This window comes from Anabas testudineus, chromosome 4 (assembly GCF_900324465.2).
Source record: "Anabas testudineus chromosome 4, fAnaTes1.2, whole genome shotgun sequence".
Taxonomy (NCBI): Eukaryota; Metazoa; Chordata; class Actinopteri; order Anabantiformes; family Anabantidae; genus Anabas; species Anabas testudineus.
Genome location: NC_046613.1, coordinates 1 through 60,994, shown reverse-complemented (window position 1 = coordinate 60,994; position 60,994 = coordinate 1). Strand labels below are relative to the sequence as shown.

The window sequence follows — 60,994 nt, the reverse complement described above, 5'->3', positions numbered from 1 at the left end:
TATCTTGCCCAAGGACACTTTGGCATGTGCCATGGCAGCTGGGAATTGAACCACCAAGCCTGTGATTGGCAGACAACTGCTCTACCTATTGAGCCACAGCAACAACAGCCCTTTCACAGTGGGGGAATTATGCTCAGCTTCACTTTCAAGATTTCAGTTCAGCATTTAATAACAGTCTCGCTAACAGAATGTCTCCAAATTGGGAATATTTTAAGCCTTTGTACTGCTAGATCAAGGAATTCCTCACAGACCATTACATTTCTAGAACTGTCACACCACACACAGATAACTGTCACAATACTGAGTGTATCTCTTCAGCCCTTCTACCCGGCTGAAGAGATACACCAGAGAAGTTGAAACCAGGAGAATAAACAGGATGTTCTCCACTGAGCCATCCAAGGTGTACTCACAGTGGCAGGTTCATAACATGTGAGCAGACCCACTAAAGCTGGAGACTGAAGAATACAGGAAAAGCATATTGGAGAAGGAGGCATCGCATCACAGCAATGCCCAGTGGCTGGTGAACTTGAGAGCTGTATAAGTGCAGACAATTTACCATTTACCATTTATTCATACTGAGCAAACACAATCACAAAAAATAACAAGTAAAGCACCTCTTTGGTTACAATGGACAGCACGATCCCAACTTTAATACCAGCTACTGCCAGGCAATATTAAGATGGATATAGTTAGTTAACAGATCTAGGCAATTCTCAACACCACCACTCAAAGCTACAGCGGTACTTCCTGCTTAACAGCTGTGGTTGAACACAATCTGTGTATGTGAGAGTAGAACTAGGCCACAGCCAACAGGGATCTGTTGGCTGTTGGCTGTTGACCCCCCCCCCCCCAAATAAAACAAATAAAAAATAAAAAACGGCCTCTGGAATATCTCTCTGTCATTTTTCTTTTTTGAGGACCTGATTCAAATGACAAATATTGGTGTTAAAGGTAAGAGGGTTTACTGTTACAGATAATGAATGATCAGAGATGAGGACAGGAGTTCTACAGAGGAGAAACAGATTAGTTATGTGACCAAAAGTTAAATCAGGGGTTCTGATTAAAGGTGACTCATGTAGAAAGTGGGTAATCTCAGAGGATTCTGAGAGTTTTGGTTTCTGTAGCCAAGATAATGGAAGCCAAAAGGACTTTGGAGCTGTGGTCTGCCGGGTTGCCATTCTCAATGGCAATCCGGCATCATGGCATGACAAATAGGTTGCCAATATCATTGCAACAGCTAAGGTAGGTTTGTCTTTTAAATACATCTTGATATTTTTCCAGACTAAGACCAAACACGTCCAGCATGTTCTCTCTGTCCTCCATTTTTTCTTGTATCTTGGAAACATTGCTTTGGATCCCGCTTAAGTTTAAGCTGTTTCCTCCTGGCCCATCCCTGAATGTTGTGAACAGTTACAGAAATTTCTTTGATGTGCAGATTTCTATAGGAAATTCATTAACGGGGTCAGCACTATCATGGCACCACTCCACAAAATTACAACTAAAAAAAAAAGTTTAAGTGGTCACTTGTAGCCCAGACACTTCTGCCCAGCTCTGGGAAAGGTTAGCTTCAACCCTCTTCCTTGAACTTTCAGATCCCAGAAAACAGTTGGTGGTTGAGGTTAAAGCCTATGGTGTGGGGTCCCATCGTTTCCCAGAAATTTGAAAAAGACTAGAAACCTCAACCATGTGCCTTTTTCTTAATAGACACAACGCTTCTCTAACTAAGAAAAACTAAAACGATGGTGACCATGAGTAAAGGAGTTTAGGCATTGGCTGGAGCACTTCCTGGTTTACAAAGACCATAAAATCTTCAGTCCATCAAGATGTTAAACCCCGTCAAGCTTGCTGGCCTCTGTCCTTTGACAGGTATAATTTCTCTCTTTCTCATTTTCGTCTGGCTCTCCCTCCTAACCATCTCTCTGGCTTTATACCTCTGCTCTGGTCTGGACCTCCTACCCTGGCATTCTTGATCTGTTGGACGTGACTTTCTCTCTCCTGATTACATGACTGGTGACTTGGCTTTTGGGATTGTAGACCTCTGTTACCTTTGGTAATTCTGACTATCCCGAAGGTGTTAGAAGTGAGTGTTTGAGTATTTGGCGTGAACTGTGCAGAGCTGTTTCTCATTTCAGCTGCCAAATGGCAGAGACCACCAGAGCAGGCCACTATGTTGTGATTCCAGGTAAGCGTAAGAAGGTCTTGCCTAAGGACCGCTATTGGAGATAGGTCACCATCGGGATTCAAATCCCGGTCTCCTGCATGGAGACCTGTTTCCCTGTTTCTCCCTTGCCAACAACTGGTAAGGATGTTCCAGTGTTGAAGCCATATCATCATGTTCTTTATACACAAAATTTGCATCTGAACAGTTCGGTAACTTCATTATCCTGTTTTACAGTAACAAACAAAACGTGTCATTATTCTATTGAGTTTCCCTCCATTCTGACAGATCTAATTGTACCACTAGTTGCTTCCAACTAGAAACATGTAAAACCCATGTAAAACATGTCAAACAGGTCCTGTTAGTGTTTTCTACATAATAAATTGTATTTCCGTATAGAGCTTTGTTTTTAATCTTACCATATTGCTATTATTTCAAAGGATGATCAACTTTAGGAATTCTGTAAAGTAGTTGTCCCTGACTGACCCTGCCCCTGTTAGTTTGTCATTATGTCCCTTCACTCTGGCCTTCTCCTTATCACCATTATCAGCTCAGATCAGTTTCACCTGTGGACCAGCCTTCTCTTCTTAAGGTCCCCTCAGCCTACAACACGCTAGATCGTCAATTTTTCTACCTGCATTCATCCTGTTTGTCATTCTTCTTTCCAGCCACGACCCTGCTTTGTGTTTCCTGCCCTTTTTGGATTCTGCCTGTCTCATGTTTTGGACCTTTGCTCTCTTTTGGATTAGTTTTGTATCGATGGGGTTTTGTTAAATGGTAAATCGTCTGCACTTATATAACACTTTTCTACCAACTGGCACCCAAAGCGCTTTTACACTGCATCTCATTCACCCATTCACACACAAATGCACACACACACACACTCACACACCAAAGAGAGGGCTGCTATGCAGTTGATCTGACTCACCAGGGGGCAACTTGGGGCTCACTATCTTTCCAAAGGACACTTTGGCATGCGACAGAAGAAGCAGAGAATTAAACCACCGATCCTATGAGTAGCAGACAACTGCTCTACCTATTGAGCCACAGCCACCTTGTTTTGTCACTTTGTGTTTTGTCTGGCTCCTTGCCGAGTTTCTGTTGCTTTGCATATTTCTAGTTTTGTCATTAAACAGTGCTTTGTTTGTAAGTCACTCATGTCTGGCATTATTGGGTCCATTAAATTTCCCACTCCCACAGTATAATCTGGCCACTACCGACCCAGCCAGCACAATGAAGAAAACTAAACTCACCACTGCAAGAGCTACTGCTCTTTTGTTCTTTATTTTAATTCTCTTTATTTCACCTGCGATGAGCATATTTCCAGTTTATCCCTGTTGTGGAAAGTCTTTGATATCTCTTTTCCCCATCCCTGTCACGATTAAGAGCTCCCCAGGCCTTAAGGTGTGCAACCATCATGGTTCCTGCACCAGCTCCTGCCAGTGTTCAGTCCTCGCAGCAGCCCCATATTCCATTCTGGCTTTTGCTGCTGAAACATCCACTGTTCCAATGGTCACTATATTTCCTCTCTCTGCCCTGCTCTGATCCATGATGCAGTTCTCACCTCAGCCGCTGCTGAGGAGCTCAGTGTATCAAAGAGGTCCTGCAGCAGTGGTCATTTTATTATTTAGTATAATGGATATTTTATTGTTCCTTTAAATGCGAATTGGTTTTGGTAACAAGGGTAGAAATATAAGAAAGTGATTAATAAACAATTAATTTGTGGGTGACCAGGAGGGACTGTATGCCTCATCATACAATATGCTCTCCGTATTACACACGTGCAGCCTTCCTTGCACTTGTGCATTACCAGCTACCTTTTTACAACTGCAGCCAGGCTTGTGTGTTGTTTCTCCTTCTGAACAGATTCAATTTTCAGAAAAGGCAAAAATTCTAATGCGCATTACCACATTGTGTTCATTAGCTAAAAAACAAATAACAGACTTGTTATTAAACATGTTTGAAGTAATATTTCACTAGTTCATCAACTCAAAACATTTTTTAAATGCATTAACATTTCAGCTCCCAACAGTTTGAATTTCATCTCTACATCAATTTTAAGTTTTGTCTCTAGACATTTAAATTTTTAATCAAACTTTTGGCTTGCATTCAGACATAAAACACAAAATCTTCCCAATGGCCATAATAATCCATCATAGAACTTATTCAGTTTGCCCAATGCTATTTCTTTCTTTTCAGAAACTTGAAATAATTAAAATAATTCCTAATTCATTCACACAAAATTATTTAAACTAAACATATTAGTGTTTCATTTTTAATTAAATAAAAAATGTATAATTATAGTGTTCTAATCTGTCCAATGCAAAGAAACAAAACAACAAATTGATAATATACTGTATATTAGTTTGATCAAAAATTGTGCTTTGAGGGAGTTTGAGGGAAATATTTGCTTTTGTTGCATGAGAAAAACTGTAAAATTGATACCTATCATCACAACTGTGAAATTAGAACTAATAAAATGAAAAAGCATAATATGACTAATTTATGTTGTTAACAGTTGCTTAAATGTATCATGGGTGTGTCATTTTAAATACATTGTATTTGGCAAGCAATCAATTAGTTTATTTATGCAGCACAGGGAAGGAGAACAAGCAAACCATATCCTTTTTAAAGCTGCCAAAGCCTTGGGCCAGCCCTGCATGTCGAGAAGAAAAGCCACAACAAATAGAAACACAGTTCAGATTATATGAAATGAAGCTCTCAGAATGAAATAGAGGCTCCAATAGTGACACTATCTCTTTGAGATCATCCTGCACCAGTCTGTAGATTGAATTTCAAGTCTCATGTATCAAATCAATGAAATGGGTTTGTGTGAAAATTAAATGAAAGAGTTTTGAAGCAAATAAACACACAGCTTATAAGTTTGTAATGGCAAATAATGTTTTACCAGCTGTAATAATAAATGTGTTGAAGATTAATGGACATACAATACATAGACGTATATACAAGTAATAGACTTACATACTATTATTTGGACAGTACATTTTTGATTATTTTCTTATTTGACTTTAGTTTTGTGTGAATTTTAAAAAATGGCCTGCAGAGATGATGTGAGTATTTTGTGTTGTATACTTTTGTGTGTTTGTGTAAGTAGACAAACCTGGTATGGAAAGACAAATTTACTTTAGAACAACATTCAGTTTGACAGTTTAAAAAGCTTCCAATGTTTTCTTCTCAGTTAATTTCAGTTTCCTAGTGCTGGGAGTCTTCTTCTATACCCGCTTTTCTTCTTTTCTACAGATAGGGTCTAGCTGCAGTTTATTTATTTTTATTTTAAGTATGATCTTAAGATTTTGCAATAGAAGGCTGGTAAGTAACAATTTTTTTCTTTTGCCTGGTTGAAATCGACAGTGCTGTGTATTCTGTGTAGTCTTCATTTTAGATTTTAGAATGCTTTATTAATAGTGCTGTAAGTAAAAGAAATTAATCTAATTAATTTCATGCTGCGATTAATTGATCTAAAAAATTACATACAGAAATATTTGCTCTAAAAGTATTTAAAAATATTTCAAGTCAGAGTCAGTTTTAGAGAGATTATTTAACTTAATAATAATAACTTAATAATTCTATAAATACATTATAACAGTAAAAGCAATCAGAAACCAAACTGGGAATATTTTTACACATTTTTACAATTAACAGTAAAATCATTTCAATGCTAGTACATAGATGACACTATATCTTTACAATACATACCTTTTCTACACAGAAAAACACACACCAAGCTTGTTCCCCTCTTTAAGGTGCCTTTGCCTGCTGTGTACTTTAAAATATTGCAAGTGTGCTTCTACAACTACTGCACAATTTCGAAATTATTAGCACTCCTAACACAGATATAACTGCCTTGAAAAAGGAGTAAAAAATGGGCTAATCATTCAGGATTTATTACAATAAAAATTCAATAAAATGACTACTCGAAATAACCCAGAATTGAAGAATGAGGAATTGGCTACGGCAGCTGTGCATATCAGTACATGAGGAGCAGGGGAGGGGTAAAAGAAAATTAGAACAAAAAATGTTACAACAACAGTGTTGACCAAGAACACATCCCTAAGAACCTAATTAAAAAAAAATTAAGGAAGAGTCAGAGAAATTCAATATTGTGGAGATATTCTGGCTAATTAATTTCAGTAATTAGTGTCAGACCATGCTGCGTCAAAAGCATGTTCCTTCAAAGACAGGTAATACCACTAACCTTCTTTAACATCTGAAGCAGTATCATCATTTAGAACATGCACAATGCAAAACCTTACAGTCCGATACCCAAGGAAGAGCTGGTGGTTCCCCTAAAACGTGGCTGTGGCTAAATAGGTAGAGCAGTTGATTGCCACTCACAAGATTCCCGGCTGCCACGTCACATGCCAAAGTGTCCTTGGGCAATATACTGAACCCCAAATTGCCCCCGGTGAGTCAGATCAGCTGTATAGCAGCTCCGCCATCGGTGTGTGAGTGTGCTTGTGTGTGAATGGGTGAATGAGACGCAGTGTAAAGCGCTACCAGCTAGGTAGAAAAGCACTATGTAAGTGCAGACCATTTACCATTTAACCAACTTTTCAAAGTCACCAACTTTTATTGACCATGATTGATTTACAATGTCATTTAAGTGGCTTTATAATTTAGAGCATAGGTGTCAAACTCTGGCCCGCGAGGCTATACCAAATGACTACTAGAGCTAGCCCGCCGGTATTATACAGCGCATTCATTCATCGCTAATAGCCCTCTACAAATCCCATAATGCAGCGCTTCAGCTGCCTTCCCGAACACATTCCGCGTTAATCAAGTTTAGCTTATGATGCTGCAAGTTATTGCGAAGCTAGTCCTCAGGATGCCAAGTAATGTTGAACCATATCGTTACAACGGTTCGCAAATACGCACTTTGCTGATAGGGTAGGGATTGTGTGTTCACAATGCATAAAATCATTCCCTGATGCTAACCCAGCACTGGAGTCACCAAACTGCAAGTTCAGATATTTTTGTGAAAAAATTTGTAAATCAGGTATTTTGACAGACAAAGTTAAGTTGCCTCTGTATTTTAATAATATGTTAGATGTCAATGTCTACTATCTAAAAAAATTAAAAGGGAATTTTGAAAGCATATCAGATCTCAAAAAGGAATAAATATGCTGGATATCTATACTGATGTGGATCGGATTCGATTGGAATGTTAAACATTTGATTTAAAAATAAATCCATATTTGTAAGGTAAACAATGATTAACCTTTCTGTGATAGCAGTCTCTCATTTCAAACAGAGAATTGTTCATCTCTGCCAGAAATAATAGAGCTTATTTTTTCTTTTTAATTCAGCTTTAAAGATCAAAACAATATTAGATTTCAAGTATACGTTTGCCTTTAAATAAACATTTTTACACTATAATTTATGATTTTTTGTGTGATAGCAGTCATGCTCATGTAGAATAGAGAAATATCAAGGTTTGATGAATGGGCTCTGCAGAACCCTAAACCTGTAATTCATATGGTTATCCTCACAAACTGTTTTGCCCATCCCATATCACTGCAGAATGGTTTGCTCTACATTAATCGGCCTAATACGGTGATACATGATTTTGGGGTGCATAAGTTATCTCTTCTGTCGCTGTTCTCCTATCTTCCTGGTGCTGTTTCACACAGCAGCGGCTACAGTTCATCTGTTTTCTAATTCCTGAAGCCACAGAGTCAAGGGCACAATGGAACACAATTAACAATGTTAATTTTTTAAGGTCTTATTCGTACTTTAGTTAATTATGCTAAAATAGCACATTATTTCTGACAGCCCTAGCTGTTAGAATTCAATTTATGGACATGGAGTTTTCTTACATTATCTTATCTTTCAGGTAACGATGGGAACAGGGAAACCTTGTAGGTTGGTAAAAATGTGTCACTTCGTGAGAACTGTACCAGTTACTCTTGCTACTGGCTCAAATCTAATTCAGCAGAAGGGACTACCCAAAATGCCTGTTCCACCTCTGAAGCAGACCTTTGACTGCTACCTCAGCATGTTGGAGTCTATTGTGGACACTGATGAGCTGAAGCATACAACAGGACTAGTGCAAGAGTTTCTAATGGCAGGAGGCATTGGAGAAAAACTGCAGAGAAGCCTCGAAAGAAGAGCATGCAAAACTGGAAACTGGGTAAGCTCAACAACTTCTTCAGCTACAGACAGAAATTATATATATATATATAAATAGTATTATATATAAACATATATTGAAATTGATACAATAATGATAATATTTTTTTTAATTGTAGATCAGAAGGTAAAGTATAGCCTCAACAATGTGCAGGTCTTACAGACTGGTGCAACATATTAGGGTCCAGAGTCCTGTGCAAGGTTGGGTTTAGACAAGAAAAGTACTTTGATATGGGATAGACATAGATTGTGTTTGAGGTTTAAATTTAATTCAGATGTTGTGTGTGAAGTGACAACAGTCTTTCCCCAATCTTACCCTAGTCTGTCTAAACCCTAATGTAATAACCTTTAACAACACTGGAGTCACAAAACTGAATTTTGAACTGCACGATCAGATATTTTTGTGGAAAACAAAATGGGATGTTGTACATTGAGTGCCACAGACAAGCTACTGTAGCTAAAATAAGTTAAAGCTGGTTCCCTGGCTCACTCAACTGTGCGTCCGTCCTCAAGTCCTCATTTTATTGTCACGTGTTTATTTATCAGCTGATACCCGACAGACATTATTTATTTATGGAATCATAATTAATTAGTGGTCTTTGATTCTTGTGGATGTGTGTAGTGTTACTGTGTACATATAAGGTATATAAAGTGTGTTGTAAATAAATACTTTCCACAATTATATCAACATGTTGATTTTGTGTTGTACTCTGCCAAAAAAATAATAAAATATTATAATATATTATTCATTTATTAAATAATAATGAATCAATGTTCTTTGGTTGCTTTAACTTTTGAAATTTGAATCGTAACTTAATTACGTTAAACTCCTGAACTTTAATAGTTCCTGTACTTCATCTGCTTGGCGTTTATGCTCAAAACCTTCTTCACATATCTGCGTTCTCTGACATGTCGAGAGAAATGTAATAATTTAATGAGAATAATTTTTTTAAGTCTACCTGTCTTTAGGGGAACCAATCTGTACAATACTGTGCTCTACTACTGCAGAATACGCTTCAGTCATACCACTAACTGTCAGTCTCGGACATTTCCGTTTAGCATTGGATGAGAAAACGCACCACAAATCCTCACTAAATGTAAACTTCAGAGCCTCTGATCAAGTGCAACTCACACAGGCCAAGTTTGCACCTCGGTTTAAAGAAAGCTTTTCACCTTGTCACATTAATGTTGCACAGAGTGGGCAATTAGAACTAATTTTATCCTCTGTCACAAATTGAGCGCTACTGTCATCAGAGGCTCCATAGCAGGCTGTGACCCATCCCCCACTCATCCCCCAACATTTACAGTAGGTTAAATCAGAAAACACAAACAACAGAGGTCTGAGCAGGTCAGAAAAATGAATGGAAGGAAAAGGAGTGACATTTGGAACCACTTTAGTGACGTTTCTGCCACTATGATGGAGCCACTGCAGCAGCTGCAAATATCTCCACCAGCAGCACTTTATCTGGACCTCAAATCACTGCTGCTGCAACACTGGCTACAGCTTTTGCAACATTCAGTACACCAGGAGCACCCACCAACAGTACTAGCACCACCCACACATCAGTTGGGCCAAGGAGGCCACAACAAACACAGAGGGGCACTTGTGTTACAAGGCCAAGGAATCTGCTCAGGAATAGCAAGCTTGATGAAGCACTGGTTAAAATGATTGCTTCTGACTTTCAACCATTTTCCATTATTGAGGACAAAGGCTTCAAAGAATATTCAAAGACTCTGGACCCTTCATGCACTCTGTCTAGCAGGAAAACACTGTCTTATGCTATACTGCCCAAGACGTATAGAAAGCTAAGAGCTGAGTTAATTGAAAAAATCGAGAGTGCTCCTGCTGTATGCCTCACAACAGACTGCTGGACACCTGTGACAACCACAAGCTACATGTCTGTGATCTGCCACCATGTACAGGGTTTTGTGATGACCTACCATCTCCTGGACTGTTTTGTCTTGACAGACACACACTTCTGCTCAACTGGCAAGTGTGCTGAAGAGAGTTGCAACTAAATGGGATGACATTGACAAAGTTGTAGCGTGTGTCACAGACAATAACAGCAACATTGTGGCAGCCCTGAGAGAATACTTGCACTGGGATCACTGGGGTGGCTGTGGCTCAATAGGTAGAGCAGTTGACTGCCAATCACAGGATTGGTGGTTCGATTCCCGGCTGCCACGTCACATGCCAAAGTGTCCTTGGGCAAGATACTGAACCCCTAGTTGCCCCCGGTGAGTCAGGTCAGCTGCATAGCAGCTCTGCCATCGGTGTGTGAATGGGTGAATGAGAAGCAGTGTAAAGCGCTTTGAGTACCAACTAGGTAGAAAAGCGCTATATAAGTGCAGACCATTTACCATTTACCATGCTTTGCTCATGTTTTAAACCTTGTGGTTAGAACTGCACTTAAGGAGGTTCAGGGCACAATTAAAAAAAATAAAAGCTGTTGTGGAATACTTCCACAAAGCACAGTAGCTTCAGACAAGCTGAATACCACAGAGCAGCAGATGGGCCAGGAGCAACTGCGTTTGAAGCAGGATGTGGCTACAAGGTACAATTCAACATACTACATGTTGAAAAGGTTAATTGAAGTTAATTAAGATCTAATCATCTCCACATATCAATGCACCACTATCCACACTGTCCACAGAGGAATGGGGAATTGTCCAAGTAACAGTGGACATTATCAAACCTTTGATTCAAACTGTTGAAGTGAGCGCTGAGAGGTATGTGATTAAAGTAATTCATGTTTATTGCAGAAATAATTTTGACTCCTAGTAAGAATTCTAGTTAGTGATGGATTTTTAACTGTACTCTTGATTTGTAATCGCTCACTGTTAAGACTGCTTTTGAGAACATTTGAATAATTGAACTCTGTCTGTGGGTTTGTGACTGCCTCCACAGTGATCCTGATATTTGTGCAATATTGTTGTTGTTGGTTTGATTTAACTTTTTACTTTTTTTACTAACTTTTATGTAACTTTTGCTATTTAACTTTATTTATGTCCCTTATATGTGTATATAATGTAAAGTGTATTTATATGTGTGTTCATGAATATTTTGAAAATTCTATCAACATATTGATTATGTTATACTATGTTATGTTATACTTAAAATAACAAAATATAGCATTATTAAAAACAACAACAACAATAACATCAACAATAATAATAATAATGTCGTTTTAGACACAATGAATGCACCATGTAAACATTTTTTATTCTTACTCTTTGCTTTAAAAGTTTCATTGTTTGTAAAGTTTTACTTTCACTTATCCTCTACCAGCCGTCACGTGAAAGGCAGCTCAGGCTGCACGGTTTCGTTCATCGTTCACAGCTCAGGCTGTGGCAGCAGTACCCTCGTTCGTGGATCGGTCTCTCGCTCATTTGTCACATGACAGCTACTAAGTCACTGTCAGACTGCTAAACAGGAATAGCAGGGAAGATGCAGGACACAAGTCACTTTATTGTGGTGTGAATTTGCTTTCCTACGTTTTCCCATGGTTTGAATTGCTTGTGGCATTTTATCTATTATAATTTGTCAGCTGAAGCAAACCATGTTGTTATCAGAACATAGTGTTTGACAACTGCAGCCTTTTTTACAACACCCACAAGAGGGCCTACAGCATCACCTGCTGTAAAAAGAATGAAATAACTCAAAATGATTTGTTCAAGTTACTGCTGGAGAGTCACAGATCTGAGTCAGTTAAAAGAATCAAACTTCCCATCTCATCTGGAAATGCTATTCCCTTGGTGGCTATGGCCTCTTTTATCCGGATAATGCGAAGTGCCACAAAGCAAGATTAGTTCAGGAATGGTTTGAGAAGAACAGCAAGTTTAAGGTGTTTACTTGCCTTCCACATTGCCCAGATCTCAATCCAATTGAGCATATATGGGATTTGCTGGACAAATAAGTCTGATACATGGAGACAGCGGTAGTAGTAGTTATGTCAGGTCGCTGTATACTATATTTTGGTAGAATACTGATATAAATACAGTCAAGTGTGTTATGTAAATGAATCATCGAAAGACATACCAGTATGGTTGCAGCCTGTAGTGATCATCACTTAGTTCAAATTTTAGTTTACTGAAAAGTTTCCTCCTGTTCATTTTGGCAGCTACAAAATATCATATTCATAAATGTTTCTCACATATATATTCTGCATGTATTTGAATATGTAAGTCACATGTTGTTTGTAATTTTATGTAGGCAACGGACGATTACATGAAGAGTGAACGTCTTGCCAACCGGAAACCTGTTGTAATTCAGTCAAATTTTGGGATTCTCTTTAAAAGAAAGGACTTCAGAGAAAAGCACGGACAAATAAGGTAACACTTACAAACACTTCTGTTTCCCCTTTAAAAACTTTCCTAAGATGTTCCTCTATACATCAAGAATAAGTAATGTGCCATCCAACCACTGCAAAACATGAGTTTATATTTTGTGTTTTAATTGAGATGTTAAAATGATGATTACTTGGAGAAGCACAAATGTTGTTATTATAAAATTCATATTCTTACATTCTTAGCAAATATTGACATGGAGGGATCTGGCTGTTAAGTCAGTAAACAATGTTAATTTGGGCATCTTATTTATTTATTTTATTCTATATTGGGCTTGACATTTACATCTCCTAAATGCAGGAGTATTTAATCACTAATTTAGTCACTAGCTTCTTTGGTTGAATTTTAATATTTGAGATGATAAAGTAATTGCAACGTGACACTATGACATCACACTACTTGAGAGTGGATGCAAACATTATGCAGACATACATGGTGACGTGGCTCAATGCTGGTTCATGAGCCCATGGAAAAGTGGGCAGTTCCCAAGTTGAACAAACTTATTAAACATGTTTATGTTATTGTGTGATATAATAGTATTGCGTAATTACCCCAAACAGTGATGACCAGAATCTCTTTGAGGCTGACCGATATCCCTCCTACATTGCTTCGCCAAACTCCCACCAGGCTTGAGATTTTTTTCCTCCATGATCACCCAGTAGAGCTGAGCAATTATTTGTAATCGCAAAACAATTGCAAGTTGGTTTGATATTTAAACAGCACAGAGATGAAATGTTATTTTTATTAATTTATTGTTAATTATTAGTATTGGCAGGAGAGGGAATTGTAATGACATGCTATATTACAGAAAGCACGCTGAATTACATTCAACAACATCATTAACAAATGTTTTTCAGCTAAGGTTACGTTCCAGTACTTACAGTAGTGTTACTGCAAACCCAAATGGTTTCAAAACAAACCAGAGAAAGTAGGTTAACAGAATTGTCCTGCTAGCATTATCCACATGCTATGTCAAAAAAAACAGTTAAAGTTTTTTACCATGCCATTCCAAAGCATTCAGAAACATCCTTTTGTGTTGAGACGTTCGGTTACAGCAGTGCTCTCAAATAGTGGGCTGCAGGCTTTAGTTTGCAGCCCACTGTTTGTTTAAATCAAACTCAAGTTTGTTTTGTCTTGTTTGAACACGGTAATCACACTTGAGTGTGCACCAAAACAACCACACAGAGACACTCAAAAAGAGGTGGGCTCAATCCGTATCATTGTCCAACAAAAACATGCTGTCTAATTAATCAAGGATGATTGATAGATGATGCATGGAGATGACTTTGCAGGCGATTTAATAAATGAATAATAAAAGACAAAACAAACCTGTGTAAAGATTAATTGTGAAATAATCTCTCTCCTGTAACACAAAGATACAGTAGTCCACAACACTTTACCTTCTTCCTGTATCTGAGGAGCGGCAGTAGCTCACGTGGTAGAGCAGTCGTCGTCGTTCAAATCCCAGTATCCTACCATTAAGCACGTTCCTGTGTGTTTTGATGTGACACATTTTATTACACTTTTTCTCAGTGTCAAAAGAACCCAAATCAATAGGAAAACGCTCCACCTTTACAAACTTCATCCACTGATTTAGACCAAAATAAATGCACTAAGGTGTGAAAACACTCTCCACCACAACATTCTCTCCACAGTTTGCCTGGTGCTTGGGGTTGAATGGTTTTCTATATAGTTCTGTGTATAGGCTAATTATATTTTGTAAGATCTCAAAGCTTACACTGTAAAGTGCCTTTTACGTTTGTTGTAATTCGGCGCTTTAAAGTTGCTTTGTATAATCCCTGGGAGCCCTTTCCCCAACACCAGTTCTGATATTATGTTTTTCCTTCTGAACTCGCCCAATTTTGTATAAGGTGATACACTGTAGACTGGCTAGCATTACTCTGCAGAGTCTACAGTACTGTGCCCTGCTTAGCTGGCTGGGTCATATGCAGTAATACTGTTATGTTTGCTTTTAGGGCATAGGTGTCAAACTCTGCGGGCCAAATTTGGTGTAATTATATTTGGCCCGCCAAATGACTACTAGAGCTAGCCCGCCGGTATTATACAGCGCATTCATTCATCGCTAATACTACAAATCCCATAATGCAGCGCTTCAGCTGCCTTCCCGAACACATTCCGCGTTAATCAAGTTTAGCTTATGATGCTGCAAGTTATTGCGAAGCTAGTCCTCAGGATGCCAAGTAATGTTGAACCATATCGTTACAACGGTTCGCAAATACGCACTTTGCTGATAAACTGAGTTCTCACGGAGCTTTGGTGACTTTGACGTCTTTGTGTAAACTGCACCTGTGCAGATTCAGCTGCAGTGTAATGACTGAAGGTAAAGTAGGAGACTGCAGGACCTGCACACTTTATTCACTCCATTCCCGCAGAAATGTCCCAGCTCCGTCCACATGCGGCTTGAACCTTGTTTATGTTTGGTAGCACAAATCTTAGTGAAAAGCTCTTCTCAGTGATGAAGACTAACAAAACAGCACACAAGAGTCGTCTCACTGGTGAGAACCTACAGTCCATCCTGAGAATCTCCACAACACAGAACCTCACACCAAATAGTAACGAACTTGTTGACAAAAAAAGATGCAGTTCTGATAAAATGACATAAGAGCAAAGACTGAATGATTTGATTTGTTATTGCTGAGAAGCACTAATTTTATTTATATTTCCAGGTTTTGTTATGCAGCATGTTCACATTTTGAATTTGTATAATTTTGACAGGATATATTTTTATGGAGAGCAAAATCTTTTGGGATATTTAAAAATTAAGTTTATTTTTTTATATAAAATGACATAAGATTAAAGAAATTTGAATGTTTGTTCTTTTAATGTTTACTTTATTTCTAACTTAATATATAATATATAATTTAGAGAGGATATATTTCTGTAGAGAGCAAAATATTATAAGTTATTTAAGGCTTATGTTAAAAAAAGTTAAGTTTTAAAAGTTTTAGTGTGCTCAATAAATGTTTATCCTGTTCGGCCCGCCTCCTAAAGTGTGTTTTGGATTTTGGCCCCCTGTGCAATTGAGTTTGACACCCCTGTTTTAGGGTGTGTTTGTACGTGTTTGCACAGCACTAGTTACTTTTCCGAATTTTTTAAAAATTCATCTAATAATAATAATAATAAGAAGAATACATAAAGTTATTTATGGAGCACTTTCCTAAACGTGTTATAAAGCGCTTCCCCCTAAGAAACAAAAAACACAGGTAGCCCAACAAATATAACTTGAGTAAGCACTTACAAAACCTCAAGCAGAGCAGAGAAATGCAGATAAATTAAGGTTAGCCACAGCAATACTGAATACATGTGTGGAGTGGAAAAGCTCTGTCTGGAGGAAAAAAATTCCAGCAGAACCAGGCTCGAGTTAGTCGGCCATCTGCCCTGACCAGTTGGAGTACAGGAAACAATAAAAAAAAAAAAAAACTGCACCTGCAACATCAGCCCTTTAGAAACCTAGTTCTAAAGGTTAGATGGTGGAAACTCAATCACATTCATCAAAGTTAGTTGGAAGTTGTTCTTAATAAGGAGTTGTCCCTGTTTAAATGGGATTAGGAGGTTAATCCTATTTCCTCAAGTAAGTTGTTCCAGAGTTTGGGGGGTCTAACTGTAATAGCTCTGTCAGCTCTAGTTTTCATTCTAACATCAGAAGAACTCTCCCAGAGGATCTCAGGCTACGTGCAATATTATAAGGTTTAAACAGCTGGAGATAAAATCTTATCTCATGTTATCTAAGGAAGCAAAGACAGGAGTGATGTTTGTACAGTGTCTATAAAAAGTATTCACACGCTTGGATGCTTCATCCTTTTACTGACAAAATACAGTGGCAAGAGAAAGTATGTGAACCCTTTGGGATTCCATAGAATTTTGTATGAATTGGTCATAAAATGTGCTCTGATCTTCATCTAAGTCACCACAATAGAAAAACACTGCTTAAAATAATAGTACACAAACATCATATATTTTTTGATTGAACATAACATGTAAACATTCACAGTGTAGGGTGGAAAAAGTATGTGAAGAGCCTAATCACTTCTCCAAAAGCTAATTGGAGCCAGGAGTCCAATCAGTGTGATGATATTGGATGTGTTGCTGAAAGCTGTCCTGCCCTTTAAAAACACACACCAGTTTTGGGTTATGCTCAAGAATTGTTGACTTGCATGAAGCTGGAAAGGGTTACAAAAGTATCTCCAAAAACCTTGATGTTCATGTGTCCACGATAAGACAGACTGTCTACACATGGAGTAAGTTCCGCACTGTTGATACTCTTATACTATATACTCTGATACTTGTTGGTCGTCCTGTAAAGATGACTGCATGAGCACAGCGCAGAATGCTTAGTGAGGTAAAGTGTCAGAGTGTCAGCTAAAGACTTACAGAAATCTCTGGCACATGTTAACATTTCTGTTGACACATCTACGAATAGGCTTATTAGGTGGAAAACAGTGGGAGAAGATGGTGTAAAAAGATATAATAATCACATCTCTGCCAACCCCTCCCACCCAATAAAGTGAGCCATTAGGTGTGGCCAATCTGGTGATTGTCTGAATTGGGTCTGATTTTTCTGGGGATAGATGAAAGAGCATAATGATCTGTTGAGTGAGGGGGTGTTTATTTGCACATGTAAGGCTTATTTTACACCTCTCTGAAACCATTTGTCTTGTCTGTCTAATGTGTGAACATCACTAACAATGAAGACAGGCAGAAATGGCAAATGTGTCGAGTAAATGGTATGAAACCATATGCCACCTGGAAGAAGAAGAGGCCAGTGGTGAAAGAGGGGAGCGAATTGTAAGCATATTTTATTGAGAGGGGGGACCTTTAGGCAGGCTCCTGGGAGCAAAAACGGCATACAGACTTTTGCAGCTCGGTTTGTCCATTAGACTGGGGACGGAACCCTGAACTCAGGCTGACTGTTGCACCCAGAAGCCGACAGAAGTCTCTGCAAAACCTTGCCACAAACTGAGGTCCCTAGTACCAGTACCAGCTAGGTAGAAAAGTGCTATATTAAGTGCAGACCATTTACAAAGGATGGGAAGGTTAGCATGGGTGTCTGTTATCTGTGCTTATCTATGGGACAGTGTGATACAAAATGGAAAAATAATGCTGTTAGGAGGGTTAGCCTCCTCAGCTTCAGGGAACTGCAGTGAAAAAGCTTGATATTTTTGGAACCAGGATGATAGGCAATGGTAGGTAATGATAAGTTACATCGGGTGAAGAACAAGGTCTAACAAGCCTGTCAAGTCTTTTGGCGGAGTGAAGGTACAGCATGTTGTGAGGTATAGCACAGAGATCATACTACTATTAATATAAAAACATGACTCAAGTGTGTAAACTATTGTATATTTTAGAAAGGCACAAAGTTAATGCCATGCAATGGTGCATGGACCTTTGAAAATACTAACTGGCCACATTATTAGGTAATTATTAGGCTAATGTAATCCAATGCAGCAGGCCTGCCTTAAATTCTTTTTCAAGAAGGCAAATTTAATAACTTCTTAAAATGTATATGCTTTTTGTTTCTGGGACACGTGCCCCAGTAAAAGTGCCTCAGGCTGCATTTTTTTCTTACTATTTTACATACTGATCCAAGAATGTTTTAGGTTAATAAATTTAGTTTGGCACTTCAGGCACATCCAAAGTGATTAGTTAGGTACAAGGCAAGCAAAAAAGCTGAGCCAAGGATAAGAACTTAGTAGAGTAAAGTGCTCTAGGAAGAGCGTTTAATAATAGGTGTAGGTGTAGACCTGATTTGCTAAATGGACGTGCTATTGTTGCATCACATTTTGGGTTTAGGAGATCAATCAGTAAAAGGTAATAAAAACTGAGATATCTTGGCTTCTGTTTCTGTGATCAGTTTAAACAGGTTATGTCTAATTTGAATAAATTACCATGATCTCTCTGTTTAGGTGTGCTGCTGAATTCATAGCAAGTATATTGGATATCAAGACAATGATTGACAGGTAAGTAATAAGCTCAAATCTTCTCAATTTTTTTAACAATTATATTCTTTTACGGCTGCTGACTTCGACTGGGGAGATTGTAGGACGGTGGAAGGAATACTTTGAGGATCTCCTCAACCACGTCGACACGCCTTCTGTTGAGGAAGCAGAGGCTGGGGACTCAGAGGTTGAGTCGTCCATTTCCCTGGTCGAAGTCACTGAGGTAGTCAGTAAGCTCCTCAGTGGCAAGGCACCAGGGGTGGATGAAATACACCCTGAATACCTTAAGTCTCTGGATGTTGTAGGGCTGTCTTGGTTGACACGCCGTTGCAGCATCGCGTGGAGATCAGGGACAGTACCTCTGGACTGGCAGACCGGGGTGGTGGTTCCTCTTTTTAAAAAGGGGGACTGGAGGGTGTGTTCCAAGTATGGGGGGATCATACTCCTCAGCCTCCCTGGGAAAGTCTATGCCAGAGTGCTGGAGAGGAGAATTAGGCTGCTAGTCGAACCTCGGATCCAGGAGGAACAATGCGGTTTTCGTCCTGGCCGTGGAACACTGGACCAGCTCAATACTCTTGCTAGGGTGCTCGAGGGTTCATGGGAGTTCGCCCATCCAGTCTACATGTGTTTTGTCGACTTGGAGAAGGCATTTGAACGTGTCCCTCGTGGCATCCTGTGGGAGGTACTTCGGGAATACGGGATTCAAGACCCTTTGTTAAGGGCCGTTCGGTCCTTGTATGACCGAAGTAGGAGCTTGATTCACATTGCCGGCAGTAAGTCAGACTTGTTCCCGGTGCATGTTGGACTCCGACAGGGCTGCCCTTTGTCACCGATCCCATTCATTACTTTTATGGACAGGATTTCTAGGCACAGCCAGGGGTCGGAGGGAATCTGGTTTGGGGACCACAGGACCTCATCTCTGCTTTTTGCAGATGATGTTGTCCTGTTGGCCTCATCACACCGGGACTTCCAGCAGGTACTGGGGCGGTTTGCAGCCGAGTGTGAAAGGGCTGGGATGAGAATCAGCACCTCCAAGTCCAAGGCCATGGTTCTCAACCGGAAAAAGGTGGCTTGCACCCTCCACGTTGGAGGGGAGATCCTCCCTCAAGTGGAGGAGTTTAAGTATCTTGGGGTCTTGTTCACGAGTGAGGGAAAAAGGGAGCGTGAGATTGACAGACGGATTGGTGCATCGGCAGCAGTAATGCGGTCAGTGTACCGGTCCGTCGTGGTGAAAAAGAAGCTGAGCCGAAAGGCAAAGCTCTCGATTTACCGGTCAGTCTACAGTCCTACCCTTACCTATGGCCATGAGCTTTGGGTCATGACCAAAAGGACAAGGTCCCGGATACAAGCGGCCAAAATGTTGAAAGTTGAAAGCAGCAGCAATAGCATTAGCTACTCTGGTCAACACTGTTCAGAAGGAATTCAGTCTTTGCAATATAACGCAGTGCATGTTAAAAAGGCACAGCTGCAGTCAATTTTGTACTTCAGAATTTGTCTTAGTTTCCTACATGACAGTGCATAAATTAATAAATAACCTGGATTTGTCGCTTTGCATTTTGCAGTGACACACTACCAGTTGAGTTCATGGGAGGGAAGCCATTATGTATGAAGCAGTATGAGCAGGTGCTATCATCCTTCCGTATCCCTGGTCTAACGACAGACTCATTGGTGTTCCATGCCAAAAGCTCCAAAGCTGCCAAACACATCACTATAGTACACAACTGTCAGGTGAGGAGCACATCAGTGTCAAACCCCTCTGTCTGAGGTCTGAGTATTAAGTATTACACTCAAAAGGTGTCTTAATAGCTAACTTTGCCATTTTTCCCATTGTAAGAGAAACTTACAGACTTACTAAATTAAATTCAATTTTATTTATGTAATGCCAAATTACAACAGTTGTCATCTCAAGGAACTTTGCAGTGTAAGACTTTACAAAATATAATTTTATACATAAATATTATACATAGAAAACCCAACAACCCCACTTAGCTAAACACTAGACGACAGTGGAGAGGAAAATGTCTGTGGTGGTGGACTTGAGAGCAGACCACAGCAACCTTCCTGAACAAGATCCAATAACCATCACAATGACAGACATCCAAGGGAGGGTCTCAGGTATGAAGAACTGGACAGCACCAGGTCCTGGCATGATCCATGCCTACTGGCTAAAGACGCTAACCTCACTCCATGAGCGGCACAAATGAACAAGCTACTAATGGAGGGGACCCACCCTGAACGGTAAATGTAAGGCCGAACAGTCCTGATCCTGAAGGACTCCCAGAAGGGAGCAGTCCCATCCATCTACCACCCAATAACTTGCCTCTGCACAACATGGAAGCTCCTGTCACTATAGGTCCGCAGCTAGGATGAGCAGGCACATAGGTCAATACGTGAGCAGTGCCCAAAAAGGAATTTGTAGTAACACCAGGGGAGCAAAGCACCAGTTAATGGTAGGCAAAGCAGTCACCCAAGACTGTAAGACCAGACATACCAACCTGTGCACTGCCTGAATTGACTACAAGAAAGCCCATGACTCAATGCATCACACATAGATCATGGAATGCTTGGAACTGTACAAGCTCAACTGGACTCTAAGAACCTTCATTCAGAACTTAAACAGCCAACTTCAAGCTGATTGCCCGAGTTAACATCAACGGCATATTCCAAGGAGATTCTCTGTCCCCACTAATGTTCTGCATGGGCCTGAACCCCCTCAGATCAACACCTATGCCCTCCTGGTTATCAGGTGCCCGGCTGGCATGATAAGCTGGCCTAAAATATACAGAGGGTTTCACCCCAAATCCAGCATCCTGAGACTTTACGCTAAGCTGAAGGAAAGAAGCCGAGTATTAGTAGTCAAAGCCATGATCCTTCCAGTGGCAGGACAAAGCTGGACTGAAAGATAGCACAGAGGCACCAATCCTAGCAGCACTGGAGCAGACTGAGTACAAGTTCAATAGAGGCTAAGATCTACCATAGCAGGCAGGAACCCAGGTGCAGGATGTGCAAAGATGCCCCTGAAATAATGCAGCACAAAACACTGGGATGCAAGATGCTAGCAGGCAGGGCATACATGGAACGCCATTACAAGTGGCTGGCATAGTGCCCAGGCCGAGTACAGGCTGGAAGTCCCAAAGTCAAAATGGGACACACCTCTAAAGGTGGTTGAGAATGACAGAGCTAAGATCACACGAGAAGAAATAGAAGTGCCAAGGGCTGAAAGAAGACATAGAAAAGATGTGGAAGGTGAAGGCACAAGTGGTACCCGTGGTGATAGGAACACTGGGGGTTATAACTCCCAAACTGGGATAGTGGCTCCAGCAGATCCCAGGAACAACATTTGAGATCTCTGTCTAGAAGAGTGCAGTCCTAGGAACAGCTAAGATACTGCGCAGGACCGTCAAGCTCCCAGGCCTCTGGTAGAGGACCCAAGCTTGTAGGAATAAGACTGCCCCAAGGAAGGGGCGAGTGGGGTTTATTTATACAGTATATACAGAAAATATTTCACATTCGGACTCATCAAAACAAAGGATAGCTTTCAAATTGACTGACCTTTGATTACTAAAGTAAAGTGTACCAAAGCTATGTATCCTACTTTGGACAATCTCAAATATAATAAAATAGTAAAATATGGTACATATTCTGGGTTATTTAACAAACTTTTGTTCGTTTTTGTTAATAATAGCTAATAATAATTTAAATTATTCAGTGTTAAAAAACATAAAATGAAAAAATACAATGGTACAAATGTTAAATTAATAAGTAGTGTATACTTAGGTCTTTAAGGAATTCTTGTCTTTCACTCCCAGCTTTTTACCTAGTTTGTAATCCAGTATTGTGTTTGTATGTCTGTGATTGATCCCCTTGGGATTCAGTTTTTTAAGCTGGATGTGTACAACAGTGATGGGACCCCGCTGACACTTGAACAGCTTTGTGTCCAACTACACAGAATCTGCAGCTCTTCACTACTGACAGACACAGAGCATGTTGGTATTCTCACCACCCAGCAGCGTGACATATGGTTTAAAACCTACAACTATCTCCTTCAGGGTAAGCAAAAACCTATCCAAATCAGCAGGTAGGCTTAACTCGCCAAATCAAACAAAAGTCATCCCAGGGCACTTGGACCTTACAGAATATAACTATATATAGAGTGATGTAAAAAATAAATACTACTTGAGTAACTAGTAAACAGTGAAGAGGAAAAATTCACTTTAATCTCTAGCAGACCCTGGCTCGGGGTAGGCGGCAGTCTCCCTTGACTGGTTTGTGTGAGCGTAAAGAGGAGAGTGAAAAGAACAGGTAACAAAAGATTAACAGCAACACGCATCAGACAAAAAACTGGGAAGGTTGGTAGGGTAGGAGTAGTTTACGCTCACACAAACCAGAGATAATTGTTTTAGGAACTTGCTGTACCATGTTTAGATGTTTGATTAAATATGTGAAGCTCAGTTTAACATATGATAATTAATTAGCCACCTATACAGTGCCATATGAGCTTTCACACTTCAAAGTGGGTTAGGGTTAGGGAGTGACTTAGCAACACCTTGGCTGTCATCTGATTAGCCATGGGAATTTATGGAGAGTTTTCTTTATATTATTGCCTAAGGAGTACATATTTAAGAAAAAGAAAAGTTCTTCCAAGCACAAAACCCTGAGGAATTCATAACTAACTTGTGTGTGCATGAAATCATCCTCAACCTGAACAAATTGGAATTTATCTGATGGATACAATTTAATTCAGCCTAATGTTGTTTCTTTAATCCCAAGGACATTTCAGTCAGTGTATAATAAAATGTTGTGATCTAACAAAATGAGCTAAGATAAGATCGTTAGTAAGTAAAAGCAGAGCTGTTTCTGCACTATAATGTAAATCCTGATTAAAAATCTACATACAGTTTATTCCTTCCAGGTGGCCACATAATTGTTTTGCAACTAGTTTTTCAAGAATTTTAGAGAAGAAGAACTGATTGGACATAGTCAAGAGTAATTTTTTTGACTCAACCATTCAGGTCTTTCATATCTACTTACAAAAAAGAAACATGTAAACTAGCCATTAGCCAGCAGTGCACATTAAAAGATCAAATACTTGTTCACTAGTCTGTCGGGGATGAGCTGGAGATGAATTTGAACCTGAGGTGCAGGATGCCATGACACTGTCAGATGACTTTACTATCAAAAAGAAAAAAAATTGTTATGGTGTTGTTGTTGTTACTTCAAGTGAGCTGTAGGTTAGTTCTACTGCCTGTTTATGTTACAGCTGCACAGCACTGATGGTAAAAATGCATCTGAGCTTCCCTTCCCCAAGTGTTGCCAGACATTTAATTTGTAGTCCACAGATGAGTTTATGTGATCAGTCCCTGCCATTCTTGTTATGCTTCATACAATAGTGTACATCTACACTATATTTAAATGTAAAGTGGGTCTAATTTAGAAGGAATAAAATTATGAAATTATTGTGTTGTCTCTAAAAACATCTAATAACCAAATACCGGCCAAAAGTGATGTTTAATTACCAAAGAATCAACATTTCTTTCCAAATTTTTATCTATTTACTGCTGCTCCACTAATATACTATCATGTCACCTGGATGTGTTTGTGTATTCAAATACACATTGTGTTTATATAATAGATTGACATTTGGTATGTTTAATGTCATTGGTGCTTCCAGATAAGACCAACAAAGAATCCCTGTCAACTATCCAAAGTAGCATCTTCACAGTGTGTTTGGATCAAGCAATCTCAGCTGTGTCTGATGAGATCACGTATCGCAGAAGTGGAATTCTTCAGATGTTGCATGGAGGAGGCAGCAGATGGAACAGTGCAAACCGCTGGTTTGACAAAGGGTTACAGGTGAAACAACAGATGCAAAATACACACAGACGAACTTGACATGATGTATCTTCTGCGCTCAAGTACTAGGGACCAATATTACTATCAGGAAAACATGCTGTAGATGTAAAACTCCGAATAAGAAACCAACAGTCAAAAGACATGGTTTCATTTTGCTTTTATTTCTCTGTATATGTCATAGTTTTTGTAAGGACAGCAAGCTATTCACCTTTTTCAACATGTGCACTGTTGTTGCTGCCCTTGTAACAAAAATACAGGGACATGTGAAGGAATTGCAAAGTTTTTTAAGCTGGATGTGTACAACAGTGATGGGACCCCGCTGACACTTGAACAGCTTTGTGTCCAACTACACAAAATCTGCAGCTCTTCACTACAGACCAACACAGAGCCTATTGGTATTCTCACCACCCAGCAGGATGACATATGGTTTAAAATCTACCACTATATCCTTCTTCAGGGTAAGCAAGGTGCTAGGTGTGTCATCTGGAGGGAGGAAAGAAGGTAAAGAAACTTGGTGGTGGAATGGGGAAGTACAGGACAGTACAGGTTGGCTAAAAGGAAGTGGGATGTAGAAAGGACTGAAGAAAACCAAGAGTACAAGGAAGTGCAGTGCAGAGTGAAGTTTTCTGTTAAAGGCCAAACGGAAAGATTATGATGGCTGGCTGTGGCTCAATAGGTAGAGCAGTTGTCTGTCAATCACAGGATTGGTGGTTTGATTTGTTCAACAGGATTGAGAAGTGAGAAGATGCCTGAGGAATGGAGGAAAAGCGTTCTGGTACTGATCTTTAGAACAAGGGTGACACACAGAACTGCAACAACTACAGATGAATAAAGTTGATGAGCCACACAATGAAGCTATGGGAAAGAGTAGTGGAAGCCAGGCTTAGGAAGAAGGTGGAGATTTGTGAGCAGCAGTATGGTTTCATGCCCCATAAGAGCACCACTGATGCCATTATTAATTTGAGAATGTTGATTGAAAAGTGCAGAGATGGTCAGAAGGACCTGCATTGTGTCTTTGTAGATTTAGAGAAGGCGTATGACAGGGTGCCGAGGGAGGAGCTGTGGTACTATATGAGGCTGTCGGGAGTGGCAGAGAAGTACGTCAGAGTAGTCCAGGACAATTTATGAGTGAAGTATGATGGTGGTGAGATGTGCTGTAAGTCAGACAGAGGAGTTCAAGGTGGAGGTGCAGCTACACCAAGGATCAGTCCCTTCTTGTTTGCTATGCTGATGGACAGGCTGACAGATGAGGTCAGACAGGTATCTCCCTGGACAATGATGTTTGCAGATGACATTGTGGGTTGCAGTGAGAATAGAGAGCAGGTGGAGGAACAGCAGGATAGGTGGAGGTTTGCTCTTGAAAGAAGAGGCATGAAAGTCATTCATAGTAAGACAGAGTACATGTTTCTAAACGAGAGGTATCAAGCTATAAGAGTGAGGTTACAGGGGGCTGAGGTGAAGAAGGTGCAGGAGTTTAAGTACTTGAGGTGTGGGGAGTGTGGAAAAGAGGTGGAGAGGCGAGTGCAGGCGGGTTGGAGTGGGTGGAGGAAAGTGGCAGGAGTGTTGTGTTACCACAGTGTCAGCAAGACTCAAATGAAAGGTGTACAAGACAGTGGAGCTCTGCTCTAGGGGGTGCAGAGACAAGAGGCTGAGATGGGGGTAGCAGAGATGAAGATGTTGAGGTTCTCTTGAGGAGTGACGAGGTTAGACAGAATAAGGAACGAGCACATCAGAAGGATAGCTCATGACAGAGTGAGGTGGAAAAGGATGATTCGCTGTGGCAACCCCTGATGGGAAGAGAAGAGAAGAAGAATCTTTAATGTGTAATGACAATTTTAGGTGTCTCAAACCCATTAAGCATCATGCTTTGCATGACTCTTTCTTGTGATTGGCTCCAAATTAATCTATACCTCAATAACTCTCTGAAGACGTTTGGGTTTTTGTTCTTCTTGTGTCATTTCAAAAATATTAACACAGGTGATAAATGATGACACATTCTTTTGTTTCTCCTTTGCAGCAATCTGTGCGCAAGAAAAAGGCTGGATTTTCATACATTTCAAATTCAAACGCAATTGCAGCTACAGGAATTTGCTTTCAGGCCTCGATATAGTATATATACTCGAATATAGTATATTTGTATTTTTTTTCCCTGTATTTGTGCATATGGTTGAAATGCACCACTTTGCACATTATTCAGGCAATTATGAAGGTGCAAAATTCACAGTGTGCATCATTTTGCTTATTTTAAAGAGACTGTGCGCACTACTACTATGTAAGCTTGTTCAAACCTTTGCAGGTGTTATCTAATTTGCACACAAATGTTTAGTATATAAGAAGCAGGGACTTCCCCAGATGCTTAGAATCTTTTGATGAGATAGTGTCTTGCAAACTTGTTGATACACCTTTAAATATTTCCACATTTTGACACATTATAACCACAAATGGAAATGTATTTTATTGGTTTATTATTTAATAGACCAGCACAAAGTGGTACATAATTGTGCCGGGTAAGGAAAATGATACAAGGTTTTCGCAATTTTATTTTAAGAAAATATCTGAGATGCTCAATTCCTGCTTTCTGTTATCACCTTCCCTGTTGAGTCAGAGGTTGCAGGGACTCAGCCTCTCAAAAGCCTTTATAATATGTGATGTCGGAGCCACTAATCTGTTGTCATTGAGCTACTTTGGGATGTGGCATATTGAGTTTGACACCCCTGCCATAGAGGGATTCAAAGAGTTAAACACAGGTGGAGTGGATCAGGTAATCAAGGCAGACAAGAGTGGATAAAGCAGGGTTGTCAAACTCAATTGCACAGGGGGCCAAAATCCAAAACACACTTTAGATCGCAGGCCGAACAGGATAAACATTTATTGAGCACACTAAAACTTTTAAACTTAACTTTTTTTTAACATAAACCTTAAATAACTTATAATATTTTGCTCTCTACAGAAATATATCCTCTCTAAATTATATATTATATTCAATTCAATTCAATTTTATTTGTATAGCGCTAATTTACAACAGAAGTTATCTCAAGGCACTTTACAGTGTAAGGTTTAAGACCTTACAGAAAATATTTATACAAAAAATTATAGAGAAAACCCAACAATCCCATTTGAGCAAGCTTTAGGCAACAGTGGAGAGGAAAAACTCCCTTTAGAGGAAGAAACCTCCAGCAGAACCAGGCTCATAGTGGGCGGCCATCTGCCTTATATATTAAGTTAGAAATAAAGTAAACATTAAAAGAACAAACATTCAAATTTCTTTAATCTTATGTCATTTTATATAAAAAATAAACTTAAATTTTAAATATCCCAAAAGATTTTGCTCTCCATAAAAATGTATCCTGTCAAAATTATACAAATTCAAAATGTGAACATGCTGCATAACAAAATCTGGAAATATAAATAAAATTAGTGCTTTTCAGCAATAACAAATCAAATCATTCAGTCTTTGCTCTTATGTCATTTTATCAGAGCTGCATCTTTTTTTTGTCAACAAGTTCGTTTATATTTGGTGTGAGGTTCTGTGTTGTGGAGATTCTCAGGATGGACTGTAGGTTCTCACCAGTGAGACGACTCCTGTGTGCTGTTTTGTTAGTCTTCATCACTGAGAAGAGCTTCTCACTAAGATTTGTTCTATCAAACATAAACAAGGTTCGAGCCGCATGTGGACGGAGCTGGGACATTTCTGCGGGAATGGAGTGAATAAACTGTCCTGCGGGTCCTGCAGTCTCCTACTTTACCTTGAGTCATTACACTGCAGCTCAATCAGCTCCATCTGAATCTGTACAGGTGCAGTTTACACATAGACAGCAAATGGGTTGCGAAGCAACTCAAAATTCTTTTCTTAAAGATTAAGAAGAAAGATCTTTTCGTACAACGAGATTAAGGTGCCAACCAGTCTGTGCCATATATATATAGAATGAAAAGGAATAAAAAAAAAACAAAAAAAAAACAGAATAAATAATCAGAGACAGTCAAAAGACAAAATAAGACACAAACAACCCTTCAAGTAATCAAAGAACATCACATTGTGCTCCGGACCAGCTCTCACTCCCACAAGTGAGTATACTGTCACAGTTACAGTACTAGTTTCTATAGTCCGTTCTTTACAGTGTTTAATGTAGTTATTGCAATGGGATTAAAGCTGTTTTTAAATCTGTCAGTCCTAGTTGGACCGGAACCTTCTCCCTGATGGCAACAGTTCAAAGAGAGAGTGTCCAGGGTGTGTAGTGTCCCTGAGAATGGTTTGAGCTTTTTTGAGGCAGCGGGAACTGTGAAGTTCTTCTAGAGGGAGGAGAGGGGAACCGGTGATCCTCTGTGCTGTTTTGATCACTCTCTGGAGAGCTTTCCTCTGAGCCACTGTACATCTGCCGAACCACACAGAAACACAGTATGTAAGGATACTCTCAATAGAGCATCGATAAAAGGACACCAGCAGTCTCTGGGAGATGTTGTTCTTCCTAAGTACTCTTAGGAAGTGCAGTCTCTGCTGGGCCTTTCTTATCAGCTCAGAGGTATGTACTCCCCAGGTTAAATCCTCCTCTATGTGGACCCCCGAGAAGCGGAAGTCTGACACCCTCTTAACACAGTCCCCACCAATGTACAGTGGAGGGACCTCAGTTTTCGTCCTCCGGAAGTCAATGACAACCTCTTTTGTCTTGGAGGTGTTAAGGAGCAGATTGTTCCCCCTGCACCACAATGTCAGCTGTTCCACCTCGTCTCTGTAGGCAGACTCATCTCCCCCTGAGATGAGTCCCACCACTGTGGTATCATCTGCGAACTTGACGATAGTGTTGCTGTGGTGAGCCGGAGTACAGTCATAGGTGTAAAGAGTGTAGAGCAGGGGGCTGAGCACACAGCCCTGTGGGGAGCACGTGCTGAGACTAAGGACCTTGGAGGTGTGTGGGCCCACTCTCACCCTCTGATTGCGATCAGAGAGGAAGTTCTTGATCCAAGAGCAGGTGGAGTGTGAGAGTCCTAGGTCCAACAGTTTGTTAACTAGTTTGTGGGGAAAAATTGTGTTAAATGCAGAGCTATAATCCACAAAGAGCATCCGCACATAGTTCCCCTGCTGCTCCAGGTGGGACAGTGCCGTGTGGAGGGCAGTGGCTACGGCATCCTCTGTGGATCTGTTCGCCCTGTACGCAAACTGGTGTGGGTCGAAGGAAGGTGGGAGTAGTGAAGTGATGTGACCCCTTACCAGTTTTTCGAAGCACTTCATCACCACTGGGGTGAGTGCAACTGGCCGGTAGTCATTGAGGCTGGTGATGTGCGTTTTCTTGGGCAGGGGGACTATGGTGGAGGACTTCAGGCACGGTGGGACAGTAGACCGGGCCAGGGACAGGTTGAAAATCCTGGTGAACACTCCAGCCAGCTGGTCCGCACAGTCCTTCAGTACTCGTCCAGAGACACCATCTGGACCAGCAGCCTTCCTCGAGTTGACGGACCTCAGTACTCCCCTCACCTCGTGCTCCTTCACTGTGAGGCTGAGGCTACTGTGGGCTGCAGGATGTGGTTGTGTGGGTGTGTCTGGTTGCTCTATCTCGAAGCGAGTGAAGAAAAGGTTCAGCTCCTCCTCCAACGAGGAGTCGCCTTCGGCGGCACAGAGTGTCGTCCTGTAGTTGGTCAGATGCTGGACTCCCTAACACACCTCCCTGCTGTTGTTGCTGTCCAGGCAGCCTTCAATTTTCCTCTTGTAATCCAGTTTAGCCTTCCTGATGCCTCTCTTCAGGTTGGCTCGGTCGAGGTGTAGAAAGCCCTGTCGCCAGACCTGAAGGCAGTGTTCCTCTCCCTCAGTAGCTGCTGGACCTCCCGGTTCATCCAGGGCTTCCTGTTAGGGTACACCCTGATGTACTTGTCCACTGTAACAGTGTCTATTCAGTTCTTAATGTAACATAGCACACTATCTGTGAACACTTCCAGGTCTGGATCTTCAAAGACGTCCCAGTTGGTCCTCTCAAAACAGTCCTGCAGCTGCCCAGTGGCATCATCAGGCCATGTTTTTACAATTTTTGAGATTGTAAGAGCAGTTTTCCTAAGGGGGGCGTATGCAGGGATTAGAAGCAGAGACACATGGTCAGACTGGCCCAGATGAGGTAGTGGTCTAGCCCTATAGCCTAGCTTAATGTTTGTGTAGACCTTGTCCAGAGTGTTTGCTTCTCTGGTGGTACACTTAAAATGCTGGTGCAGATTAGGAAGTACTGGCTTTAGGTCCGTGTGGTTAAAACCCCCTGCTATGATGTGCACAGCGTCGGGATACCTGCTCTGCTGCCTGCTAATGCTGCCGTGTAAATGTCCGATAGCCGAGTTAGCATTAGCATCTGGTGGAATGTAAACAGCCGTGACCATGACGACAGTAAACTCTCTCGGGAGGTAGATAGGCCTGCATCTAACTGTCACACACTCCAGGTCCGGAGAGCAGTGACTCTCTACAGTCTCGGTATTTGTGCACCAGTTATTGTTGACATAAACACAGAGCCCCCCTCCTCTGCTCTTACCGGAGTCCTTTGTCCTGTCGTGGCGCTGAGCGGTGTAGCCTGCTAGCTGGGTAGCAGAGTCTGGGATGAGAGGATGAAGCCAGGTCTCTGTGATCAACAAAATGCAACTGTCCTTTAGGAAATTGTTATTAATCCGTAGTCTCAGTTCATCCATTTTGTTGACGAGTGATCTGGCATTCGTCAGAAAGAGGCTGGGAAGCGGTAGTCTTTGTGGTCGCCTCATTAGCCTAGCTAGCGCTCCGGCTCTGCAACCTCCCTTTTGTTTCTTGTCCCTCCGCTTTCGCCTCCTCGCCTTGGGGATCGTTAACCACCTGAGGCATGCCGAGTTTTGCATGCCTGCCGAGATCTGTATCCCCGACTCTAATCAGGGAGGGGGATGCAGATCTCGGCAACTCAGAGTTGCCAAATATTGCACCCCCTTACCTTATTAACTGTAACACACGTTATAACCAAACCAAATGCTGTAATTTGTCCATCTTTTAGATTATTTTAAGCTGACAGTGAAAATTCACATACGCAAAAGTGTGACAAAGTACACTACAGATGTTTGCCCTATTAAAAATGTTATAGCAGATTAGTAGTCTTGTGGTTAATGAAGGTTTTCATTGGGGTTCGTTGAATGTATGAATGTTATCAATGTGTCATATTTTGTCAAGTCAAGCTCAATCTAATATAATATCTGCTAATAATAATAAAATTCGGTATGATTCGAGCCAATCACACTTTTGCGTATATGAATTTTTATTGTCAGCTTAAAATAATCTAAAAGATGGACAAATTACAGCATTTTGTGTGTTAGGCTACAGTTAATAAGGGAGGGGGTGCAATATTTGGCAACTCGGAGTTGCCGAGATCTGCATCCGCCTCCCTGATTAGAGTGGGGGATACAGATCTCGGCAGGCATGCAAAACTCGGCATAACACCGGGATTCCTTGCGATGTCCTCCGGGATATTTTGTGAACGGAGAAACTCGGTTGCAACAAACTCCTATTTTAAGAGCTTCGCAATAACTTGCAGCATCATAAGCTAAACTTGATTAACAAGGAATGTGTTTGACAAGGCAGCTGAAGCGCTGCATTATTGGATTTGTAGTATTAGCGATCAATGAATGCGCTGTATAATACCGGCGGGCTAGGTCTAGTAGTCATTTGGTATAGCCTCGCGGGCCAAATATAATTACACTGCGGGCCAAATTTGGCCCGCGGGCCAGAGTTTGACACCTATGGGGATAAAGAGTCAGTCCATATATGGGCATAGCATGAAGTGGCTGGGGAGCAGAGAGTGTGAGAAAGAGAAGGAGAGAAAGACAAAACAAATAAACTGGGGCAGGACCCAGCAGGAATCGTGAAAAGAAGTAACGTAATGTTTTACTGTTTGGCTTCAAAACCATGTAATTAAAGCTTTCAGATTTGCTGATTTTTAGTGGCTACTGAACAAAAAATAATCAATTGAAAATTAATTGCACAAATACCTTAGCATTAGCATTTACCTAAATGCTAATGTTTGTTTTGTGGATCTGGTCTTTTTGCCAGGTGATTATTGGAGAAGATGGGACATGGGGTATAAACAGCTCACATGCCACTGCTGATGGAACAGTCGTAATGGCTATGTGTGACTATGCTGTAGCAAACATGTAAGTAGGTACAGCTTCTTTGGGTGTATTGTATTTGATTTGTAATATTTTGAAAGCTCAACAATACAGAATGTGAATCGCACAAATATACATCAACAATGTATTGCTAGCAACCATGGACAGCTGAGAAGATGTGTGTATATGTTTGATCACTTATTTTGCTACAGTAGAGAGCCATGACTGGTGCTTGGGGATTTTTGTTGTTTTTCAAATTTCTGTTTCATTATTGTTCATAAAAAAGCATCTTAGAGATTCAGTCTCTCAGATGTGGATGGGTTGAGGTCTAACAATCTGTGAAAGGTTACTTCAACAAATTGTGTTTATATACACACATACACACACATATATATATATATATATATATATATATATATATATATATATATATATATATATATATATATATATATATATATATATATATATATATATATATATATATATACACACACACACACACACACACACACACACACACACACACACACATATATATATATATACACATACATACATACATACATACATACATACATACATACATACATAAAATTCATGCAAAATTCACAATTCAAATTTGACAAAGTGGAAAACTGTTGTGTCTAGACAAATCAAATTTTTAGAAACCTAATTTTTGGAAACCATGGGCTAAAGGAGGAGAGGGAACGTAAAGCTTATTATCAAAAGCCTTGCAAGACAATGCTAAACAGCATGCAGTCTATAACAGGCTTGGCTTGGTCGTAGAAGAGTCCAGGTTCTGAACTGACTTACCAGCAGTCTAGACCTTTCATCTTAAAATACAAAACACAGCTAAGAAGACCTTGGACTGTTGAGCAGTTAGAATAACAATGAGAGAACATTCCTCTCCTAAAACTCCAGCAAGTCTCCAGACATTTACAGTTTGTTGTTAAAACAGGAGGGGAGGATATGCTGTGGTAATGAGCCTGTACTGACTTAATTTATACATTTTGCATCATTTTTAAATGACCTTTTTTTAAATGGTACACTTCTGTTTAAATATTTGATATGTTTTCTGTGTTCTATTGTGAATATAATATGGCTTTATGAGATTTGGAAAACTTTGCATTTTGTTTTATTTTTAGATTTTGGACAATGTCCCAATGTTTTTGGAAATGGGGTTGAACCATCACAATTTGCATGACAAGAATTTACTTAAGTAAACTCACTAGAGTATATACTGAATTACTTACTTACTTACTTATACATTGGACAGTATATACATTAGGGAATAACACATAGTTTTGGCATTTATCTGTCAGATATAAAAATAAACTGCATTATTAGCAGAAACCATGCATCTTTCACCACACAAACTGATATTTATGAGACAGTGCACTTCAAGGGGGGTGTTTTGTCACAGGGCTTATGCAAAGAATTTAACAAAAGCCCGTTACTTAAATTTAACTTTGTTTCATCCCACGTCTGTTGTGTGTGTAGATATAGGAAAAATCAACAGATGGCACAGTCTACGATGAAGCCTTTGCCCATGCCCCAGAAACTACACTTCAAGATCACACCCAAGATCAAAAAGGACATTGAGAAAGCCAAACAACACATTGACAAGTGAGAACAGCTTTTAGTTGTGATAGTTACAAGAGTGCCCAGTGATCAGAAAAATCCTATGAAGACAATGAAGTAATTTCCATCTCCATGTGTCTTAACATTGTGTGAAGCTATTTGCCGCAGCTATGACTGAAAACTGAAACAACTTTTTCAAGTGGGTTATTAGGGCACAGTTTGAAGAACACATTCATAATTTCTATCAAAATCAATATTTCTAACTCTGACAATGAGAGCATATGATATTTTTTCTAATTTTGTGTGTGTTTCACTGGAAAACATTAAAATGTGACCCCCCAGGGTTAGTGGTTTGATTCCCGGTACCTTGTAGCTAAATTTTTGAGGTGTCCTTGGACAAGTTACTGAAGCTTTTAAATTTCCTATTGTCTAAAAAGTTATTTATAATTACAGTTTTTCTCAGTTTCTTTTTTAATTTCACTGGTTTGAACAACTTCTGGACATCATTTATCATCATGTATAATTTAATGTTGAATAACTTCAGAAACAATTGAGTTGGGAGGGGGTAGGAGTGTTTTAGCTCAAGTAAGTAACTGTATAACAGACAGCAGAGTGCTTTCAAAAAACAGCTTCTCTGAACTCTGGCCTCAGTTAAAAAAGTGAGTTATCGATGTGTGTCTCTCTATACTGCATTGTTATCTCAGTGAACGGGAGTTTGGCTATTCTGAGAAATTCTGTGTTTATGCTCAAAATAATAACTTCCCCCTTTAAATCCAAATGCATTATTTGAGGGTGTTTGTCTTCTTCACAGAAATAATCTAATTGTTATTTCTGTTTATTGGACAAGTCTTGGTGTTGAGTGTGCCTAATAACCAGCAGAGCAATGTCACCTCTAAGCGAATGATGCACCCTCACACACCTGCATACATTGGATTAGGTGTGTGCTGCAGGAAGCTACACAGTACACTTTACTTCTTAACTATTATTATTACTTCTTCAGGACTGTTACATTCTTCAGCAATTGATCTGTTGGCCCTGCTAACAGTTTTACTGTGCAAAATACATATTTAAAAAATTCAACACACAAAAGTGGCTCGTGAGACTGTTACCCGCCACTACTGAAATCCACAGATGCAGTTTGCATCCTATATTCACAACACAATTGTTACCATTATTACAGTTAAATGTCAGATGTAGATATTAATTTTGTCTCACAATATCTACATACATACCTAACTTCTGCTGTAGCCAAAACACATTAGTTGAATGCTGTTCTTCTATCCTCAGTAAGCTAAGATTCAAAAACACACTTGTGTGAATGGGTATTGGCTCCAGGTGACTGTAAAACTGAGAAAAAGTGTATTATTAAAAATTTAATATCATTTACAAAATTATTTCAGTTGTTATGAGACTTTTGCATATCTAGAGAAACAATTTTGCAGAGATCTGTCAAACTATCCAACAAAGGTTTCACAGAAAATTCTCCTTTTCCTACTATTACAGAATGGTACAAGACCTGGATCTGAGAGTTATGGTATTTGACCACTTTGGAAAATCTGCCATAAAGGCACATAACATGAGTCCTGATGCTTTTGTACAGATGGCGCTGCAGCTGGCCTACTACAGGTGAGATTCCCCAAAGTTATGGACTGTTTTCATATGCAAGTGCAAATGCTCCCACTATCAAATCTCAAAGAGTTACAGTGTTTTTATGTTTGTCAACAAGCTTTAGTGGTCTTTATGGTGGAATACTTAGCTTGTTGAACACTGTTCTTTTTTTTTCAGAATTTACAAGAAGTGCTGTGCAACAATGGAACCTGCCTCCTTGCGTATGTTCACACTGGGTCGTGTAGCTGCAATCCATTCAAACTCAAGGGCCTCAGCTGCTTTTGTAAAGGCATTTGATGACCCAAAAAAACAGGTCTGATTAGAAGGACAGTTCTCACAAACTTTTGCAACTCTTACATAATGTAACCATCTCTTTGCTATAAGTTGTCTATTCATAGTTTTCACAGTTTTATCATCTCAGTAAAGTAATTAAACAGCTATAGAATCTTTAATTCTAACTTATCTTAGCTGAGCATTTGGTACAAGAAAATGTGTCTTGCAGAGATACTGATTTAGGCTGCTTTATGTATTCTTTGTTTTGTTTTGTTTTGTTTTGTTTTGTTTTGTTTTGTTTTGTTTTGTTTTGTTTTGTTTTGTTTTGTTTTGTTTTGTTTTGTTTTGTTTTGTTTTGTTTTGTTTTGAACAGTACTTAGAGAAAGTTAATTTGTTGGAGAAAGCCATTAAAGAACACAGAAGGCAAACTAAGATGGTGAGTATAATCACAGTCGTTTATTTTGATGTATAGCAAATAATGTTTGATGTACATCAGAAACAGAAACAAATATAACCTCTGCAGGACCTAGACATTAAAACAATACTACTACTATACAAAACAGTAATTGTGACGTAAAAAAGATGCGAGAATGCACTAAATATTATCAAATTTTGCATTCAAATTTCATTTATTCTCTTAAGAATGTAAAAAAGAAAAAAGGTTTTGGCTTCTACAAGAAATTTAAAGCCTTAACTTAAAATAGACCATAAGTTACTGAAGCTTTTCAAACAGCCCACAGTTCTCTTACTTGAACAGCACTGAACATCTGTGTACATGACACACACACATTCAAAACTTGAAATTTTCTGCAGGAAGAATGGGAGAAAATTTATCAAAAAAACAATGGACTTAGTGCTAAAAACTGCTTACAAGCTGTGTGTGTGAATTTCTCAGAGGTGAACCATTGTTTGTTTGCTAATAACTGAGATGCTCTTCTGGATGACGATGCACCTGCACATACAAGCAGTTTATGTAATACAAATTGCTGCAATGCACCAATAATAAAGAAGAGGAAGAAACTCTAGTTTAAAATCTAACCAGTGCCATTTAGCAAATGAACATGGTTATAAAACTCAAACAGGTTTGGTAGCACAATTTGATACAATGATTTTTGTTGAAAAAAAAAAAAAAGATCTAAGTAGAACTTTACTAAACACAATTAACGCCAAAATAGGTTATCAGTATTGCAAACACATAATATTGTTCCCATCCTAACAGGTAATAAATGGCCAGGGCATAGAAGAGCATCTTCTTGGTCTGTTCTCGCAGGCTATTGAGGAAAACATTGCTATTCCAGAAATCTTCAGAGACACATCCTATAATAAAGCCTTTGATTTCCAACTCTCTACAAGTCAGGTAAGGGTTGAAACAATCAATGCCTTAACATACACTAAAGTAACCTGGTTGCTGAGAAACAAACAGGTACCTTGGATAATTGGGCAACAAGTTTACATTACTAGTAGTTTTTTGTCATGGACATCAAATCTGGAATAAAATTTACTGAGCTCCTGGGTGAGGTCTAAATTAGACAGAAAAAAACCTTTCTAATAGCAGCTGTCCTGTACAGTACTGTCCAAACAGCCTGATGTTTCAGGAATACTTTGTCTGACTATGAGCAATATTCACAAACATTCTTAGAAAAAAAGTGTCCCAGCTGAGGTTTCTTACCTAAGAGGGATACAGAAAACTTCACAGAGCAAACAGGAGCTGGGAAAGTGGGAAACCATATTTTGGTGAGAAGGTGGGGTTGAACCGGTTGCTAGGGGGGACATGAATGCTTGGACTTTATAATTTATGCTATCATATCAAATCTGCAATTGATGCCACCTTCTTTTAGAGGTCAAAAATACGTTTTCTTTTTTTCTGGAGACGAAAGGAGGCCTGAAGAAAGGTGGGTGTGAAGGAGAGAGAGTGTGAGTCAGGGCTAAGCCTTTGAGAGCTTCTGCCAGTATATAATTATTTATGGAGTGGGGTTTTACTCTTCCAGGTCTTTTAATGTCTCACTAAAAGCAGCCATTACAGGAGGACTGTAGATGTTTAAGGCCTCCTTTACTCCTCCTTTTACCTTTTTACTGTTCTCACCACAGGCTTACTTCATTTGAGCTTCTCCCTAAAGGTAAAAGTTACATGAACTAAGCAGTGATCAGAGACCCAGAGCTGCATGGAAAGCAGAGTGATCTGTGTACTTTGCTCTCTGGTGGACCAGGTAACATGCTGTTCGTGGTTATTTTGTTAGGGGCCTCCCAAAATACAAAGTCTGTGACGTTTTTTTTCTACTGCTATGATTTAGCTAAATGTCATATTTTGTTACATCAGAGTTGCATTGCACACCATAACATCATATGTCTGAGATAATTGCTTAAAGTTTCTAGATTTTGATCGGGAACCAATTTAAAATCCAGTTGGCATCAGCTTCAGTGATGTGAAAGATCATAGGGGCCAATATTTCTTAAACTAAAGATGGTCAGTCTTATGATGATTTCTTTCCTTTTTTGCAGCCACATCTGTGAAAACTAATACATCCGTCAAATCATATCTTTGATAATGTGGGTAAAACTGCCAGGATAAAAAATGTATTTACTTTTAGTTGGCTGAAGCTATGGTGCCAAAGATGAGTGAGAAAGAAAAACTATTGAATTTTCACAATTCAATCCTGAAGGAAGTGGGACTAAATTTTGAAATAATGTGTTTGATACACATTATTGTGTATTTGTCATTAGCAATGTCTTCTCAGCCTCTATGCATGTACAAAAGGGGCAAATATGCAACACTCACATGATTTACATTTAGCATACACTTATCCAAAGCAACAAGGTACAGCGCAAAGGCAGGGTAACAGGCGGTAGGCCATGGCCAGGATTTGAAACCATGATGTTCTACATAGAGGGCAGCAACCTTACCTCTACACTATCCCGCTGCAAGGCAAGATGTCTTGCTGCAAGTCAATCATTGATCAATGTATCAGTAATTCTATACCACCAATTTCACTGTATATTAACCTGTAGGGTACATAGTATAGATAATCTAGCCATAGGGGTTGCAAGCCAGTGACTTCTGTGCCAGTCCCAAGCCCGCATAAATAGAGAGGGTTGCGTCAGGAAGGGCATCCGGCGTAAAAATTGCCAAAATAACCATGCGAATCATTCACAAGACTTTCATACCGGATCGGTCGAGGCCCGGGTTAACAACGACCGCCACCGATGCTGTTAACCTACAGGGTGCCGGTGGAAATTTGACTACTGTTGGTCGAAGAAAGAGGGTAGGCAGAAGGGTTCGTGGTCAGAGAGAGAAGGGAAAAGGCAGGAACATAGATTTGAGAATAGGGACTCTTAACGTTGGTACGATGACAGGGAAAGGCAGAGAGCTGGCAGACATGATGGAGAGAAGAAAGGTAGATGTTCTGTGTGTGCAGGAGACAAGGTGGAAGGGCAGCAAGGCACGTAGTATCGGAGGAGGATACAAACTGTTCTACCATGGTGTTGATAGGAAGAGAAATGGGGTAGGAGTGATCTTGAAGGGGGAGTTTGTGAACAATGTTCTAGAGGTGAAAAGAGTCTCAGACAGGGTGATGAGCATAAAGCTAGAAATTGAAGGGGTGATGATGAATGTAGTCAGTGGGTATGCGCCACAGGTTGGCTGTGAGTTAGAAGAGAAGGAGAGATTCTGGAGTGAGTTTGATGAGGTCATAGAGAGTATCCCCAGAGGAGAGAGAGTTGTTGTTGGAGCAGACTTCAATGGGCATGTTGGTGAGGGCAACAGAGGTGATGAGGAGGTGATGGGCAGGTTTGGTGTGAAGGAAAGGAATCTGGAAGGACAGATGGTGGTGGACTTTGCTAAGAGGATGGAAATGGCTGTAGTCAACACTTACTTCCAGAAGCGAGAGGAACATAGAGTGACATACAGAAGTGGAGGTAGGAGTACGCAGGTGGACTACATCCTATGTAGACGAGGTCATTTGAGAGAGGTTAGTGACTGCAAAGTGGTGGTAGGAGAGAGTGTAGCCAGACAGCACCGCATGGTGGTGTGTAAGATGACTCTGGAGGTCAGGAAGAAGAAAAGAGGGAAGTCAGAGAAGAAGACCAAGTGGTGGAAGCTAAAGAATGAAGAAACTTGTGAGGAATTCAGGCAGAAGTTGAGACAGGTTCTGGGTGGTCAGAATGAGCTTCCAGATGACTGGGAAACCACAGCAGAAGTTATCAGGGAAACAGGTAGGAAGGTGCTAGGTGTGTCATCTGGAAAGAGGAAAGAAGGTAAAGACACTTGGTGGTGGAATGAGGAAGTACAGGAATGCGTTCAGAGGAAGAAGTTAGCTAGAAGGAAGTGGGATGTAGAAAGGACTGAGGAAAGTAGACAGGAGTACAAGGAAGCGCAGCGTAGAGTGAAGAGGGAGGTGGCAAAGGCCAAACAGAAAGCTTACGATGAGCTGTATGACAGGTTAGACACAAAGGAAGGAGAGAAGGACTTGTACAGGCTAGCCAGACAGAGAGATAGAGATGGGAAGGATGTGCAACAGGTAAGGGTGATTAAGGACAGAGATGGAAAGGTGCTAACAACCCAGGAGAGTGTGCAGAAAAGATGGAAGGAGTATTTTGAGGATCTGATGAATGAGGAAAATGACAGGGAAAGAAGAGAGGAAGATGTTGATGTTGTGGAGCAGGAAATAGAAGAGATTGGAAAGGATGAGGTTAGGAAGGCTCTGAAAAGGATGAAGAGTGGAAAGGGTGTTGGTCCTGATGACATACCTGTGGAGGTGTGGAAGTGCTTAGGAGAGGCAGCAGTGGAGTTTCTAACCAGTTTGTTCAATAGGATTCTAGAGAGTGAGAAGATACCTGAGGAATGGAGGAAAAGTGTTCTGGTTCCAATCTTTAAGAACAAGGGTGACACGCAGAACTGCAGCAACTATAGAGGAATAAAGTTGATGAGCCACACAATGAAGCTGTGGGAAAGAGTAGTGGAAGCCAGGCTTAGGAAGAAGGTGGAGATTTGTGAGCAGCAGTATGGTTTCATGCCCCGTAAGAGCACCACTGATGCCATTTTTGCTTTGAGAATGTTGATGGAAAAGTACAGAGATGGACAGAAGGAGCTGCATTGTGTCTTTGTAGATTTAGAGAAGGCGTATGACAGGGTGCCGAGGGAGGAGCTGTGGTACTGTATGAGGTCGTCGGGAGTGGCAGAGAAGTACGTCAGACTAGTTCAGGACATGTATGAGAGAAGTATGACGGTGGTGAGATGTGCTGTAGGTCAGACGGAGGAGTTCAAGGTGGAGGTGGGACTACACCAAGGATCAGCTTTGAGTCCCTTCTTGTTTGCTATGCTGATGGACAGGCTGACAGATGAGGTCAGACAGGAATCTCCCTGGACAATGATGTTTGCGGATGACATTGTGATTTGCAGTGAGAGTATAGAGCAGGTAGAGGAACAGCTAGAGAGGTGGAGGTTTGCTCTGGAAAGAAGAGGCATGAAGGTCAGTCGTAGTAAGACAGAATACATGTGTCTGAACGAGAAGGATCAAGGTAGAAGCGTTAGGTTACAGGGGGCTGAGGTGAAGAAGGTACAGGAGTTTAAGTACTTGGGGTCAACAGTTCAGTGTGATGGAGACTGTGGAAAAGAGGTGAAGAGGCGAGTGCAGGCAGGTTGGAGCGGGTGGAGGAAAGTGTCAGGAGTGTTGTGTGACAAAAGAGTGTCAGCAAGACTCAAAGGAAAGGTGTACAAGACAGTGGTGAGACCAGCTCTGCTCTATGGGTTAGAGACTGTAGCAGTGAGACAGAGACAAGAGGCTGAGATGGAGGTAGCAGAGATGAAGATGTTGAGGTTCTCCTTAGGAGTGACCAGGTTAGACAGAATAAGGAACGAGTACATCAGAGGGACGGCTCACGTTGCCTGTGTTAGCGACAAAGTCAGAGAGGCCAGACTGAGATGGTTTGGACATGTTCAGAGGAGGGATAGTGAGTATATTGGTAGAAGGATGTTGGAGATGGAGCTGCCAGGCAGGAGGGCAAGAGGATGACCAAAGAGGAGATATATGGATGTCTTAACAGAGGACATGAGGTTGGCTAGTGTTAGGGTAGAAGATGCCCATGATAGAGTTAGGTGGAGAAGGATGATTCGCTGTGGCGACCCCTGATGGGAAAAGCCAAAAGAGAAGAAGAAGTACATAGTATAGATAAACCCTGACTAAAATAGTGTTTAGGAAATATGTAACAGAGTGGACCATCTCTAGTCATACTTAAATTTTAATTAAAACAAAATTATTTATGTTATGAGCAGAAAATGCGTTGATTAAAGCAGCTTTAAGACAAAATTTTCTTTAGCCTTTAAATATTTCACAGTCATGGATGTCAGAGCTTCAGATATATTTAACCACTGCATTCTCACTTCCTTTTCTTCCTGTTCTTAAGGTAACATCCAAGACTGGCTGTCTACCATGTATTGGCCCAGAAGAAGCTGGGACATATGATGTAAGCTACAGTATTATGGACAGTCACATTGACTGTACAGTGTCCTGTTTAGAAGCTTCCAAAACCCACAAAAAGTTAAATCCAGCTCATCTAATTCGAGCCCTGGAGGATGCACTGTTGGACATGAGGACCATCCTGGACAAAACTTCAAGAGTCAAACTATAAAGAACATTTTGAATAAAATGAATCATTTACATTTTTCAACCTGTTCGGGATGTTTTGATGATATATGAGAAAAATACTAGTCGCATGTCCTTAAAATATAATGTTACCTTCAACAAGCATTTAGCATACTCTAGGTGATTCTTATTTTTTCAAATTTGTACTACCCTGCAGCGTCTATTTAGTGGGCCTCTGTGTCCCGGAGAGGCCGCTCTATGTATTTTTTTCTCAATAAACTGTCAGCACAGCCACAAATGTCATTTGCTGTACATTATTTATTGTAGGAAAATGTAGGAATACTAAAAGCTGCCAGACACATCACTGTAGAACACACACACTCTGGAGATATATGTTGTAATGGTAGCCAGGAATAATGATTAACTAGTGACTTGACCTTACAGACACAAATGTCTTTGTACTGCAATCACTTGAGACACATTCATTATATTCACAAGCACTGTAGTTAACACCACATGTAAATTACAAAGTTAATAAAAAAAATAAAGGCATAAAAAAACAAAAACAACAAATAAATCAAATTGAATATTCTCAAGATAAAAAGTATTAACACTTGAGGTACCTCTAGTCAAGTCAAGTCAAGTCAAGAAGCTTTATTGTCATTCCAACCACATATAGCTGAAGCAGTACATAGTGAAATGAGACAACGTTTCTCCAGAACCATGATGCTACATAAAATGGCAACAAGACAAACATGGAGCTGAGGACTGCTAAGTTGTCCTAGCAAAACACACAAAGCGCATCCCATGCAACCTAGTGCAAACAGTGCAAGATCACAAAAAAAAGTGCAGACAGACGTCTGAAGACAGTGCAAAAACAGAACACAGTTCTCCTCCAGATGAACACCAAGAAATTTGGTGCTCTTGACGATCTCCACTGACGCTCCATCGATGTTCAGTGGAGAGTGGTCACGCTTTGCTCTTCTAAAGTCAACAACCATCTCTTTAGTTTTCCCAACGTTCAGAGACAGGTTGTTGGCCTTGCACCAGGCTGAGAGCTGATGTACCTTCTCTCTGTACACTGACTCGTCGTTCTTGCTGATGAGACCCACCACAGTCGTGTCATCAGCGAACTTGATGATCTGATTCGAGGTGTGCATCGCTACACAGTCGTGAGTCAGCAGAGTGAACAGCAGTGGACTGAGCACACAGCCCTGTGGGGCCCCAGTTCTCAGCATGGTGGTGCTGGAGATGCTGTTCCCGATCCGGCTGGGGTCTCCCAGTCAGGAAGTCCAGGATCCAGTTGCAGAGGGAGGTGTTCAGACCCAGTCGGCTCAGCTTCCCAATCAGCTGCTGGGGAATGATGGTGTTGAATGCTGAGCTGAAGTCTATGAACAGCATTCGTACATATGTGTCTTTGTTGTCCAGATGGCTGAGGGCCAGGTGAAGAGTAGTGGTGATGGCATCGTCCGTGGAACGGTTTGGACGATATGCAAACTGCAGAGGATCCAGTGAGGGTGGAAGCGCCTCATGACCAGCCTCTCGAAGCACTTCATGATGATGGGTGTGAGTGCAACAGGGCGGTAGTCATTGAGGCAGGAGACAGTAGACGTCTTCGGCACCGGCATCATGGTCGTTGACTTGAGGCATGTAGGAACAACGGCGCTGCTCAGGGAGATGTTGAAGATGTCAGTGAAGACATCCACAAGCTGATCTGCGCATTCCCTGAGGACCCTGCCAGGAACGCTGTCAGGACCAGCAGCCTTCCGTGGGTTGAGTCTGCGTAGAGTCTTCCTCACGTCGGCTGTGGAGAGACAGAGTACCTGATCATTTGAGGGAAGGCTGGATTTCTTAGCTACCATGTTATTCTTTACCTGTACCTCAAATCAGGTGTAGTCGTTCAGCACATCTGGGGGGGGGGGGAACATGTTAAATACATGGCACTACAGCTGGGGTATTTAAATGGGTCCAGTTACACAATATTTTTGGAAGCCAAGGCCCAGAACATTATGTCTAACTATTCACTGCCATATATTATCAAGTAGCCTGCATGTAATCAATACTTTACTGTGAAATCAAATTAATTCAGTACAATTCAATAACCTTTTGAAAAATGTATTATTATGTAACATTAAACTGAACATGTGGCTCAAGATCCTGGCGGACTGGTCTTATTGGGCTCTGAGACTAGCAACTTTCTGTGAGCGCACTTCATATTTGAGTGGGTATGTGTGTTCAAAACCTTTGTGTTTTGTCTCATAATGCCGTTTGACATTGGTACTTTTAATAAGGGCCACAGTTTCTAAACATCTCAGACACACTGGTTTAGTGCTCCCAGTGGTAATATGACGAGACAGGAGTCTGTCTATTATGGATTAAACACTCAATTTTCACTGTCCACTTTTGTCTTTTTGGACATTTTTATATTTATCTCTTTCTGTTTCAGTCTCACCATCACTTTCTTCTCTTTGTCATCTGTCTCGCTCCTCTCTGTCGTCTGTCTCTCTTGTATGGTAAATATTGCAATAGCTGTGCCGGTTATAATTAAGGTGTCCCGCTAGATTTGGAATAAAAACGTTCGGTTTGGTCTGTATGAGACGGCTTCGGTCCGTGGTCCGCCTTGTTAGTGACCCCTGGACTACAGGATCAAGCATATCAAATATTGCTTACCATTCTGGGGTCCTACTGTCAACACAAGAATAAAAAATACTTATATTCTGGTTAGGATCTAATTGGTTATCACAATATCTAAAACATCTAATATATACATTTGAAACGGTAGGGCGCTGGTTCGATTCCCGATGAGGACAACTATAGATTGATGAGGTATAACACAAATGCTGTGGCAAGGGGGAACCAGGATGGCAGGTCAGTGGGGAGATATTACCATCATCCTCCCCACAATCAGAGATTGGGTTCCAAGTCCCAATAATAATAACAGAGCTTAATGCAAGTGCAGCTGGCCTAAGATTGAAGATCATGTCTAAGATGATGGACACCTGGGGCGCCCTTGGCCGGTTAACAAGAATAAGTGAAGTACCTTCTGAAAGTCTGCTAGAAGATGTGAATGCAGCACAAGCAGCCAAGCAAAGGCTCACAACAGGATGTTCTCCACTAAGCCATCCATGGTGTACTCACGGTGGCAGGGTAATAACATGAGACTGAAAAATACTAGAAAAGCATATGGGAAAAGAAGGCATCACATAACAGCAATGTCCATTGGCTGGTGGACTTGAGAGCAGATCACAGCAACCTTACTGAACAAGATCCAGTAACAATAACAATGGCAGACATCCAAGAGAGGGCCTCAGGTATGAAGAACTGGACTGCACCAGGTCCTGTTGAGTTAACTTCAATTTGCTCTTATAGAACCACAGATAATGGAGTGTATCGCCTATATGAGATGTGCAGACTCGATTTTCTTGACATTGTGAAGTGACAAGGTTGAGAGTTTATTGACATACTGTATAATTCAGAATAAATAGAACTGTCTATCATTGGTTGTGGAGGTTGTGTGTACTTTGTCAAATCTGTTTTGTATCATAAATATGTTTTGTCCCAAAATGAATGTCTTAATTTCCTAAAGACATTAAATATGCAAAATATTAGTTAAAGGGGGGTGACACGGTGGTTAGCACTGTTGCCTTACAGCAAGAAGGTAACAGGTGGTTACTTTGGCTTCCTTCCACCTCCGGCACACAAGCACAGACATGCACATTAGGATTATTAGTGACTCTAAGTTGTGCATAGGTGTGAATTGTTGTGTGTCTACCCTGAAATGGACTGGCAACCTGTCCAGGGTGTATCCTGTGTCTTGCCAAATGGGGAGCAGGATCGGTTCCAGAATTCTCACGACCCTTCAGAGGACAATCGGTTAAGATAATAGATAGATGAATAGTCATAGGGTCTTTAAGCTGCTTTACATTAACATTACACAATGTTCCAAATTATTATGCAAATTTAATGTAAGTGTCATAAACGTTAAATGTTTAGTTTAATTAAACTCAAGGATGGTATTGTGTCTCAGGGATCATCGTACTGTAAAGACATTTGTGGCTGATTCAGAGCACAGACGGGTTTGTGCAGAAAAAGGCAGAATGAGAAAGATTTCTGCTAGACAAATTCATCGTATTAACAGAGTATCTGCTAAAATGCCGTTACAAAGCAGCAAACAGGTATTTGAAGCTGCTGATGCCTCTGGAGTCCCACGAACCTCAAGGTGTAGGATCCTTCAGAGGCTTGCAGTTGTGCATAAACCTTCTATTCGGCCACCCCTAACCAATGCTCACAAGCAGAAGCGGTTACAGTGGGCCCAGACATACACAAAGACTAATTTTCAAACAGTCTTGTTTACTGATGAGTGTCGTGCAACCCTAGATGGTCCAGATGGATGGAGTAGTGGATGGTTGGTGGATGGCCACAATGTCCCAACTAGGCTGCAACATCAATAAGGAAGTGGTGGAGTCATGTTTTGGGCTGGAATTATGGAGAGAGCTGGTAGGCCCCTTTTGGGTCCCTGAATGTGTGAAAATGACCTCTGCAAAGTATATAGAGTTTTTGACTGATCCCTTTTTTTCCATGGTACAAAAAGAAGAACTGTGGCTTCTGTAGCAAAATCATCTTCATGCATGACAATGCATCATCTCATGCTGTAAAAAATACCTCTGTGTCATTTGCTGCTATGGGCATAAATGATATGGCATAAATTAGATGAGAAACTCATGGTGTGGCCACCATCCTCCCCTGACCTCAACCCAAATGAGAACCTTTGGAGCATCCTCAAGCAAAAGATCCATGAGGGTGGGAGTTTGCATCAAAACAGCGGTTCTGGGAGGCTATTCTGAAATTCAAGCAGAAACTGTCCAAAAACTCACAAGATCAATGGATACAACATTTGTCAAGGTGATATCAAAGAAGGGGTCCTATGTTAAGATGTCACATGCCCCATAGGATGTTTGTGATTGAAAAAGCTTTTGACTCCAGAAAACATGACCTCCTAAAGCTGCAAATTGAACAAAAGCCAATTTTCAGTTCTTTACAACATATAAAATGTTTTAACTCTTTGTTATTTTTGAAAAGAATATTCCCGGCTACCACGTCACATGCCAAAGTGTCCTTGGGAAAGATACTGAACCCCCCGGTGAGTCAGATCAGCTGCATCGGTGTGTGAGTGTGTGTGCTTGTGCGTGTGAATGAGACGCAGTGTATAGAATAGCGTTATATAAGTGCAGACCATTTACCAGGCTTTTCTGGACCTTCTTTAGCGAAGAGGCAGATAACTGGCTACTCTGTTGGCTAAAATTAGCATAATTTCATGTGTAAATGTGGTCATTACCTGAATCAGAAAGAGGGGGGCCGTCCTGGGGGTTTGTTTGATTGTGTGGGGGAGGGGGGCTGCTAACTGTGTTGAGAGGATCGTTGGCAGAGGATCGTTCACATATAGCAAGCAGAGGACTTTATTGAACATATTTCCCATTGGCATGTATGGTCTCACTAGGATTTCATTTCATATTATTTCCTATTTCATATTTTATTTTCAAACAAGAAAGTGGAAAATACAGAAAAGGCAGAGTGGAGTAACGAGAACATCTACTCTGCCTTTTTTCTTTTGTCTTTTCTACTTTTTTGTTTGGGCACCTTAGCAGACATTCACTGCCATCTGAATTGCAAGACATTTTTCTGATTTAGTTGTATCCTTTTATTTAGACAATATTCTAATAGACTATATTTCAGACAATATTCAGATACAGAGGAGTAGATACTGGAATTATTATTAGTATCTATGCATGCATTTGTGATATCATTTGACTTGCCCATTGCGTGTTGATTGGTTCATGGCCCTCCCTGAACTAATGGCATTTATTGAAATTTTCATCTTGCGGGGGCTTACCAAGGTTCCATCACTACGTAACTGCTGGTCAGCAAACCTGGGAAACCCACAGATCATTGGAACTATGTCGTAACCGCTTCCAAGACATCATTCAATTCAATTCAATTCAATTCAATTTTATTTGTATAGCGCTAATTTACAAACAGAAGTTATCTCAAGGCACTTTACAGTGTAAGGTTTAAGACCTTACAGAAAATATTTATACAAAAAATTATAGAGAAAACCCAACAATCCCATTTGAGCAAGCTTTAGGCAACAGTGGAGAGGAAAAACTCCCTTTAGAGGAAGAAACCTCCAGCAGAACCAGGCTCATAGTGGGCGGCCATCTGCCTCGACCGGTTGGGGTGAGTGGAAAGAGAAGAGAGAAAAGAACAGCAGGCAATAAAGACAACAACAAGCATCAAGAACATTGGGCAGATGAACTGGATTCTGAAGATGTACAGCTCCAGGCCGAGGATACCTGCAGAAAAGTACAGAGAGAGGGAGACAGAGAGGAGGAAACACAACTAAAAGAGAGAGAAGACACAGAGTTAATGACATGCAATGGTGGCATTTGCATTGATACAGGAGAAAGGAGAGAGGAGAGGAGTTTATCAGTTTATCAGTAGAGATCCCCCAGCAGACTAAGCTATATCAGCATAACTAAGAGAGTCACCTGATCCATCTCTAACTATAAGCTTTATAAAAAAGGAAAGTTTTAAGTCTAGTCTTAAATGTAGAGACGGTGTCTGCCTCCCAAACCTGAACTGGGAGCTGGTTCCACAGGAGAGGGGCTTGGTAGCTAAAGGCTCTGCCTCCCATTCTACATTTGGAAACTCTAGGAACCACAAGTAAACCTGCAGTCTGAGAACAGAGAGTTCTGCTTGGAAGATAAGGAACTATGAGGTCTTTAAGATAAGATGGAGCCTGATTATTAAGGGATTTATAAGTTAGGAGAAGAATTTTAAATTCAATTCTGGATTCAACAGGGAGCCAATGGAGAGAAGCTAACGTTGGAGAAATATGATCTCTCTTGCTAATTCCAGTCAGAACTCTGGCTGCAGCATTTTGGATTAACTGGAGGCTCTTTAATGAGTTATTGGGACGTCCCTTTAATAAGGAATTACAATAGTCAAGTCTGGAAGTAACAAATGCATGGACTAGTTTTTCAGCATCACTTTGGGACAGGATGCTCCTAATTTTAGCAATGTTTCTTAGGTGAAAAAAGGCAGTTCTAGAGATATCTTTGATGTATGAAGTGAAGGAGATATCCTGATCAAAGATAACTCCGAGGTTTCCTACAGTATTACTTGAGGCCAGAACTAAGTCATCAATGGTGAGAATGTGTTTAGACATAGTGTCTCTGAGATTTTTAGGCCCAAACAGTATAACCTCTGTCTTGTCTGGATTTAGAAGAAGGAAATTGGAGGACATCCAGGTCTTTATGTCTTTTAAGCATTCCTGATGTTTGACTAATTGATTAGTTTCTTTCGGGGTTAATAGATAAATATAGCTGGGTATAATCTGCATAACAATGGAAATTTATAGAGTGTTTCCTAATAATATTGCCTAAAGGGGACCTATATAAAGTGAAAAGAATCGGTCCAAGCACAGATCCCTGTGGAACTCCATAGATGACTTTGCTGTGCATGGAAGACTCATCATTAACGTGTACAAACTGAATCTATCTGATAGATACGATTTAAACAACTCTAGTGCTGTTCCTTTGATTCCAATGACATGTTCCAGTCTGTGTAATAAAATGTTGTGATCTATAGTGTCGAATGCAGCACTAAGATCTAACATGACGAGTATAGAGAGTAGTCCATTGTCTGATGCCAATAGAAGATCATTAGTAACCTTTACCAGTGCTGTTTCTGTACTATGATGTACTCTAAATCCTGACTGGAAATCTTCATACAAGTTATTGCTATGCAGGTGGTCGTACAATTGCTTAGAAACTATCTTTTCAAGGATTTTAGAGATAAAGGGCAGATTGGATATTGGTCTATAATTCGCTAAGACCCCTGAGTCCAGAGTAGGCTTTTTGAGTAGGGGCTTGACTACAGCAACCTTAAAAGCCTGTGGTACGTAGCCTATTTGTAAAGACAGATTGATCTGATCTAATATGGACGTGCTGATCAAAGGTAAGACATCCTTGAGGAGTCTAGTCGGGATGGGATCTAAGAGACATGTTGATGGTTTAGAGGAATTAATTACTGAAATTAATTCAGAATGATCTACGGGGAGGAAGCAGTCTAAGTACGAGCGTGGATCTAGAGTTGTTGTACAATCCATGCTATATGCAGGGACGATCTGATCAATTTGTTCTCTAATAGTTATGATTTTATTTGTAAAGAAATTCATGAAGTCATTGCTGCTGAGAGTTGAGGGAATACTAGGGTCAACCAAGCTATGATTCTTTGTCAGCCTGGCTACAGTGCTGAAAAGAAACCTAGGGTTGTTCTTATTTGTCTCTATTAATGAGGAGTAATATGAAGTTCTAGCTTTACGCAGGTCTTTTTTATATATTATTAAACTATCTTTCCAGGCTAGGCAATATTCATCTAAATTGGTGGAACACCACCTCCTTTCCAACTTACGTGATTTCTGCTTTAAGCTACGGATTTGTGAATTGTACCATGGAGTTAACTTCCTCTGACTCACTAGTTTCTTTTTCAGAGGATTAACAGTATCAAGTATTGTTCCAAGTGAAGCACCAGTACTATTAACAAGATAGTCCACTTGTGCTGGAGTAACATTGAAATAACTGCCTTCCTCTGTGTTGGTACATGGCTCTGAAATAAAAGACGGAATCAGTTCCTTAAATTTGTCAACAGCATTTTCACATAAACATCTACTGTAGTGAATCTTATCTGTAGGTTTAGTAAAGTCTGGTACTGTAAATTCAAATGTAATTAAGAAATGGTCAGATAAAAGAGGGTTTTGGGGGGAAACTATTAACTGATCAACTTCCACACCGTATGTCAGAATAAGATCAAGGGAGTGATTAAAACAGTGAGTGGGTTTATTTACATTTTGGGTAAAACCAATGGAGTCTAATAGGGAATTAAATGCAGTGTTGAGGCAGTTATCATCAACATCTACATGGATATTGAAGTCACCCACTATAATGACTTTATCTGCACTAAAAACTAAATCAGATAGAAACTCTGAGAATTCATGCGACACCTAGGTTAACCCGCAGTGAGCGAGCCAAGACTTATAGATTTGCTGCAATCTCTGGTGTGTGGGGACCGTTTGTCACCAACTGCATCACATAGAACATAGCCTTCAACAAAACAACACCAGGGAGGTTTGGAGGGGCATGAGGACCATCACTGCCTACAAGTCCAGTAGCCAGGAGACTGTGGGGACTGTGGACCGAGCCAATGAATTTAATAATTTTTTCAATCGATTCCAGGCTGAGCCACAGAGCCCATATCAGTTCACTATCTGCTCCTCCACGACTCAGCCACCACCCTCACAATCTCAGTAGAGTAGATGAGAAGAGAGCTGCACAGGCTTCACCCCACAAAAGCTGCAGATGGAGTCAGCCCAAGGGTGCTGAAAGCCTGTTCTCCTCAGCTATGTGGTGTTCTCCAGCACATTTTCAACCTGAGCCTGCATCTGGAAAGAGTTCCTCTTGGGTGGAAAAATTCGTGCCTGGTTCCTGTGAATAAGACGCCACGTCCCAGAGTCCTCAATGACTTCAGACCAGTGGCTTTGACATCACACGTTATGAAGGCTTCTGAGAGGCTAATCCTGAGGGGTGGGGGAAGTGATAGTTGTGTCATAGACTTGCTGTCAATCCACTTAGGCCAGGGGTGCCAAACTCAATTGCACAGGGGGCCAAAATCCAACACCACTTTAGGTCGGGGGCTGAACAGGATAAACATTTATTGAGCACACTAAAACTTTTAAAACTTAACTTTTTTTAACATAAACCTTAAATAACTTATAATATTTTGCTCTCTACAGAAATATATCCTCTCTAAATTATATTATATATTAAGTTAGAAATAAAGTAAACATTAAAAGAACAAACATTCAAATTTCTTTAATCTTACATAATTTTATATAAAAAATAAACTTACATTTTAAATATCCCAAAAGATTTTGCTCTCCATAAAAATATATCCTGTCAAAATTATACAAATTCAAAATGTGAACATGCTGCATAACAAAACCTGGAAATATAAATGAAATTTGTGCTTTTCAGCAATAACAAATCAAATCATTCAGTCTTTGCTCTTATGTCATTTTATCAGAGCTGCATCTTTTTTTGTCAACAAGTTCGTTTATATTTGGTGTGAGGTTCTGTGTTGTGGAGATTCTCAGGATGGACTGTAGGTTCTCACCAGTGAGACGACTCCTGTGTGCTGCTTTGTTAGTCTTCATCACTGAGAAGAGCTTCTCACTAAGATTTGTGCTACCAAACATAAACAAGGTTCGAGCCGCATGTGGACAGAGCTGGGACATTTCTGCGGGAATGGAGTGAATAAAGTGTGCAGGTCCTGCAGTCTCCTACTTTACCTTCAGTCATTACACTGCAGCTGAATCTGCACAGGTGCAGTTTACACATAGACGTCAAAGTCACCAAAGCTCCGTGAGAACTCAGTTTATCAGCAAAGTGCGTATTTGCGAACCGTTGTAACGATATGGTTCAACATTACTTGGCATCCTGAGGACTAGCTTCGCAATAACTTGCAGCATCATAAGCTAAACTTGATTAACGCGGAATGTGTTCGGCAAGGCTGCTGAAGCGCTGCATTATGGGATTTGTAGTAGGCTATTAGCGATGAATGAATGCGCTGTATAATACCGGCGGGCTAGCTCTAGTAGTCATTGGGTATAGCCTCGAGGGCCAAATATAATTACACTCCGGGCCAAATTTGGCCCGCGGGCCAGAGTTTGACACCTATGATTTAACTGTATAAACAAAAAGCAAAATAGGCAGCAAATAATAATGAATACTTTATTGATCCCCTTTCGGGAAATAAGCAACTACACTTTAGAAAACAATCGCCAAAAATACAAATTTCTTATAACCCTAACATATTCAGTCCTCATTTTTGTATAGATGCATAATGTATTGTATTTCAGTATCACATATGGAGTTTCCTCACAACACGCGTGGTGCATAATTTGGAAACTAGTTGCACAATTAATCTTCCCTGTTCAACTCATTTTATTGTCAAATTTAATTCAAGATTTAAGATTCAAAATGTAAAAAATGTGATGAATCCCAGAGGTAAATTATTTTGCCTCATTACATTTGTTACACAGACAGAAAGAAAGTGAATCACAACCAGGAAAGATCCACACCAACTCAAATACACAATATCCTCAATACAGAGAACTCAGTATATACAGATATATTTGACATGAATGAAAAATTTGTCGATATTTATATGCCAGGGTAGAATGTCAGCACTTATAAGACATACATTGTCAGTTCCCCCACTCCTTACAGAAGGGGGAGGAATTGTGGAGATTGATGGCCAGTGGTAGAAAGAACCTCCTGTGACATTCTGTGGAGCACTTAATGTTAGTAAGTCTCTGGCTAAACGTGCTCCTCTGTCCAGCCAACACTCTGTGTGGTGGGTGGGAGGGATTTGTCCAGGAATGAAAGGAGTTTGGACAGCATCCTCCTCTCAGCTACATCATGTAGAGGGTCCACTTCCACCACTAGAACACAGCCAGCCCTCCTGATCCGTTTGTTCAGCCTGTTAGTGTCTGCCACCTATATGTTGCTGCCCCAGTAGGCCACAGCATAGAAGAAGACTCTGGCCACCACAGACTCATAAAACATCTGCAGCATAGTGCTGCATGCTTGAAGGACATGCGTCTCCTCAGAAAGTAAATCAAGCCCAAGCCTTTTTGTAAAATGCTGCTTATTACTCAGTCCAGTCAAGTTTGATGTCCAAGTACACTCCCAGGTATTTGTACTTGGATAGTCTCCCTCTGTATAAAGAGAGGGTTGACAGGACACCCAGATTTCCTGAAGTCCATCACCAGAACATTTGTTTAACTGATGTTTTTGTACTGTCTAACAAATAAGTCCAAAATCTCACACAGGTGTTTAACCTACTGTACATATGAAAAATAGAATAAAGGTGATCACTCAGGAGAACTTTCTTTTTATTTGCAGTGAGCCTTCCCTGTATTACTATAAAGAAAGACAGTTAAAGCAGCAACCTTTGTTCTGTGTGAGTCTAGGCAGTAAGCCTTCAGGTCCAGTTTAAAATTAAACATTAAACTCACCATCTGTATTTGTTTTCCGAAAACCTAAAAAATGAATTAAAAAATGCCCCCTACAGCAATGTAAGCCAATTGATCTCTTCAACAAGGTCCAAATATTCAAAGTTTCTCCTTTAATTTGTCATCCATGATTACTTATAGTAGTTATATGTACATATGAGTACTCCTTAACACAACAATACCAACTTTGTATAACTAATAAAATACAGTTCTTGTTATTAACTTTACTACAGGTAAAATGAAAATTTAAATTTATATTGAATTTATCATCTGTTTGCGTTTTCCCAAGTTCTGCCATCTTGTCTTTTAAGAGAATGTCTCCTGTCATTATTATTATCTAGAAACACAGACAAAAATGATGAACCCCAGGGTGGTTCGATAACCGGTTTCTCCTGGCTACTTGCTGAGGTGTCCATGGACAAACCCTGTAGAAGTCCCAACATGTACTGTCTGGCAGATGTCCAATCACAACTTACACAACTTACCCAAGGGGATCAATAAAGTATTTAACTATCATTATTATATTCTCTGATTGGGCAGAGTGCAGCCTCCAATGGCATATCAATGAAAAGTAAACTTGCAAAATAATTATATTACACAAGTCAAATGTTTTTTTTTTCTGTATGTTTAATATTTACCATACATTCTATCCTTTTTTTTCTTGTTTAGAAGAAAAAAATGGATAGAATGAAAAGTAACTTATACAACTCCACCTCTTGTATCACATCCTCCTTTCTGACAAGAACGACTCTTTGTTTACTGAGATGTTTTTATTAGATATTTGCATTTGTAATTGGATGTTTTTTTGTCAATGTAACACCACAACAGAAGCTTCCTGTAGAACCCAAATGAATATGTGCACTTGCGCTCAAAACTGGAAAAAGTTCATTTTAGGCATGAACGCAGGATTGGGTGTCATAATAGCCAAACTAATGCACAGAGATAGCTCACTCTTTTAGCTGAGGTAAAGATTATGGCTGTTTTTTATTAGTTTATTTGACAGGAAATGTGTAGCAGAGGCACATCTACTGTAAAATGGGGGTACTACTAACCAGATTATAAAATTATACATTTGTACATTTATACACAAATGGTGTTTATAGACTGTTAAAATCACTTAGACAACACAGAGGAATGTAGCTTTATTAACACAATGACAGGTACTATATATGTTTTGTGTAACATGATGTATCATACCGTCTTTGCCAAGTTGCAAATAAAGTAATGAAGTAAATTAAGTGAATAAAATACAAACCTTAGCTACTATGGTACTGCAACAAATGTGCACAGGGGCATTTGCAGCAGTGAATCAGTTAACATGTACAGTAAAAATTACAGTACTTGAATAATGTACTTAGTTATTTACTACCTCTGCTTTTTAAAGGACTGTAGATCTTAATCAAGTAAATTTTAGTTCTAGTCAACATATGTAGCATAATTTCCCAAAATAGCACAAAATTGTGGCTTGCCTAGTACTGTTGGGAAACCTACTTCCCCAATGGTTAATGAGCCACAGAGTTAATGATAAGCTCATTACATTGCTTGTAAAATAATTTCTCACAGCAGTGATATTAGATAAACAGTAGTATAATTAGGTTATTCTGCTATTCTTAATTCTTAAAATAAATAAATTGTGTAACCCTCACAAATCAGTAAGAACGGTTATAAAGATTGGAGAAAGAGGATATTTTAAAATACATATATATTTATTTATCTCACATATCATATTTCTATGATATGTGAGATGTCACAGAGTACCAGGAATTGGTGGACAGTTTTGTTTTGTTTGTTTGTTTTTTGATTTGGTTCCATTTCTTTCTGTCAGGGCTGAGAACAACTGTAACGAGGCAAAACAATTTCCCTCTGGGATTAATAAAGTTTTTTGAATCTTGAATCTTCCAGGTGATGAGCGCAAGGACACACTGTTGGTAAAATGTACATAGAGTTATGCTTTTACATTTGTTTCTCTCATGAAACTGTCATTTGTTATAACTTAGAGTGAATTTTGTGAAACACTGTTGCACCAGACTTTTATTCTTGGAAGTCAAATAGGATGCTCCGGCATGGAATTCCCCTCGAGACCAGAACCCATTGCAACCGCGATTGTTATGTTTTTACTTACAAACAAAAAACATTTCCTTTCATAAAAGGAACTGTTTCTGTTAGATTCTTTGAGTATGTTTCTGTTAGCTGTTGTAAAGTGACAATGTAATAGTGGCTTGCAAAAGTATTCATACCCCTTGAACTTTTCCACATTTTCTCACATAATGACCACAAACATAAATATATTTTATTGGAATGTTATGTGAAAGACCAAAACAAAGTGACCATTGTGAAGTAGAAAAAAAATTATACATGAGTTCAATTTTTTGTTTTTTACAAATAAACTGAAAAGTGAAGAGTGATTTTATTAACACCCTTTTCTACTTGGAACATCTGGTCCTATCAGCTACTTCTCTAATGTGCTTACCTCTGCATGTGTCTGTCTGAGACACATCCTCAGTATATCCACTATCTCTGCCGTACATAATGTTCAAACAGAAAATAATAATAATACTGCTTATGTATACTATTAATATTCGTTAATACATGTTACCCAACTGTTAATGCTGCTGAGCATACATTCAAATCATTGCTTAAGCATCAAACCATATCATATATTCAAAAGCCCCCCTTTTGGTCTCATTTACATGTAACCAACAAACCGGGTTTATACTGCCAACAAGGCCTCAATGTTACTACCGTTCCTTCCCTGCTCTTCTCCTTACAGCAAAGCCACAGTCCACAGAAGGAGAAGAGACAGAAGACAGAAGGTCCTACACCCTATTAAGGGTGTAGGACTCTTTTTCTCGATGGCACTGACAATCAACCTTTTCAAAACAGAGATCTGTAGAATACTGGGGATACAACATCGCTGCAGCAGAGATTGACAGAAAAATTACCAACCATCACCACTTAGCGTGGTATGGTTTTCCTTCTCCCACAAACATCTTAAAATAAATATCCTCAAAAAATATTTATGAACAAATAAGCAAAACTTTCTTGTGTCCTGGCTTTCAATTCCTTTTATCCTAGAAAAATCTTTCTTGTTATATCAGAACACTCTCTCCGCACATATATATATTATGCATGTTAAACAGGAGTAACCTTTTAGTAATATAAAGATGAGCAAAGCAGTTTATTATAGATTAAAACATTTATTAACAGTTTTCTTTCTTGTTTTCTGGGACAGCCTAAACTGCGACTGAACTAGCCTTTATTATATCCCTATTTGCCTAACTCATCTAATCTGTTCCAAGGTCCTGGCTGGAGGATCTGCTTCAGCACACTGGCTCCAGTGGTAACAACTGTCTCCTTTTTCTTGCAGTCTCACTGTGTGTGAGGTCCTCTCAGTCACTTTATAGGGCCCCATCCACCTTTGCTCTGACCACTTTCTCTTGATCACCTTCAGCAGGATCCAGTTTGTGGTGGGCAGCATCTGTGCCCCAAGGTTACCTTTTTGCTGCTGCAACTTGTTTTGAGAAAGCTGAGATCAATGATGTTAGCTGGTCATAGTACGGCTTATACCTCAGTGGACCATTCTCCAGCTCCTGGAAATTGTTGCCCTGATATACGCTCAAATGGAGTTTACTGACCTTGATTGACTGACATTGAAAATTTGGGAATTTGGAAGGAAATTTTTCTTCGTGTGGTTTCACTGTGGGTCCGATGTTGTATTCTGTTCATGTTTTACATTCTATGATGTAATTTTCAATCATTGCTGGTAAAAATGGATGCCACCAATGTGTTAGATGGGAGTGTAATCTGTTAGTCAAACAGGAGTGGATCAACATGTCTGCAGTGTCCAATGTGGGTCTGCTGACCATAATGCATCAGGTAATGCTTAATCTGTCTATGTTCTAACAACAACTTGTCAGTTGTCCTGTGTATAATCCTGTAAGCTTTGTCAGATGGTGTAAACCAGGTAAAGGGATCCAAACCCAATCCGTCAATGGCATCAGAAGTTTACACATTTGTCCAAGATCTTTGGCTTGGTGTTTAGCATGTATTGCTAATATGACATAAAGCACAGCCTCTTCAGTCATTTCATACCACTCCAATTGTTCTGGTGTTAATTCAACAGCAGCTACTACACCTTCTTCCCTCACTAGCTCTGCCAGCCCTACCTGTCCTTGAGTTCTCTGGCCCCATCAGTCCTCATATCCCTGATCACCCAGCATGTCCTTGGGATACTGGCCCTGTGGTGCTCTTGCCGCATGTGGTGCTTGAAAAGGTTTGAAATCAGATGATTTTGAGGCTGATCTTGTCGACCATATCCACCTATGGCTGGAGCATGACCTCTCCTGGGTCCCCACAACACTGGACAATGTCTTTTCCAATGTCCAGGCTGACCACATCCAAAGTACATAATTGGCTGACCTTCAGGTCCTTCGCGACCCCTGCTCTGCCTTTCCTTCCTCCTGTCACACCTGCAGGCCTGCCTCCATTACGAGGTTGTGGTAGTCACTCAGGTACTGGCTATAAATCTGGGGTGTTGTTCTGTGGTTGCGGCTGTTGAACCATCTGATTAGCTTTCATTTGATTTGTCTTTTTAGCATCATTAGCTTTTCTTCTAGCCTCATCTAATTGGAGTTTAAGGAGCTGCACCTGGGCTGACTCAGTGTTCAGCTAATCCTCTTCCTGTTTAGCTTTATGTCTCTTCATGTATTAAACGTTTTTCCCATCGCTCAGTGGAGCATCCTGGGATGTCTGGGTTGCTTTCCATGGCCTCCTTTATAGCCTTGGGCCTTCCAGCCATAACAGTATTCCTGAACAGTGTGGTCTGTAACTGTCTTGAACCTGGGTGGCTTCCTGTCTGTCCAGATGCCTTTGCATCTATTCAAAAATGCTGACATGTGTTCTCCTACCTTTATGGAAAAAATAAGTAAGTGCATTGCTCTGGGGGGAATACAGAATTCATCCCTCATGGCTTTCCCACCGCTGTAGTGAATGGTTATAAGTCTGGTAGAGTGCTAGTGCCTTTGGCAGTCAGTACTAGCACATAGCTGGTTGTTTTCCCAGTAATGCTCTCCAATCTCCCATTGCTAATTTATGACCTAGTGTATATTGACAAAATTTCTTCATCCAAGGTCCTCCTCTTTCTGTTGGTGGTGGCATTTTATCCAGGATACAATTCAGGTCAGTGATTGAAAATGGTTGATACACACTTTATATATGAGTGGCATCTGTCTGTCTCTCAAGTTATATTGGTGTCCTGTTCCGCCTCCTGGTCTGTGTCTGGTCAAGTCCCCCCTGATTGTCACAGGGTAAATCACTTCCTCTTCCTGTAATTCGTTCTCATATATACTTTCACTTTCTAATCTACCCCTCTCTGTAGTCTTCCCTCAGCACCTCTTCTTCTCTGTTCCTCCTCCATTAATTCCCTTAGGTGTACATTTTAAAACCCATCTGCTACTGCTGCTTCACTATCCTGTGATTCACTACGCAGCTTTGATGCTTCTCCAAAAGGAGTGGAGCTTCTGGGCCTCCCTGTACTTCAAAATAATATTAATCAAGTAGAGGTAAAAAGTAGTCATCCAAAATATTACTCAAGTAAGAGTAAAAAAGTATTCGGTGAAAAGACTACTCAAGTACTGAGTAACTGTTACATTGTAATGTCCCATTTAGTTATTTTCTTAGAAACTATGTAAACACTGCAGGCAGTTAAAATGATAATGCAGACATTCCAAATAATAAAATAAAATAAATGAAATAAATAAAAACAAATGAGAAAACACAAAACTATATCACAATATAAAGCATACATTTTTGAACAATTAAACTTTTCCAGTGTACATTAAGTTGCCCTCGAAATGGCACAGCAGGCGGAACAGCAAACAACAGAGGGCTCACTTTACAATAAACTTTGTCTGCGTGTTTGGCATTTTCACTCAGTGAAGTGACAGTTAAGCTTTAATATTAGTTGGCTTTCAACGTTCTTGGAGTGAAGCAGTGACCGCTTAGCAGAGAACAGGAGCCCTGCATGACTAAAAAGTCTCTCGCAGGCTGCAGATGCAGGAAGACCTGTGTTGACTTTGAGTGACAGCTTCTTGATCCGAGGAAAGGTATGCAATAGATCCATACCTGCAGTGGATGGACATAAAAGGTACCTATCCAGCTCTCTTGCTTCTGTCTTTCCTTACCCCATGGATCCAAAGAAGTCATCTTCATCAGAGAGGCTGCTGTTTGTGCTGACATCAACCAACTCTGTGTCTATAGAAAA

At 40.2% G+C, this 60,994-nt stretch overlaps 1 protein-coding gene across 1 annotated transcript; it reads left to right on the top strand.

The window, feature by feature from the left end:
- Positions 1-8,051: 8,051 nt before the first annotated feature.
- On the top strand, positions 8,052-37,378 carry LOC113152036 (carnitine O-acetyltransferase-like; the record flags this gene model as incomplete). Its single annotated transcript, XM_026344949.1, has 12 exons — positions 8,052-8,309; positions 12,522-12,640; positions 18,580-18,633; positions 20,175-20,340; positions 22,488-22,662; positions 24,284-24,465; positions 32,501-32,601; positions 34,060-34,185; positions 35,644-35,766; positions 35,926-36,061; positions 36,395-36,457; positions 37,241-37,378. Coding segments are annotated over exons 1-12 (1,641 nt in total), but the record flags the coding sequence as incomplete, so codon positions are not given.
- Positions 37,379-60,994: the final 23,616 nt, after the last annotated feature.